Source organism: Dipodomys merriami, unplaced genomic scaffold (assembly GCF_024711535.1).
Source record: "Dipodomys merriami isolate MVZ:Mamm:240054 unplaced genomic scaffold, mDipMer1.0.p SCAF_1, whole genome shotgun sequence".
Classification (NCBI taxonomy): domain Eukaryota; kingdom Metazoa; phylum Chordata; class Mammalia; order Rodentia; family Heteromyidae; genus Dipodomys; species Dipodomys merriami.
Window position 1 is genome coordinate 115,879,776 of NW_027202270.1, and position 72,089 is coordinate 115,951,864.

Sequence of the window (72,089 nt, forward strand, 5' to 3'; positions counted from 1 at the left end):
CAAAGAAAACCAAAGATGTGACACAAGAACAAAAAAGAAAACATGTCAGAATGAGAGATGGTGCTGTGCTGCACAGATCTTCCCAATAGTCAGTCTTCCCAGACTTATTTAGAAAACAGCTTACATGAGTTATACAGATGCTGAATAGTCAAACCAAGATATCTTAATTCCTCCCCTAGTCCTTTTCTCTTTCTACCTGTGACCTTCTTAGAAACTAGGAATAAATCAAACATAGAACCTCTGAAATGCTTGCCTTTCCTTTGAAATGTCTTCTTCAATGCTGTTTCATGGCATTAAACTTAAAGAAACTGTAATTGTCCATGCAGTATCTTTGAGTTTCTTGTATTGACTTCGCAGAGTAAGCAAACCACATTCCTCCAGGGATAGTAATCCTTTCCTCTTTGGGGGAAACAAGTCAAAGCTTGACAAAGTGTAACTATTGGTCTAGTTGGAAGTGCTTTGAACCCTAGCCAGGTAATTGCGTGAGTAAAAAGCAAGCTGGATGGACAGAGCTCATACCAACCCTGCTCAATTTCTCTAGCATACTTTATCCAAGAACGTGATTAATAGTCTAGTCTGGGTCCTCCCTCCAGGCAGGCAGGTTGCTCCTCTCCATTTTCCCAGGCCCAGTGATATTCATACAGACAGGTAGAGGCATGCATCAGAAATCTGGAAGCCTGCCCAAAAAGTATGTCTCCTGTGTGTGAAGGGGGAAAAAGTAGCAATTATATGAGTAATGCACTGGCAAGTCTTTTCTATGAGAAAATTAAAGTAGGGAAAAAAGAGAGCTTTGCTTCCTGAAGGAAGGGTGTTCATGAACTTACTCTTGCCCTGGGAAGCCCTGGCTTCCCTTTTCCCTTTTGTCAAACTCAGTCCCCTTTCCCCCAGACAGCCTTTCTTGAGTAGCCTTCTCTGGTACTTCACAAGCCATGGGAAGAAAAAAGAACTGGCTGGGAGTAAACTGTCTGCTTGCTCATAGCAACTATTTTTCTCTCTCTCTCAAGGGTTCTGGTGAAGATTAAACCTTGAGCCTACTCCCTCCCTATTGTGAAAGCAGAAGTCCAGCTCCTGGTGACTCCAGCAACAGGTAGGAAAAGAGTGATCTTACCTTTGGCTTTCCATCAAGTATAATCTGAAGGTAAATGTCAGTATATTGTGCACAGTAGAATTACTCATAAGTTTAAATAATCTGATTTCTGAATAGAAGGCGACTCAGGATAATATAAGCATTAGTTCTTCTGTGGAAGACTATCTGAGCCATAATTCCTTTTTTGGAGAGATGATGTATTAGGTTGTCCAATGTTTTAGCACTGAAATAGAGCTAGGAAGGAAATCACATCTTGAGGAGTTTGTGCCTTTACTCTCTGGACTTTCTGGTTTTGGCACACGCACGTGTGTGTGTGTGTGTGTGTGTGTGTGTGTGTGTGTGTGTGTGTGTGTGTGTGTGTGTGTTCTACACCAGAGTCACTCCCACCTTCACTAAGAACACCAAATCACAGATGCCAATCTGGCCAGAGGACAAGCACTGTTTTGAAACATGGTGTTTCAAGTGTTTGAAGATCCAACAATGGCTTCTTAAAAGATACCGCCATGTTCTTTTAAAGGAGGCTAAGAGTCTGAGAAATACTAAGAAGTGGGCGGTAGGTACATTAACCTTCTTTAAATGCTCACCCTCTGGTCACAGAAAAAGACATAACCATTTATATATTGTGGGTTCACGCACCTCTTTTATAAGGGATATGATTTAGTAGAAGTAGACAAGAGGCTATAAAGTGAATGAGGTGAGTTGTTACCGAGTTTGTTATAACTAAATCCCAAGTGGTTGTAAGTGTGAAATATGATACATGGTATTAGAAGGAAGGGAAGAATAAAGAGAATGGAGGAGAGACTAGAACAGGGTTTTTTTGAACAGTTTTGGGTCTCCTTTTTAAAAGCAAATGTAGTTCGTGTGTTGGCTACCAGGGAGTTGATTCTTGGGGAATATATAGTTTAATTGTATCATTGCATTCTTTTCTTTATCTAATGGTTACTATTGTATGCATATTTATGAGAGAAGAAGAGAGAGGCAGAGAGATAGAACAGATCGACCCATGGAAGCCTACACAGAGAAGAGAGAGAGCTGGGTGCTGAGTTATAGACAAATGAATTTAAAATTATTATTTAAAAATTCATTTAAAAATTAAATAATTTTTAAAATGATTTAAAATGCATCTCTGCTGAATTGGTTCAGTCTGTGTCCCTCCGTGTGAAATACACTAGACACTCTGATGGAAATGGACTATACAATTTTGGGGGGAAGCTGGAAGGAAGTAGGGAGGGGAAAAACTAGGAGAGATTGAGGGAGGGGGTGACACTGTTCAAAAGCAAATGTACTCATTACCTGACTTATGTAACTGTAACCTCTCTATATGTCACCTTTACAATAAAATTTAAAAATAAATACATAAAAATGTATCTCAATAACTGTTTTTCTGCAAATGTCAATCAGCACCTCTGTCTTCTAGACAGTCCTGGAAAAAAATATATATGCATATGCATACACACTGTATATATATGCACATATGTTCTAAATGTTCTATACATACTCTATGTAATATACATGTAGTATAATTGTATATGTGTGCGTTGGTGCGTATATATACACACATGTATATAATCACGCTGATTTTCCTTTTCACTAACCTTTTAACAGGCTCCTAAGGTAGCCTTAGGAGCCTGGTTGTCTGAACTGCTTGTGCCTTTAACCTACTGGAAAAAATATACATTGTCCAGTTGGAATGACACCTGCTAGAAAGAAGTCATACCTTTCCAGCTTCCCTGCTTGGCTCAAGTGTTCATAAAATCCAGGCACAGTCAGTGTGCTGATACCAGATTTGGATCCTGTATGTGACCTTTGAGTTCTGAGGGTAAATCAGGTGCCGGGGTGGGGTGGGGGTGTGTTGAGGTTCTAGGGAGGGACAAATACCTTCTCTGCCCTACCCTTCCCCCAAACCCTTGAGAGTGAGGTTGGCTGGGGGTAGGAGTGAGTAGAGAGTAGAGTCTCTCCCCTGCCAGGGACTCTTCTCTGGATGTCTCCCAAGGGACCTTCTTTGCTCAACTCAGACCTGAGTGTCTCAGAGCCCAGCAAGCACCAGCAGACCTCCCCACAGGTCAGTCCCTTGCCCTGCTGTTTCAGTGGTCTGTGGACAGACCCATGTGATAGCCTCCTTATTTCCAGTACATGTTCTTTCTTTTCACTTCTCCCTGCTCTTCCTCTTGCTTCCGGTACATTACACCTTTCCCCACTCTGGAAGATGTTAGCTCTGCCTGTCTCCAGGGTTCTGATTAGGAAATGCTGCCAGAGCTGAGATGACAAAGAGGAGGGAGGCATCAAAAGCAACAGCAGCATCTAACATTGTGAGCCGCGGGTCTGTCCTAGAGGCTGCAAATTCCTAATCTAGTTTATACCTCACACCTGTCCTGTGAGCTAGAGATTATTGGGACCCCCCCCCCACCACCATTTTACAGGAAAGAAGTGAGGCTCAACCTTTCACCTGTTCCAAGTCATTCACCATAGCCTATGATGAGATATCAGGGCCCATGGGGTTGAACTTGAACGGTGGCCAAAAAGAAGACAGATCTAGGAGGGTGCCCTTCTGGCCTTCTCAACTCTGCTGCTCTTCTATAAAGTCTGGAAAGGTCTGCTGGACACCACCGGGAAGACCAAAGGACTTCCTCTATTGCCTGTGACTTCTCTCTACAGGTGGCCTGTCATGTTTGTCTTTAAGGTCTGGCAGCTGACATTTCCCTTGGTCTTTGTTTATAAACAAGAGCTTTGCATCCTGCTTTTCCCTTGCTATTTAGAGCTGCCTTTAATTCTCAGCAGCAGAATGTTTTCTGCTTCCAAGATAGGCTGCTTCTGGAGACTCAAGCCTCAGGAGTCAGGAGTGTGTAGGCTTGACCTTTTCCTGTCCTTGACTTTCAGCGGCTGTATTTCCTGGAACTAGGCTAGAAGGAAGAGGGATTCTCTGTCAGAGATGGTCTCTATTTTATCAGGTAGAACTCTTAAAACTGTTAGAAGTAACTCACAGAATATCTCTAAGCTGTTTACCTTTGGGATCCACACATCATGAACAATGTCCTAGACTGTTTTTGAGAAATCTTCTTATATTCTTTCCCCTACTGTTTTTAATCCTTAGGCAACTTCTCCATTTGTGAGTCTTGTCTCACAAGACTAAGGGACACCATAAAAGGGCTCAAATCATCCTCAGCGCCAGAACCATTGGAGAGTCCATTGGTTTACTTCAGCAATGCACTGAGACCCCATTCCCTGAGATTTTTAATCTACTTTTCTCACTCTGTGAATTGGTGAAAAATTGTTCAAGTGTGACCTTCTTTGATGTGGCCTTCACTTATTTTTCAGTTTCAACGGGTTCTCTTGTTTTGACATTGAAAAAATAATAGTGAAATAATTGGAGGTTTGAGGCAACAAAACAGAGGAGACTAAAACCATCAGAACCTGGCAAAATAGAAATATCGGTTGTAAAGCTGAAGAACTGAGGGTCATAAAGAGTTAACCTATTTAATGTGTCAGAGGTAGAAAACAATATAGGTTAGAATCCAAAGCTCAGGATGTTTTATTTATTCCATCATGACTCCACCAATGATGTCTTGATTTTAAACGAATTAACAGTAGACAGAGTGTCTTCAGGTGGCTCCTCCCAGTTTCTGTTAGTTTGTTTGGTTTTGGTTTTGTTGTTATTCCTGTACCTGGGTTTGAACTCACATTCTCATTTGGCTTTCTTGCTCAGAGCTGGTGCTCTACCACTTGAACCATACTTCCAGTCTAGCATTTTATTGGTTAATCAGAGATGGAGTCTTATGTTCTTTCCTTCCAAGGATGGCTTTGAACTACCATCTACTAGGTCTCAGCCTCCTGAATAGCTTGCATTAGAGGTGTGAGTCACCAAAGCCTGCCTGATTCATAACATATAATGTTCACAATGCTGGGACACAAATGTAAGATGTTGATTTGGTGGAGGAGACAGTTGAGTCTTAGAGGGTGTTTTGAAGCTACTGGAATCTATGGTTGCAATTAAGATATAAGAGTTTTCTATTTGTCTCAAAGACAGATGATTTCTTGGAAGAATGGTGTTCATGTGAAAAAAAAATCAGTGACCTGTGTTCTAGTGAATAGTATGATCTTGGTCTTAGCAATGTGTCCACTACATATACTTGGTCTATTTTATTATTTTAACACTGTTTTCTGAATTGCCCTCAGAACCATTTTTCCATTGTCTGGGACAGTAGGTACTGACTTTTTTTTTAGCTGATTGACTTCCTTATCAGATTTTTTGGCCACACTGACATTGATATTCTTCTTCCCCAAAGACCTTCTCTCTCTCTCTCTCTCTCTCTCTCTCTCTCTCTCTCTCTCTCTCTCTCTCTCTCTCTCTCTCTCTCTCTCTCTCTCTCTCTCTCTCTCTCGTATTGAGGTTTGAACTCAGGGGCTTATGCATTCTTTGCTGGTTCAGCTGAGCCATGCTTCCAGTTTAGCTTTTTACTGTTCATTTTGGAGATGTAATCTCATGGGCTTTTCTTTCCAAAGCTAGCTTTGAATCTCAGTCCTCCAGCTCTCAGTCTCCTTGGTAGCTAGGATTGATTGCAGGCATGAGTCACAGGCACTTAGTCTGCTTTCTCATTCTTTATAGTCTGGAAAAGATGGTATTTTCTACATCTTTAGGTTCTCCTTTTATTTTGATGAACAATTCCAACATTTAAGCATATCTTTTAACATAAACAATCAAGAGAAGCCAAACCACAATGTCAACAATTTGCTTAGAAATTTCCTTAGCCAGATATCCAGTTCTATCACTTACAAACTCTACCTTATGCAAATGTGGGAACATGGATATGATTCAGTCACTTTCTTTACCCCTTTATAGCAATAATTGCCTTTCCTCCACTTTCCAGTAACATGCTCCTCATTCCCTCTGGTTACTTATCAGATTGGCCTTAAATATCTTATTTCTACCAACATTCTGTTCATTAGTACTTAAGCATTCTGTAAGAATACTGAGGCTTTCTCTATAGCTGTTTCTATTCCTCTTTTCTCTGCTCTCTCCCTCCCCTCTCTGCTCTCTTCTCTTACTCTCCTCTGAACTTTTGCAGGAATCACCTCTAAAGGTCCACTTATTGGAAAACACAAATATTTAGACCATAGCAGAAAGGTATTGTTTCCCAAGAAGAAATTACTAAGTTAAGAGTTAAAAATTGATTGATTCCCTTTCTTGGGAACCAGAAACAAACATAGGTACTTATTTCCTTACAGTCCAGGCTGGTCTCCTCAGCCTCAAACTGAATTCACTATAGTTCTACTCTTCAAAAGGTTTGGGGAACTGACTGTTGAATATTTCCTTCCCAATCCTTTGTCTTTCTGAGGACCAATATAGTTAGCCATCAGCAATGATTACTCCAGTCGAGAAATAAAGACTACAATGTTAGGTTCTGTGCCTAATGGAGTGGAGAAGGTAGAGGGAAGGCGTGGGGTAAGATGAGAAATGAGTAATGATCTCATAATGAAAGTAGATCAGAACAATCCTGGAGAATGCAGAAACATCAACCTCTTTGGGCTTCCTAAAATGAAGACTAGGATGTAAAATATGTTCAATCATTTATTGGTTATGTGCTATCCAGTTTCTAGACAGCCCCTCATATTAGCAGCCTACATGGTTCCCTTCCAGACTCTACCAGTGTTGTTCTCAGGGACTAAGATATACAGGAGATAGAGGAAAAATGTGTCAACTCTGCTGTCAGGTTCTAAAAGATGTTGCAGCTTCCATTTTTGTCACTCTGTCCCACTCTTGGGAAATCCCACTGCACAGTTGTGAGCAGTTCTATGGAGAGTCTCATGTGATAAAGAACAAGGTAGCCACAATGTTCTAACTACAGGAGATCCCAAAGCCTGTACAACTGCTAACATTACTCTTGTTAGATTATGGATAGATAATCTTAGTTCAATGCTGTTTCAGAACAAATCACCCTAAACTATAGTAGCTCAAACCAACAATAATGTATTGTTTTATTTTTTCATAGTCTTAAGGTTAACTGACTAGTTCTTTGGCTGTTTTTTTCTTTTCTTTTTTCCTAGGCTTTCTCTTGTGATTGCAGCCCAGGATTGCTGGAACAGCTCAGATGGTCTCCTTCCATTTGGTTTTCATCACAGGTTTTACCAAAAGGACACAAGCAAAAGCCGCACGATTCTTGAAATATGGGCTTGAGAATAAACTTTACTTTATAATGAGATTTTCAAATAATATCTCCTCATTTGGAATCCACTAACTCCAGTTCCGAACAAGAATATTTACATTGGTCTATTGAGCAGAATGCACTTATTCTTCTCAAATCCCCTGAATTCTCTTCTAATACATCAGGCTAGGAGGCCATCTGCATGCAGCCAACACCCAGATAAAGCTTCTGATCTGTACCTGCTCTTCATCCAGATATGAAGCTTGCCTTCCAACCTACCAATTCTTTTTCTGTTGTTTCCTCTAAGTTCTGCTTTCATATGAATCCCACACTAGTATACAAACTGGGCCAAGATAGATATTTCCGCTCAAAAAGCTGAGTCCTACAAGTAGGCAGGGATAATAATGGTCTGTAGTAATTCTGAAATAGATCTGCACAATATTGCCAGATTCCTCTACTCTAGCAGGCAAGATTCCTTGGTGAGAGTCTGTCCCTGCTTTTGACTCAAGCATCTAGGTTCTTTAATCTGTTTTCTCAGATGTCCTTTCATTTTGAAAATGAATGTCCTATCTTTGCAACTAAGTAGCTTTCTCAGCATGCTTTCTGACAAGAAAGTTGGGAGCCCAGATTCTCCTATCATTGTAAACTATTATTCCAATTTGATACCAAAAAAATCTCTAGGTTTTCTATCTATGTTATTATTGACTCCCTCACTAGACACAATTTGCAGTGCTGTCCAAGAGAAATATACTGTAAGTTACAGGTGTGAACCATAAAAGTATTTTTAAAAATCTAGTAGTCACATTTTGTTTTCTGGAAATGCTGAAGATCAGGACCTTGTAGGTATTAAAACAAGCACTCCACCACCAAGTCACACTCTTTACACCACCCGCATTTTACAAAGCAGCAAAAAGGAACAGATACATTTAAACTGGGTACTGGTAGCTCATGCCTATAATCCTAGCTACACAGGAGGAAGAGATAAGGAGGATTACAGTTCAAGTTTAAGGTCAGTCCAGACAAAGAGTTTGTGAGAACCCCATCTCAACCAATAAATAGTTAGGCATGGTGACACATACCTGTGATTCTAAACGAGAAACTCACAATCAGGAAAAAAAAAAAAAAAAAAAGGAAGACCCTATTTGACAAAAGCAAGCAAACAAATAAAATATAATGAAAACAAAAAGGTCTGGAGGTTCAGCTCAAGTGGTAGAATGCCTGTACTTCCAAAGTCTGTTAGTCTCTGATAAAGGATCTTAACAACCATAGGAAACTTTACCCTGAGATCATGTCTTACTTTGAGACTCTTTTGTTATGGGGCGGGGGGGGAGGGAAATGGAAATGAACGATTTTACTTTCCAGCCCAGCAAGTCTCAGGCCCTCCTTATTTCCCCAATGCTGTGCTTGGAAACAAAATCATCCCCTCTTTAAGGTATACTTCTTTCTTTTCGCTCTCAGTGGTTTATCTGGAAATCTCTGTAGCCAGAACCACAAATCAGCTTTTTTTTGTTTGTAATTTTATTACAGAGACAGTTTCCCCAACAGCTTCACCAATATGTGTTGCCCCTTTTTTCTGTGCTCCAAAAACCATTCCTCACCACTCTTCCAGCCTGTGCCCACTATTTGATCCCCAAGCCACATGTTGGATGATTTTGTTTTTGTCACACCCAGCTCCCACCAATTTCTGTTGTAGTGACTTGTCCTACAACGAGGAGCGACTTCAACACACTCAATGATTTAAAGCAGACACAGTTTCTTGTATCTTGCCATTTGTGGGCTCACTGGCTAGTTTATCATCATTGTTTTTATTTGGGTTTGCTCATGTGTTGCTCTGAGCTGGCAGATCAGCTATGGGCTGGGCCCAGCAGGGCCAAGCAGTCCAGTCTTCTCTCTGTATATTCTGTCATATACAGGGAGGCTGGACGATCTCACAGAATGGTTATAGAGTAGTAGCAACATTCAATGTACAAACCTCTCAACCTCTTACCCCATTTTCACTTCTGCTAATCCCATTGGCCAAAGCAAGTCACATGACCAAGGGTAGAGTCAATATGAGAAGCAAGCACACAAGTGTGGATCATAGTAGCCATCACTAGTTCAGAATAGTCAGTGTAAAGAATACCAGTCTATCTTGTGGATATGCTATGCATTGTTCAAGGTGTGTAATATACAGCACTTTTTATAAAGCACTTTTTAGCACTAGGCCATTATCCTACAATCCTCCCAAAGACCCCCTAGCAATTACTGGAATTGCACACCAAGGGTGCTTTAAATGTATGCTTGAAGAGATTCTAGCCTTTATGTCCATTGAGGAACAACTTTGGACCAGGCTTTCAAGTAAAGTTGTGGCTTAGAATTCCACTACAGTATCTAACCAAGTAGTTCCTACCCAGAGAGACATAACACTCTCCTTCACATTAGATGATGTTCAGTAAGCACAGGTTGTGATGGCAATTTTCTACTAAGAGGTACTCTGCTCTCCTTTTTTTCAGAGATGTTGAGTGTGAGCAATGACAGTTGAGATGTAATGTGAAAAATAGTCACCTACGTTCACATACAAGAGAAAGGGAAGAGGAGAGATGGAGGTTTGACCACCCAATTTTCCTTTCCGTGTTTCATATTTTAAAAAATCTGTGGTTTGGTAGAATGTCAGATTTCCTATTTAAAAGGAGTTGGTTAATGTTTCTTCAACACTTGCGTGTCAGACATTATGCAAAAAGCTTCAACTACTTTCTTGCATTTAATTCTCAAAGCAGTTTCTTTTACAGGCAAGGAAACAAGGCACAGAGGAACAAGCTAATGGGCCAAGGTCACGTAATAAGTAAGGAAGGAGGGAACCAGGGCCACAGCCTAGGCTGCCAGGCTTTGAAGGCCATCAATCACTGTTACATCTGGTCCCTTTCAGGGAAGGCAGGAGAAATGATGGAAGTGTAGGAAAGAAGGTGTGGGCTATGGCAGGAAGCAGGGCAGTGGTCCAGATTCTGCATATGTTCTTTATAGGTGTTTAGTCTCCTGAGTTTTCTGAATAAACTGTTTTTCTAAGAACACTCACTGCTTTTGGCTAACTCACTTTCCCAAGTGTACATATTTTCTAGTGGATCTCACTTGAGTCTCATATATGAACTGAGCTTGGTTAACTGGAAATATTCTAATGAGTGGTAGAAATTAATTAGCTTGAGGATCCTGGCCAGAGAGTGTGCTGTAGAACAGAAGACCACTGAAGGCTCTGGTTCTGGAGAATACAGAGCTCCCTCAAGGGAGAGGGGTCACTGGTACTGCTGCTATCCATCAAGAGTTACGATACATTTGTAAAGAGACACCAGATATGCAGAACAAATGAAAGAAGCTACTCCATTCACAATTGAGTTTTCAAATCTGCCCAAATATTGCTGAAGGTGCACTTTAAAGGACCCCAACAGTTACACATTTGGGAATTTGATGTGAAAAATATTAAAGACATAAATTCAGGAGGAAGTAATATAATTTAGTCTTGCATGGAAAAAGTGTTGAATGCCAGTTTATCATTTTATAGATTAGATTTTTGTTTGTGTGGACATAGCAGGGCTGGCTATTCATGCATCTTCAGTGAACAGGGAAGATTTAGGAAGTGAAAGAAATCTGGAGGCCATCTAAGAGGTGACATAGAACTAGTAAGCTGTGAGTCATCTATACCTTGAAGACTGAGCTGGAAGCCCATATTGTGAGCAGTAAAGAGCGTTGTTTCTATGAGAATTTCTCTTGCAAGTGTCAACAGTCTCACATTCATTGGTTTAAATTAGGGAACAATTTTGATCTTTGATACTACCAAGATTTGTGCCATGAATACTATATATAGGGTTTTTTGTTACTATAATGAAATACCTAAGGCAGATGACTTTCTAAAGAAATGAGGCTTAATTGACTCACTATCTTGGAAGGTCAAGGGCATGCTGCTGGCATTGGTTCAGCTCCCCTGCCACATCATGGTAGGGATGCCTGTGTAAGGAAGGCATCCCACAGCAAGACAAGAAACTAGAGAGATGAGGTCACCCCCATCACCTAGGACCTTTACCCAAGACTCACCTCTTAATTTTCTTCCCTATCACCTCATCAGAAACCAAATCCTCAGCATCTAAACCTAGGGATACAGACACTTCCAAACCATGGCAAGTACCTCTGGGAAACTTGCTGGCTAATCAGAGCGGCTTGGCTTTCTGAAAGCTAGTACACCAGACAGCTTCCTTTTTTCTTCTTCACAGAATAAATAACTTCCTCTGCCCTCAAAACTTAGACAATTTTCACTCAACAACCATGTGACATACTGTATAAAAGATTGGAAGTAGAAATTCAAAATCTCGCCAGGCTACTTCCATCTTTGCGGCCTCATTTGGGTTGAGTTCATATCACTTCAGCAAACATCTTTTTGGATATTCTTTGCAGGAAATGTTCTAGAGACACAGCTGTGATTTATCTTGTGTAATTTCACTTGACAGGAACCATTTCTTCCCCACTTTCTGCATTATTACTTCCATGGCCAAGTGCATGGGATTACATTAAATTCTTTATACCATTGTTTTATACTTCGGATTCCCAGATCTTTAATTTATTGACTTGCAGCTAATTATACCCAGATTGATAAAGGAGAAGACATGCAGTCTGCTAAAGTAGTATTTATCATGAAGCTAAGTTTGATTAGTTATCTCATTTCTAATGAATCCCTATTGGTTGAAATACTAGAGGTCTCCTTCACTCATTCATTTGATAGGTGGTGCCCCTGTGGGGCATCTGATCATTCTTGATGTTTGTTCACTAGGATTGTAGCTGTTTTCAAATTGCAGGTGTGTATGGTACCTCTTGATTGGTTCTTTGGTCCTAGCCCAAGCTGTGTTACCTGGCAGCAACACATCTCTGACTTGGGCCACTAAAGAAAGGCAGTTGTGTCTGGAAGGAGCCAATGAGAAAAGCAGAGAGGAGTTCAAGAAAAAGGGCCCATTTGTGTCAGACTAGATCTAGGTTTCACTGATCTCAAGATGATCTGCAATGTCAGTGATTGAAAGCTGAAGCTATGAGCTGTCACTCAGCCACATTTCCATCCCAGCAGGAGAGCACACTTTTTTCCTCTGAAGATTTATTAAGATGTTGAGGAGAATAGAGTAGGTTGCACTTGCTCAAATTTGTTTTACAGTGTTTCCACTTAAACATAGACAGCAGCTGCCTGTCTGCTCTAATTGAGCTGTTTAAACTCTAGCTGAGAAGCCAACCAGCCAAGGGGGCCTGGTGCCATGCTTCTTAGCGTTCCTTTCAGGTCCTACTGCTTAAACTTGCTCCTAGGTGTCTAGCTTCTCACTGAGAAGCTATCTTAAGCCTCAGGTTTGAATTGTTCCTGTGTGGACTGACACATTACTGGCAGAGAAGCAGAGCCCAGAGATATAGTTGGCTGCTTACCATTGATGAATCATTTCTTTATGCTCACATCGGTTCAAAAATGCTTACCATTTACACCATAAGACAGACCATTTTTATTTTATTGATTAATTAGTTTTTGCTTGAATTAGCCATGTTAATTCCATTCTTTCTCAAAGCAAAGTGTGCACTCCCTACAGAAGGGAAGAAGGCATAGGTCAGGAAGAAGATGTAGGATATTTGGGTCGAGATAGAGTGGGGGTAGGGACAGAGAAGGACTTGCAGTGGGTTTTGAGTGGAATAACTCCTGAATCCATATTCACAGACCCCAGCTCTCTCTAGAGTCTCAAATCCATATTACACTTTTCTTTCGGTTGTAGACATCTTGAGTCCAATGATTCCCTTAAATCTAGCACATTCAAGCTAAACTCATCCTTTCTTCTTCTTTTCTCCCTTTCATGCCATTTCTCCTCCAAGTCTTCTTGAACTTCTCCCTACTTCTCCTACCAATTCCCCCACACTCTGACTCATACATTTCCCTGATCTGAGTCCTACTGCTTCTGTCTCTTCCAAACTCATCATCTTCACACAGCTACTTGCAATGGGCCTTCTTCATTGGTCTTTCTGTTTTCATCTCTGTCTTCCTACCCTTTATCCTCTTCCATACCACTGCCAAAATTAACTGTGTAGAACACAATTTGATCATCTTTTTGTCTCCATAAACACTGCCTCTGGCAATCTATCATAGATTACTCAGAAAATGTAAGCTCTGTAGTATACTCTATGGAGCCTGTCTCCATCTGAAATCCTTCCCATTGACTCTACCACGATCACCTCTGTAACATAGGTTTTAATGACTTTTCTTATACCCTTTCCTCTGCTTTAAATGATGTCTTCTTATGTATATCATTCTCCACCATTCCACCAAACTTAGCAAGACACCTTCTCTGCCAGGCTGTCTCCTTAACCGCCCATGTGCCACTGGGTCAGGCCCAGAGTTTCCAGGCAGAGCCACTCCTATGGTGTGGCAGGGGTGGTTGGCACAGCACCTAGACACAGGAAGCCCTCTGTTAACATTTTCTGTTGGAAGAGGGGGATGCAGGTGGATAAGGGACTCCAAGAGATAACCGAAGGTGCTAGAGAGGAGAAAACACTGAACATCAACTTAAAACAGTAAATGAGATGTGTCATTATAGCCATAGACTGGAAAAGGCTGAAAGGACTGGTCATGAAGAGGGGAGACACCTGGCAGTGCCATTTGCTGCTGGAGGCTGCACATTGTGAGAAACCACGCGCGGGGAGTTTTTGACAGGATGCCTCAAACCATTGAAAAAGATGACACGATTTGGGGCTGGGAAGGTGGCTCAGTAGTAGAGTGCTTGCCTTGCATGCATGAGGCCCTGGGTTCGATTCCTCAGCACAAAAGCCGGAAATGGCACTATGGCTCAAGTGGTAGAGCGCTAGCCTTGAGCTGAAGAGCTGAGGGACAGTGCCCAGGCCCAGAGTTCAGGCCCCAGGACCAGACCCCCCCCCCCAAAAAAAAAAGAAAATATGACAAGATTTGACTGAACACTTTCTTTTTTGCAGAATTCCTTTTAAGGAACTCCTCTGTCCAGTGTTCAGTGATGCTTATGGAAAGCTCCTTGTTTAGATTAGCAATAACCTAGTGATATGTGAAATGTCCAACTACAGGCAACTGATTACATTAACCATAGCACATTTTTACATTTGGACTATTAAGCAGCCATTAAAAATGATAATATGGATCTATATTTACAAACATAGAAGAATAGTATCTGTGATAGAGAACAGAACGGGGAAAAAGTTATCTATATCTATATCTATATATACTTTATATGCATATACACTTTATGAAAAAAATAACAGACAAAATCACGAGGAATAAGGGATGCACTATACTATTGACTGTTTCTCCCTAGCTGGTATTTTGTTTTTACCATTTTCTGTATTTTCTGAAGTTTTGGGAAAATGGGGGATTAATTATGCACGCACACATGCCTATATATGTGCACACATGTGCACACCCATACTCTGTTGCACATGCAAACACCGAATCTCCGAGGCTATTTCTTTTAGGGAAAGAGCAGAGAAAGCAGAATTCCGCCATCACCCAGCCTGCTGACTCTGAATTCCAGCTCCAGCTTCACAGTAGCCTAGGGGTAGCCTGGCTGGTGCTACACTTAGGGTAGCAGGGAGGAAAATGTGTCCCAGACTTTTTCTGCAAATATCCGAGCTAGCCAAAAATCCATTTGAGGATATCTAGGAGGCCCTGGGAGCTACAGCATCTAGTGAACTCAAATAATGCAGGGCTGTAGATCTTTTCAAAATTGAACTCTAGAGGGAAATCATTCAAAAGTCCATCTCCCACAGAATTCCAGTCTGGCTGAACTAACACAGAGAGAGGCAGCTGGCAGCAGCATCCGAAGCTGGTGACCTCCCTCCCTGTTCTTATTTTGCTCACCACCACATTTTCACTCCTACAGAGCCTGTTGATTTCCATTCAATTTAAAGTACTCCAGAGAGAGTATTTATGGAAAACACCACCCAAGGGAAGGGAAGAGCGGGGTTGGGCATCGCCTGGTGGCAATGTTGAATGGGGATTTAAGGAATGGGGCTCAACATTTGCCTCTGGATCGTTGCCCAGAACCTTAGGCCAGGAGGCAGCACAGACACTTCTTTTTTATGGGTGCTGGGGAACAGAGCTCCTTACCCTCCCCAGATGTTCTAGGCAGCTTCAAGTGTGTGACAGGGAGTCCAGCCTTGGGAGCTATCTCCTCCTGCATTGTGCCTCCCTACAGGGTGTCCACCTGGCTTTGCAATGGACACAGAAGACAGCCTCTATCCAAAGCAGCCCCTCAGCCCTCCCTTGCCCCTGTCTCTAATGCAGAAAGCCTGGAAGCAGAGGTGGAAGAAGAACAGCATCCCGCTCTGAGCTCACAGCTCTGGTTCCTGTTTAAGTGACCCACCACCGCCCTGCCTGGTGTCACCCACCATGTCCTGCTTCTCCACATCCTCTGCCCAAACTCACAAATCTGGAGAGTCCCCAAGGCCACCACTGGCAGCAGTTTAGCTGAATCTGTCCCTAAAGCAAATTGTCTAGGAACTCTGCCAGCTCCTGGAGGAAAATTTGCCCTATGAGCCCGCAAAGAAACTGCTTTCATACTTGATGCTAATTGTGTTATTTAGAGAAGAGAGACCCAGGCATTTCCTCCTTTCCCATAAGTCCTGAGGTTCAAGCTTTTGCTTGTCCTGGATCCTTGAGGAGACAAGAGCAAAGACAGGTAGTAAACTGCCATCCAAAAAGAAAGAGGAAAAAGTCAAATAAATGTTCTACAAAATAGTCTGACTTTTTTTTTTCCCAAAAGGCCAAGGCGTTTTACTAAACAGAAGAAAATGTAGCCTGGCTGACGGCATCATTTTATTAAAAGTTTATTGGAGCTCATTATGAGCACTCTCCCGATTCTCAAAACAAATAGTCCTGAGTTATATTTTACAAAGCAAACTATAATTAAAGTCTCTTGCCTACAAGGTTGGTTTCTCTGTGATGTTTCTAATCTACTTTAATTTTCACTGTCTCAACTTGTTTCACTTTGGCCTTTTTCTCTCTTCCCACCCCTGTCTTCAGGCCCTGTTTTTTGTTTTTTTTAAATCTCCCTTTCCCCCTTCTTTCTGCCATTCTCCATCTCAAGAGTAAACAAAGGCCAGCAACAGTAACTGACTATAAAAGACCAAGACTTATAGGCTTAAAAACTCATGTTCAAAAAGGCAAGCATAGACAAAGAACAGCCTTTTACAATTGAGTCCAGGAAGCTATGTCTAAACATCACTGCCCACCATTATAATAAATGTTTATGTAAGTCTTTCTCTGGAATTACTTCTAGGGATAGTTTACAAGAACACATAAGGAAATACATTGTCAGACTTTATAATTTTGTCCCATTGTGATTATGATCTTTCTTCCTCATCAGACTTGGTTCTAAACTGCAAGTTCTAATCAGGAAAAGAACACTCCAAGGAGAACATAGATTTTGCCACCAATAAAGATGCACATATGTGAACCCCAATGGTCATGATCCAAACTTTGTACAATAGTGCTGCATGGAAGCCAGGCATAGATCTTTAGAGTGGCCATTTTGGGAGAGAGCTTTAGTTGAATGCTTAAGTTCAGAAAAGTTGTGTGTACTTCATAATGTTTATTGGCCTATGAGTCATCTGATCCTTTCAAGCAGTTTGGTCCTCTTCTGTACAGGACTAGAGATGAAGAGAAACTACTTTGGGGTTCACCCCTATGATAATCTTATTCTCTGATGCTTAGCCATGTTATCATCCTTCAAATTCCTCATCTTTAAAGGGTTGGCCTTGAGCTGGGGGTGTAGATGGATAATTATGTGTACTATGGGGTTGTGTGTTGTGGCAATTTAATTAATATTTATAAAGTATTTTGGAGATCTTCAGATGAAAGGTGCTCCACCAAAGAACAATTATCATAGGATCCTTCCCACGTTCTTGTTCCAGATTTGGGGGCCAACATGAAAGGCATTTGTTAACCTAGAGTCTGGGAAGTTCTGAGACAAGAATTATGATGGAGGATGTAGACATAAAACTTGTCACCCATTCACAGAGTGGAGGTTTATTTTGGATGGCTGAAACACTGCTGCAAATCACTGTATCCCCAGGAGATGTCCTGTCATCCGTCAAGCCTGCACTGGGGAATTTTCTGCCTCAGCAACTACTGGTTCTCAAAGCTGGCTCATGCAAACAAGTTACAGCCTCCTGCTAGTAGTGGGTGTAGGGCCTCACTTTTTTCAGATGAATGAAGAGAACTGAAGTCTTCAGGATATAACAGATGGAGGACTCTGGAAGCTGTCTTCTCTTCTTCTCCCCATTTTTGGAAGCCACTTCTTTCCTCATTTCTGGAACCACTCAGCTCTGGCCTTGTGATCAGAATAGACCACAAGGGCAAGGATTAGGGATGAGTGGTGAGCCAAGGTGGGTGTGGTCTCCTGGCATTGGGAAGCCTCTTGTTCTCACTGCCACAGTGTCTCCTGGGATTGGCTACTGATTGGCCTCCTCCCACCTAGCCCCTGGAGCTGAGAGGGGCAAATCCAGAGTACTCTTTCAAAGTCAGGGTACCTAGCAGCAGAGGACGAGCCATTGGACCAGACTCTTCCAAAGGACTTTGAGGGCCCATCAGTATCAGAATCACCCATGGGACCTATTCAATCCAGAAGCTTGTAGCTCCATTTCCACTAGCTTCTCGAGTTTCTCTGAGCTAGTCCATACACCAGTCTCCTCCATGATTTACTCATGTTAAGACTGCCTTGACTGAAAATTGGCTCTCGGGAGGCCGTACCCACCAGTCAGCATTAGAAAATGTCTCATCAAGTCACTAATCAGAGAATACTGAAAAACTGATTCCATTGGCCATCCCTCTCAGTCCATAATTCCAAGTATAGACCTGATAGAAATACCTGTGTCAGACTTTTTGCTACTTTTATTATGGTTCTTTTGGCTTTATAGTGTCTGGTATGGATGGCAGAGTTTCAAGCCAAACTTTCTTACATTCCAGGGATCCTGAAACTCTTTTGATCGATGTTCTTGGTGACTTTCTGAATTTCTACATTTATAAGGCAGGATTTTAAGTATCATTAATGGTTTCTATAGAGACCTGGAGCAAGGGCAGGGTACTAACCAGTTATGATGGCTTAGTCTTTGAGCTGGAATCAGGCCTCTCTGGAATTGTATACTGTCAATCTTTTCAGCATCTCCTCACTGAACTGGGGTATCTCTCCAGCAGAAGCCTGCTCCCCAGTTCTGATTGGAAGCAAAAGCTATTTAAATTTTATAGCTCCAATGCCCACAGAATTAGGATGGATTTCAACAAGGTCACAAACCTATCTGAGCCTTAGTGACTTTGTTTATGAATGAAAGGAATAATTCTTACTTTGACAGGAATAAATTAGGTGATTACTGTCTGATGCTATCCTGAGTACATGGAAAGTATCCAGTTGGTGGTAGATTGCCACTAGTATCACTGTCATTCTCTTGTACTGATGCCCACACCTCTTCTCATTTCTCAATTCTAAATGCAGCCTTTTCCTTTTTTTTAATTGGGAAAATACCATACAGAGGGGTTACAATTACATGGGCAAGGTAATGAGTACATTTCTTATCAAGCATTGTTGCCTCCTCCTTTGTTTCCCCTTCCCATCCCTTCCCATTTCCCCTCCCTGCTGCCCCCCCCATGCCAAAGTTGTAAAGTTCGTTTTTCAACATAACGTCTTGTACATCTCATTGTTGCAATGGGTCCACCTGTATCCTTATTTAAACAATTTGTTTTTTCCCTTCCCCTCCACAAATTATAACAACATCACATACAGTGAAAACAGGGGTTATACCGTGGGGGAGGGACATACAAAGCAACAAAGAAATCATTTTATAACTATGTTAGAAAGAAAAAACATTTGAGTCCTTATCTTGGGGTTCATTTAGCCTAACATCAACTTATCTGACCATTTCTGCTTGCCTCAGACATATACTAGTTATTGCAAATAAGGGAAACCATGGGACCTATGTTTCTTTGGGTCTGATTTACATCACTTAATATAATTTTTTTCCAAGTCTTTCCATTTCCTAACAAATGGGGCAATGTCATTCTTTCTGATGGAGGCATGGAATTCCATTGTGTATATATACCACATTTTCTTGATCTATTCATCTGTTGAGGGGCATCTGGGTTGGTTCCATATCTTAGCTACAGTAAATAATGCTAAATGCAGCCTTTTCTTGACCTGCAATCTCCCAATCAAACTGTAACTGATTAGAGAGAGGGAAATAGTTTTCAAAATTTTCCTACCACATAGCATTTGTCAAAAGTGATCCTTCTCCATGGTCTCCCTGATAAGTGGATGCTAAATCCAAAATATTAGGTGATATGACAAAACTAACAGGACTAAAGAAACAAAGAACTCCCACTCATCTGGTTGAACCACTACCAAATATCCCCATGCTGCTGATCACATATATGGTATATAACATGTGAGCACCGTTATATATTACAGACTGTGAAAGACAATTTGCTCCAGGAAAGTTAGAATGAACTTGTGACTTTAAATGAGCATCATTATTCCACAATACTATGAATTTCCGGAAATTATGTAATCACTTAATCACAATAAAAAAAAAAAAGAACCTCGGGGAAGGGAGGGAGGGAAGGGATGGTAGGGGGAAAACAATGGAGGGGGTAACAATGTTCAAGAGGAAGTGTACTCATTACCTCACTCATGTAACTGTAACCCTCTGTATAGTATCTTTACAATAAAAAAAATTAAAAAAAGTGATCCTTCTCAAAAAAATTAAAGATAAAAGTTAACAGGAACAGTTTTTTTTGACAATGATGATAGAAAAGAGAAAGGAAACAATGTGAGATGCAAAGTAGAGAAGGGGGCTTGGGAAGTGATGGTTTATTCATTTGTTTGTTTGACCTTGTTTCCTTGAATCCCTCATCTTCTGATTCAACCTCAATGGTATCTCCACCTTCATGCTAGAAGAGTGTTGCTTCTTTTCCTAGATTGCATTATGAGGTAGAAACAGAACTACATCCCACCTCTGTATCTTTTCCAGCCTCTTCCTTCAAGTGTTAGTTCTGACGAATTTCCTGTCCCTTGGTCCCATATTGCAAGATACCTGGTTTCACCTTTGTTCTCATTACCCAGATCAGTGTTCTTTTCCATCCCTGTTTTAAGTGAGGATTCCAGGGAACAGCCAAATCCCCTCCTACTACACAGATCTTCCCAACTATGACTAATTCCTTTGCCTACTAGCCAGGCCTCCAGTTCCCATCTATCCATCTATACCCACTTCCTACCTCCTGAACTTCAAAACATATGCTGCTGTGTGGCTGGACTCCATGTATATATTGTGACTGTACTTCTTATACAAGTGTTGTCCCCTTTGTTGAAACCTTGTAGAAATACTCCATGCATCCTAGGCATAATGGCTTGGTCTGGCAGAATCTTTTCTCTGTAACCTTCACACCACCTGTCTTTTCCTTTAATGACAGATTTGTCCCTCCTTGCTATGTGATCATTGTAGTGTCCAGCTATTACCAGGACAGCAGCTGCTTGGGACAAGCAGGCAATGATGCAGAAAAAGCATCCCCATGGGGCTGGGATGGTGGCTCAGTGGTAGAGCGCTTGCCTTGCATGCCTGAGGCCCTGGGTTCGATTCCTCAGCACCACATAAGCAAAAAAAAAAAAAAAAAGAAAAAAGCCGGAAGTGGCGCTGTGGTGCAAGTGGTAGAGCGCTAGCCTTGAGCTGAAGAGCTGAGGGACAGCACCCATGCCCAGAGTTCAGGCCCCACGACTGGACCCCCCCCCCAAAAAAAAAGTAAAAGATAAAGCATCCCCAGGAGACAGGGAACTCGAGTGAACTCTGCTAAGGCTTTCAAGATCTGTCCACTGGCTACCCCAATAGTAGTATTGAGGAGAAACATTAGGGAGGCTGAAGAGTGTGAAATCCTAACAGTATGAGGCTAATAGTATAAAACCACAGTCTAGCCAATGAAAATTGATTCTGAAGAAAGCCAGCCTCTAATGTGAACAGAATGTGAAAAGTTGTAGAAAATCAGAGCTTTAAGGGGACTATGTAAAGTAGTTACTATGGTAATGCCAAGGGAGTGAAGGCTGGAAGGAGCACTTTCTAACCTGGGGGTTCTTGTTCTGACCACCAATCTTGAACATCCAGCAATATAATGTGCATATTACTTCCTGATGGGGGACAGGAGGCATGACTATACTGAGTGGAGGTAGGAAAAATGGAACTTTCTCCTCCTGCTAATGGTTTGCCCACTGGTTGAACTCTTGTCTTGAATTCTTTTTTTTTTTGAAGTACTATATTCAACTATTATGTGTCCCAAGATTCTCTTTTAACAAGTAAAATGTGCTCCACTTAAGTTGATAGTATTTTCATTAGTGGAAACTTTTTTTTCCCTCTTAGGCCTTTGCCATCCAGTCAATTAAATGCAGAATAGGTTCATTTGCATTGGAAGGAATAGAAGGGTATGCAGGCATGCTTTGATTGAAATGACCACTGGGGAAAACAGCTCTGGGAGTCCAAGACAACAGAGATAGTCAGGGAGGACAGAGCCAGGCTGATGAGAAGCCAACACAAACAAAAATGGTACTTCCACATGTCTTAGGGAGAGAGGGAATAGAGTATTTGAATTCCTCCCTCCAATTTGTCTATATACACAACTCTTTGGAACTCTGTTATCTTTGATCTAATGAGAGAGAAAGAGACATAGAGGCAGAGAGAGAGAGAAAGACAAGAGAGAGAAAAGCAGAGACAGAGACAGAGCTTGCTCTTTCCTATACACAGACACAATGCACCAATTCTTAACATCAGATAATTATGAAAAGTTGAGAGCTTAAAACTCCATTTGTTTATTTTTGATGTGCACTTAGAATAAAATGTTCCAGATTTAACATTTAAAAAGGAACAAACAAAGCAGCCCATTATGCAAATGGCATTATGGGATGGAGAGTCCCTGGGCAAAAGAAGATAAATGTATTTATAATTGCATTTTAATCTTCTCCACTGAAAAGGTTTCTTTGCCTCTTTGAACCTGATACCAATCTTGGAGTCAAGAGATGCTGACTTCAACCTCACAGTTGATCAAGATGGCTATCAATTGCTTTGACCATGAAGGATCTTGTGATCTTGCTTCCAAATTGTAGTGCTATTTTTCAGTTCTCTTTGTCATTACAAATAGATGTTCTGTTATGAAAGACTGAATGATAAGCTTTGCTGCATCCCTTAATGATTATTTTTGTTATGAAAAATGCCTAAAATTTAAAACTAGGAAATAACAGTGATGATTTAGGAAACAATCCGTGTATTCTTCCTCATAAATTAGGTTTTCCAATGGCTGATTTATACAAATTGACCAGTTCAGCTTGTGTGTTTCCATACATACAGGCCACATTCCCCCCTGAGGACTTTGCTGGCAGACAGGCTGGGAGCAGTAATGAGTTTTCCAATCCAAACCAGCTGGTAACAAGGCCCTCAATACTTTAGTCTGAGCAAAGAATGCACCACATGTCACATTGATATAAAAAATTTTAATGAGACATTAATAAAGAGAGCTGTTAATCACTCATGTTGCTATCTCACAAGCTAATAAAAATGTAGAAATAAAGCTGTTTGAGGAAGAGAAATGTAATTGTATTTTTTTCCAGGCATAGCTCTCAACTGCTGGAAAGGAAGTTAGAAACTTAATTTGTGTCCAATTGTCCTGCCCTCATCCTAAACAAAGTTGAGTCATCTTTCCTTATGACCCCATTCCAAAGCCTAAAATTACACCAGACTCATAGAGAGACAAGTACAATTCCTCTTTTGCAAAGCAATGGACTGAAATGTATCCTACCATAAAATTGTCAAGAAAAAAACCAGTTATTTCAGCATTATTGTCAGTATAGAATAGGAGAGAATTCTCTAAATACAAGCTACTTTCCCAGAGCAGGCTAACTTTGACTGCTTTACCTTGCTCCTTCGAAAGCAGGACAGGGGTGATGAGCACCATTCATATAGTCCTTTCTCCCAAGTTTCAATCTATAGCCATCAAATCCCAAAGGTCCTCCAAGCAGGATCAAGGCAATGAACATGTAATGACTAAGCCAAAGAGTTCCTTCTGCACAAGTGCCATAAGACCTTAAGGCTAATTTGACATTGAATGAGAGAAACAATAATCTCAGTATATTCCAGGTAACCTCATTTGCATATAATTTCCAGAGAAGAGGGAAAGTGAGGATTTACAGCCTTATGACTTACAAGGTCCTCATTCTTGTTAGATTAAGTGTTGTGATAAAGCAATACATAATTATATACTAGATAAAGATATGTTAGATAGAACATTGTGTTTACAACTTGATTGAAAAATTAGGTTTTCTGTAGCATGCTGCAGTTTCCCATGAAGATACACTGTGATATGGATAATTCATCTCATCTTATGCTTATATAACAAAAGCACATCATTTAAATTTCAAGGGGGTAAAGAGACATGTCAGCTTAGATGTGAACTAACACCTTAGGACAGCTATAGTCAAATACCAAGAGACACTCAGGGAAAATATGTTAGAAATGAGATAATCTGATCTCCTAGCAATACCATGGGCAGTTAATACTTAGAGTAAGAATTGTCCTCCAAGAACTGTGAAAAAGAATCCTAGAATACTGTTCAGTTTACTTTGTATTAAGTAGCTATGAAGTCCTGGGCAAGATATTTACATCCTCAGAGCCTCACTTTTGGTTCTGTATGATGAGGCTCAGCACATCGATACCCTCTGTGACCCCTCACAGGGGTGTTAGAAGGATCCACTGGTAAAATGTATATGGAACTGTTATATCAACTGGACCACATTCTCTTGGTTATGATGGTGTTCAGTCTTTAATTATTGGCTTTGTGTGTGTGTGTGTGTGTGTGTGTGTGTATGTGAGAGAGAGAGAGAGAGAGAGAGAGAGAGAGAGAGAGAGAGAGAGAGAGAGAGAGAGAGAGAGAGAGAGAGAGAGAGAGAGAGAGAGAGAGAGAGAGAGTGTGTGAGTGTGTGTGTGTCCTGGAGCCTGAACTCTGGGCCTGGGCACTGTCCCTCAGCTTTTCAGCTCAAGACTAGCACTCTACCATTTGCGCCACTGCACCACTTTTTCTGCTTATATGGTGCTGAGGAATCAAACACAAGGCCTCATGCATGCAAGGCAAGCACTCTGCCACTGAGCCATCTCCCAGCTCCTCAGTCTTTAATTATTATTTTTACCTTTAATCTAAGGACAGTGTTCTTCTGTGACTCTCATCATTTCTCTGGTCCAGGACATTTTCTCCCACTTTGGGAAGTTTTAATCATTGGGATTCAAGATTATAAAAGTCCTGCTATGAATATTAGCTGACTTCCTGCCTGAAATGTTGCTAGGAGATCCACATTATCTCATTTACAACATAGAGTTATTTTCTCTGAGTGTCTCTGGGCATTTGGCAAATTCTCATCTTAGAATAAAGGTTTGTGATTCTGTATAAAACAACCAACATTTCAGAATGGTTCCCTGATACTCCATTCAGTCAACTGTTTATACAATAATTCATACATTAAATATACTTAATAAAGAACTACTAGCCATCGAAGTGAACAAACTAATCCTGTTGGAAGGTACCCTCTGTTTCACTAACAATGTTCTTAAAAGACTTAAAATGTGATACTCCTCACAGGCCTTGAATTTCCAACATGTGCTTTGAATAAGGAACATTCAACAAGTATTTGTTGAAAGAAATGAATAAAATATAATCCACCTGGGTCCCTGAGGGTCAGAACAAACTCACTGGGTTCTCATTTTGAGAGCCAAGGATAGGCTATAGATTTTTAAGTCAAATTCATCAGAGGATAGGTTTCCGTTCTTCTGGAAATCCAGAACAAACCCCATTTTTAAATGACTCAAAGCAAGCAGAAGGTCATGATGACCCATACAGGGTTATGAAATAGTGCTGGTATTCAGGGCTGGTTCATCTTCTGGGAAGAAGACTTTCTATGGAGGAGAAATATCAGAGATAAGAAAGGAATGAGAGTGAGCATTGAGGTGGAGATTCACAGTAGCACATAGTTTAAGGTGTTCCGTCACTATGTCTTGCGAATCCTTGGAACTCTGCCTTCAATACTTTACCAGCCACAATGAGATTGGTGAGATGACTTGCCTTGGCAATGCATATTAGGAGACACTCATGGCGCTTATTAATTATGCTTATTGGTAAACAATGTGCTCACTACATACTAAGAAATGATACTTTCAAAAACTTCTCTTTTGTGAAAGGTATCATGAAGGAAATGAAAAGGCAAACTACAGAGTGGGAACAATATTTACCATACATATGCCTGTCTCTGATTTATAAGGGAAATTTTAAAATTGAAAAAGACCAATAACCTAAACTTTTTTTCTTTTTTGGGTCCAGTCGTGGGGCCCGAACTCTGGGCCTGGGCGCTGTCCCTCAGCTCTTCAGCTCAAGGCGAGCGCTCTACCACTTGAGCCCCAGTGCCACTTCCGGCTTTTTTCTTTTTGCTTATGTGGTGCTGAGGAATCGAACCCAGGGCCTCAGGCGTGCAAGGCAAGCACTATACCACTGAGCCACCTTCCCAGCCCCTAACCTAAACTTTTAAAATGGTGAAAGAAGCTAGGAGATGGTAGCTCAACGCCTGTAATCTTAGCTACTTGGGAGACTAAGATCTGAGAATGGAGGGTCCAAGCAAACCCTGGCAGACAAATCTGAGATATTCTTATCTCCAATTAACCAGCCAACATTTGGAGTGGAGGCATGGATAAAGTTGTAGAGCACTCATTCTTGTTAAAATAGAGTGAGAGTATGCGGCCCTAACTTCAAAATCCATCATCTGCAGAAACAAAAACCTGATGAAAGAGTTGAACAAATACTTTACCTACAAGATATATGAGTGACCAATAAACACATGAAAAAATGTTGAACTTCATTAATCATCAGAAAAAGACAAATTATATACCACAATGAATACTACTATCTACTCATTGGTATGGCTAAAACTAGAAAAGATGGAGACCAGTATCTGCCATTCTACCCTGCCCACAGGAAGGAAAAATGGCACAACCATTTTGGCAAAGACTCAGGCAGTTTTTCATAAAATTATTCAAATATTACTTTGTGACTCAACAATTCCCCTCTGAGGTATTTTATTCACTATAAAGGACAATATATGTTTACACAAGAATTCAAACATGAATATTCACAATGCTTTATTCTTACTAATAAAAATTTAGCAATGAGAAAAATTTAGCAATGAGAAAATATGCAAAAGAATGTTTTTCTTTTTTTATTGTGAAAATACTGTACAGAGGGGTTACAATTACATGGGCAAACTAATGAGTACATTTCTTATCAAGCATTGTAGCCTCCTCCTTGGTTTCCCCTTCCCATCCCTTCCCATTCTCCCCCCCCCCCCCCGCCCCACCCAATCCTCCCACCCCCCCACCCCAGCACCAAAGTTGTAAAGTTCATTTTCAACATAATGACTTGTACATCTCATTGTTGCAATGGGTCCACTTGTATCCCTATTTAAACGATTTGTTTTTCCCCTTCCCCTCCACAAATTATACCAACATCAAATACAGTGAAAGCATGGGTTATACTGTGGGGGAGGGACATACAAAGCAACAAAGAAATAATCTTATAAATGTGTTAGAAACAATTGCATGAAATAAAAACAACATTTGAATACATATCTTAGGGTTCATTTCCCTAACATCAACTTATCTGACCTTTTCTGCTTGACTCAGACATATACTAGATATTGCAAATAAGGGAAACCATGGGGCCTATGTTTCTTTGGGCCTGGCTTACTTCACTTAATATAATTTTTTCCAAGCCTTTCCAGTTCCTAAAAAATGGGGCAATGTCATTCTTTCTGATGGAGGCATAGAATTCCATTGTGTATATATACCACATTTTCTTGATCTATTCATCTGTTGAGGGGCATCTGGGTTGGTTCCATATCTTAGCTATAGTAAATAATGCTGCAATAAATATAGTCATGCTGGTAGCTTTAGTATGGTCTTGTTTGTGAACAGTTGGGTAAATGCCCCAAAGTGGAATTGTTGGGTCATAGGGGAGTTCTATGTAGAGTCTTTTGAGGAACCTCCACACTGCTTTCCAAAGTGCTCTCACCAACAATGAAGTAAGGTTCCCTTCTGCCCACATCCCTTCCAGCATCTAAAAGAATGTTTTTCTATGCAATGAAGCCAGCATTTAAAATGAATAAACTATTCATATATAAAATAACCTGTATTAATCACAAAAATATTATGCTTATCAAAAGAATACTCATATTTGATGTCAAAAAAGAGGTAAATTTAGAATAACAAAAAGCAGGCCAGTAGCTATCTGCAGCTGTGTGTGTGTGTGTGTGTGTGTGTATGTGTGTGTATATGTGAGAGAGAAGGGGGGTGGGGGGGAGAGACCAGAACTTTAGAAGATGATGAAAAAAAATATTCTGTGTCTTAATTATGGAGATGGTTACACAGATGTTGGCAGAAGTGTATAGGTGCATTTTGTCATGGAAGTTCCTAAGAACAATCTTTAAAACTTGCATTAAGGACACATATAAATGTACTAAAATGGAACTAAGAAATAAAGTATTCATATTATACACATTTGTCTCAGTGTTACAATGAACTGTAAATCACTAAAATGAGAATGAAATATATACATATATATTTCATATATTTCCAAATACATTTAGTTCCATATATATATATATATATATATATATATATATATATATATATATATATATCCATAGACAGAGAGAGAGGTGTTACCAGTGTATGCTCATATATCCCAGAGAATATGGAATACAACACACCTGAGCATTTGGATATTTATGTTATCTTTCCACATAGAATGTATGTTCAAAAAAACCAGGACTGGCTGGGCGCTGATGGCTCACGACTGTCATCCTAGCTACTCAGGAGGCTGAGATCTGAGGATCAAGGTTCAAAGCCAGCCTGAACAGGAAACCCTGTTGAGACTCTTATCTCCGATAAACCGGAAGTGGTGCTGTGGCTCAAGTGGTAGAGCGCTAGCCTTGAGCTGAAGAGCTGAGGGACAGCGCCCAGGCCCAGAGTTCAAGCCCCACGACCGACAAAAAAAAACCCAAAACAAACAAACAAATAAAAATACCAGGACTGTTGTCCTTTGTATTTCAATTCCCACAAGAAAAGCAGTGGAAGTGGGCAGATTTGAAAAGTGAAATACAGGTGCTGGGAATGTGGCTTAGTGGTAGAGTACTTGCCTAGCATGCATGAAACCTTGGGTTCGATTCCTCAGTACCCCATAAACAGAAAAAGCCAGAAGTAGCACTGTGGCTCTAGTGGTAGAGAGCAAAAGGAGCTCAGGGACAGTGCCCAGGCTCCGAGTTCAAGCTCCAAAACTGGCACAAAAAAAAAAAAAAAGTTAGATATAAAATCTCTAGCCAAGAAGTAGTTTTCATCAAAAAGATCTTCACAGGGATTACTTCGTTTGCTTGTTTGTTTGTTTGCTTATTGCATATGCTGGTATTTGTGCTTAAACTCAGAGCCTGGCCTGGGCACTGTCCTTTGGCTTTTTTGCTCAAGACTAGCACTGTACCATTTGAGCCACAGCTTCACTTCTAGCGTTTTGAGTGGTTAATTGGGAATAAGAGTCTTGACTTTCTTGCCCAACCTGGCTTCAAATCCTGATTCCGAGATTTCAGTCTCCTGAGTAATTAGAATTATAGGTGTGAGTCATCAGTGCCTAGCTACAGAGGCTGTTTTGAGATGATAAAATTATGAAATAATTACTGTTTTAGGATGAATTGGTCTCCCATGGATGCCATGTTCTGTGAATTGCACTGGACATTTATTTCATAGACACAGATCCCAGTCTTGGTGCCATTCAGTCTTTTTTTTCCCCATAAAACACATCTTAAGTACAGGCTTCTTATCAGTAGACCACTGAGCCTTTGCTCAGGGGTGGGCTACTCCAACATAGAGAGCATGGCCTACCTGCCTTTTACCCCAAGTTCCTAGCATTGTAACTGGATGTAGGAAGCTTATTGTAGAGGCATGCTTTTGCCTGTTCACTCTCTACTTTTCCTTCACTCATCAAGATAATGTAGGAAGAGAAAAGTGTTATTTATATTCCATAAATTCTTAACTTTTTGGACAAATCACATTTGTGGTCATAACTGGTTTAAGCTTACTTACTTATGTAGTCTATTTGCTGAGAAGTACAGAAAGCTCACTGAAAATGCAATGGAAACAATGTGGGGTATAGAATGAATCCTTTAAAATGGGGTAATCATTTTAAATGTCCCACAATTAAAGGTCATTTAAATGACTCATCTATAAAAAGGATGGAATTCTTAATATAGCTGTTCCTTGGGGTTTTTTTTAAAGCAGAATTTTTTAAGTAGCTTAAAAACACCTCACAATGATTTATGCAAGACCATGCATCAAATCATGAAAGAGTGCTTATGTAAAATATCTTATTTCCAAATAAGACAGAGAATAATCTGGTCTTAACCTCAAAACTTTTAGCCTATGAATCACATGCAAACTATCGCTTTTTAGTTGCATGTCTTACATGTGGTTCTTTTTATGTGAAGATAGTAATCCAAAAATCAGGGAGAGGAGTCTTAGATTGACAAGAAGATGGGCAACATACACTTAGCTTTTGCCAATGGACTTTAAGTGTTGTGTTTTTTTAACTTAAATTTTATTGTAAAGGTAACGTACAGAGGAGTTACAGTTACATAAGTAAGGTAATGAGTACATTTCTTTTTAAACCGTGTTACCCCCCTCAGTCATTTTCTCACACTCCTTCCACCACCCCCAAGTTGTAAAGCTCATTCAATTAGCTTTGTCATTTATGTTTCTGTGTCCTGGACTGTTGTTATGAGACCCTGCAGCATTGCTTTTCAGTTGTAGTAGCTCTATAATGAGCATGCTCATTTTCCTCTTCTCCATTACTTAGAAAGTGCTGTAGGAAATGGAGCATGAATTTAAAATCCAGTCACACACATCTGGACTTAACATCATCACAACATCATAGATTTGACAAATAAGCACAAGGGTCCCCCTTTGGGAATTTGGAAAGAGGCTACTACATTTTGCCTTGGTATGAAAATGCTTTCTGTGCTGGAAATTTCTCTAGCAACTCAAGGAAATTAGATTTGGCCTAGAGGACTTAGACCAAAGAGAAATCCTGCTGTGGGCAAAGTTAGAATATAACAGACACTGAAAATGCAACCCAGCCCATGATGTAAAGTCTTAATATAGCACTTCTTCCACCACACATATTCAACTGGAACAAGACAGGGAAAGTGCATGGAGCCTGTAAAAAGATGGCATGCAATTTCTCCTATGCTTATTGCTTCATAAAAAACCCCAGAAGATATAGAAGTGATCTGCATTGGACCAAAATGGAATGCACACACAGCAAAAGTTCAACAGTAATATCTCCAGCAGTTAGGACAATACTTTTAAAACTTCTCTGGGTTTTTTTAAACGCTCCACAATTGGGGAATACAAATTCATAATCAGCATATGTGCACATTAGATATATACTATAAACATATGTGAGAACATTTACAGGGTCATCTATATATGGATGCAAATATGGTATATGTAGGAAAGAATTGCAGTGGTATAACTCCTTTGAAAAATTAACTTATTATTTAACAAAATGAATACCTGAAAGTTGAGACACATGTTGTCAGGAGGAGGGAGTCAAGGGGAAGCGCTCAGGTGAATGAATGGTTGGAGAATATAATCATAATATTCAATGCGCATATGGGAAAATGGAACTGGATAGCTTGAGGGGATGAATGGAGTTGGGAGAGTTGGGGAAGAATTATAAAAGGGATGACATGGATTAAAATACAAACTGACATGTTGAATTGAAACTCCTGCTTAGGAAAAAAATTTAATTATAGAATTAAGAAGCTAAGAAAACAAATTCATAGCCAGGGAACAATGAGCATTTACATAAAACAATATATTCATGCAAACTGACTACTGGATTACTTAAGGACAAAAGGCAGATTTGGAAAAAAATGAATTTATATATTTATAGATTTATACTTCTGTCTATACCTTTAACACCACAGGGAAATGACCTTAAAGCTATTTGGAACAGCGAGCATTTTAATACAAACAACATGATTCCCTCTGAATGAAGCCTGCAAAACAGGAGGTGTTTGATGGGGTGAAGTGGGAGCTGATGGCCAGCTGAGCCTTCTCCTTGGTCCTGGGTGGCCATGAAAGGTATCTCCCCAGAACCTAGGCCAGTATAGAGTTGTGGCCATGGTGACCCCTTGACATGTGGGAACACAAACCCCACATGATCCTTGCCAATTAGTACAATGCTCTAGAGGGGCATGATGGGTCCTCAGTCAGTGCATACACTTGTCTTCCTGCTTAGCTTAGCATAGGATAGTGACAGATTTAAGGTCCTTCCTAAATTGTTTGCTTTGGAACTCCCTTAGTACCTATTAACTTGGACAGGGCCAAAGAGGCATCTAGAAATTTAAGCTTTGCTTATGAAATGAGCTAATAAACATGCATACACTTGGAATGTAGGCCTGACTTAAGTTAAATAGCAGATCTACTAAAATTGTCTGAATTTACGTATCTGAAAGTATATTCTTTTCATTTTTAAATTTAATTTTATTGTTAAGGTCATGTACAGAGGGGTTACAATTACATGCATAAGGTATTAAATACATTTCTTGTCAAAGATTGTTACCTCATTTTTCTCCTACTTTCCCTCCCCCACAATGACCCCTCGAAGTTGTAAATTTCATTTCCAACATGTTGTCCTTGTGAGTATCATTGTTGCACTGATTCACCCTTTGTCCTTTGTCTCACCATTTTGTTGTTCCCATTCCCTTTCCTAATTCAGATAAACATCTGTACAATAACTCTCCCTCTTTGCAGATGACATAATTCTGTATTTAAAGAACCCCATAGAAAGCAGGGCACCAGTGGCTCGCATCTCTAAATCCTAGCTACTTAGGAGGCTGAGATTTGAGGATTACGGTTCAAAGCCAGCCCAGACAGGAAAGTCCATGAGACTCTTACCTCCAATAAACCACCAGAAAACTGGAAGTGGTGCTGTGGCTCCAGTGGTACAGTGCTAGCCTTGAGCTGAAGAGCTAAGGGATAGCACCCAAGCCCAGAGTTCAAGCCCTAGGACTGACACACACACAAAAAGAAAAATAAAAAAAGAACTCCACAGACTCCATGCCCAAGTTATTTACGCTGATCCCAAACGTTGGTAAAGTAGCAAGGCAGAAAATTAACCTTCAAAAATCAATGGCTTTTCTGTGTGTCAACAGTGAGAAGAGCGAGGCTGAAATCAGGAAAGCAACTCCTTTTGTAATAGCCTCAAAACAACCCTAGGAATTAACTTAACCAAAGAAGTGAAGGACCTCTCTGATGAAAACTTTAAAAACCTGAAAAAGGAAATTAAAGAACTAAGGGAGTGGGAAAACCTCCCATGCTCCTGGATTGGGAGGATTCACATCATGAAAACAGCAATATTGCCAAAATCTATTTACAAATTCAATGCAATACCCATCAATATCCCAACATCATTCTTCAGTGAAATAGAAGAAGCAATCCAAAAATTCCTATGGAATGCTAAAAGACCCCAAATCTCAAAAACAATCCTTAGCAGTACTGGAGGAATATCAATACCAAACTTCAAACTCTATTACAAAGCTATTGTAATAAAGACAGCTTGGTACTGGCACAAGAACCGGCCTGAGGACCAATGGAATAGAAATGAAAGGGTTTTCTATAACAGTGCTGTTAACTGAACTGGACACAGTATTAAAATGCATACAGTAGAAAGCATATGGTTGTTGCAAATACAATGTAAATGTGCTTTGTAGATTATTTTGTACTGGCCGTGTTAGAGTGAAAGTTCCAGAAAGATGCAGGCACAAGAAAGGCCCCAGTTACTGTTAGACCAGGCCTTTATCTTGCCATTTGACAGACAGACAGATAGACAGACAGACAGACAGACAGACAGACAGACAGATAGATAGATAGATAGATAGAGATAGATAGATAGATAGATAGATAGATAGATAGATAGATAGATAGATAGATAGATAGATAGATAGATAGATGTAGATGCATATACTGTTTTGTTTGTGCTAGTCCTAGGGCTTAAACTCAGGGCCTATGCACTGTCATTGAGCTTTTCTGTTCATTGAGCTCTACCACTTGAGCCACAGCTCTACTTCTAGCTTTATTTTTTGGTAGTTAATTTGGAGATAAGATTCTTATGGACTTTCCTACCTGGGTTCGCTTCAAACTGCAGTCCTCAGATCCCAGCCTACTGAGTAGTTAGGATTACAGGTGTGAACCATCAGTGCCTGGCAGATGCATGAATTTTACATAATTAACACAATGGGTAAAAATCTCAACTCTCTGAACCCAGACTTCCTGAAGGTAAATCTTGCTTCTCTGCTGGACTACACATGGTACTTTGGGAGAGTTTACATTTTTGTCTCAATTCCTTTCTTTGTAGATTGGGAATTAAAATGTACCAACATTATGAGGATTTTAAATTTATTATATATAAGGACATTAGAATAGTATAGTAGTCACTCAGAAATGTTATCTATTGTCATTTCATCATTCTTTTTTATTAAATATATATATTTTATTGTAAAGATACTGTACAGTGGGGCTACCGTCACATGAGCAAGGTAATGAGTCCATTTCCTATCAAGCATTGTTACCCCCTCTAACCATTCTTATTTTCTAGAAGGAATTATACAAAACCTTAGCCGATGTTTCTTAGGAAAGAGGGTCTGCCATGTGCAGAGAGAGGCCCTTTCCATTCTGCTCTCCTGACAGCCATGGGGTTTGCTAATAACCTGTAAGGATTTCTTTTTTTTTATTGTGAAAATACTGTATAGAGGGGTTACAATTACATGAGCAAGATGAGTACATTTCTTATCAAGCATTGTAGCCTCCTCCTTTGTTTCCCCTTTCCATCCTTTCCCATTCCCCCCACCCCAGCAAGGATTTCTTATTTGATATCAATAGGGCTTAGGTGCAGGAAGATTTTTTTTAAATTTCTTTTTCATCTATGCTCTTTATTTCAAAACATACAACCTAAAATGGATGAATTGATTAGTGGATGGATGGATGGATAGATTGGGAAATGGATAGATAATAAGATTTTTAGCACAGACTGTAGCAGATTTTTTTAAGTACAAATGTCAGATTTATGTCCACATGGTGTTTTGCTTTTTGCTCTTTAATTGTAGATCATAGCATACCTGACTGCAGTGGACATCTTTTCCTCCTTCATCTTCCTTTTGTGTACAATGAATTATCCTTGACCTCTGTTTCCAGGTCATCTTCTATTTATCCTGGAGTATGGACCATATCCACATACATCCCCAAACACTTTCTCTAAAGGGAAGTTAAAAGTCAGTAAGAAGGATTCCTTGTGCTGTTGGAGAAGGTCATGTGTGACACTCGAGAGGCAGACTCTATTAGGCAGACTTTGCCCTCAAGAAATTGAGTCTTTCCAAAGAGATGGATGCATGAACACACTGGTGCTGTGGAAGGGGCAAGTTGGGAGTCCACTGGGAGCCATAGGAGAAATAGAGTAACAGGCTTCAGAGGGGATATCTGTTTTAGGACCTGAAACACAAAAAAATGTGAGCTATGTCTTCAATACAAGTCTGAGAAGAAAGCCTTAGCTTTTCCTCTTTTTGTGACCTGCCTTGCTCTGGATGGACACAGTGCTATGCACACTGAAGTCTACAGTTAACTAGCTGCCCTCAACCCAGGCTTCAAGATGTGGCCACAAATGTATGTTGCCTTCCAGCACTGATTTCCTTTGAAAAGGGGAGACTGTCCTGGGATCATATCCCTTCACTCTTATTGTCTTGCAGCCCAGATATCCCTGGGCCAGCAGTCTTTCATTTGAAGGTTTCTCAGACTCTGGTCTCTGGACTCACTTTGCCACCCATACAGCAGGGAACAAATGCCAAGGGATTAAGATCCCTCAATCAATAATTGAAAGGAGAATTGAAATACTCATTTTTTGTTTTTTGTCCTTCAGCTGGGATAACGGAGGTGTGGGCTTCGCCAGAAATAAGCCCTACCTGCCTCCTGTGATTACTATTCCCTTCTGTCTGTCTTAATTTCCTGAGCCCCCCAAGGGGTACTTTTAACCACCATCTAAATAATAGTCTTGCATCCAATTTTTGCACCTCCATGTGTTTCTAAGGGAACCCAACTGAAGACTGGTGGGCAAAGCTTGTTTGCAAATAAGCAAGCAAAAACCACTTCTAATGTTCTGCCTACATCCCCACCACTCTGAATCAGATAGTCTCCTTTCTGCTTCTACATGTGGATCCAGTGTGGATCCAGCTCAGTGGCCCACATACTCCCTGCCTCTTCCTTCCAACCTCTAGGCTTTGAGACTAAGGCTTATGCCTATCCTCATTGAATCTCCAGGACGTCAACAAATGCTTGCTTGCTAAATGACTTGTCTTGTGCTCAATGGCATCACCCCAGGAGAACCCCACAAAGTAGGGTGTCATATTAAATCACTGAGAAGGACAAAAATGAGATGGGAAATGATGCCATGGCAAAGAGGTGAAAAGTAATCCTGGCAACTTAGGTCAGTTCCTTTTCAGCTCTGCCCATGGGTAAAGCATGTGCATTACCACACATCAGCTTCTGTGTCTCCAGAGTGGAGGATTAAATAACACTTGCCACCGTTTAGTGTCGGAAAAGTGCGTTGAAACTTCAGAAAGACTCTATATGATTAAAATAATAGCCACCGTTCCAACATTTAAATAATCTTACTGGCAAAGACCGTGCATTTATCATCACAGGATTTTTATATTCTCTGAACATCTTTCAGCGGAGAACATCACCATGGAGTATAAACATTCATTCAACCTATTTCTCACAATAACATTCAGATTGGTCCTTTCCATGAATGAATAAACCAAGGTCTGAAATGGCTAAACAGCTTGTTCCCAGATTTCAGAACCGAGGGCAAGAGCCAGGTTCCTGCTAGGCCAGTATGTAATCAAGAGCAAGACCTGTATAAATATTTGGGCAGATGGGACAAATGATCAGCTAGGCATAAAGAAAATAGTCCTCTCCCTACCTTCCTTGCTTTTTGTGGAAGCAATCGGAGGCTGCCAATGGGGTTTCCAGAAAATCCTCCACTGAATCAAACTTTCATGAATTATAAAAAAAAAACCCTACAAAATATTTAACAGTAACTCTGTGCTCAGCCAAGACTCAGTACTCATTCCAAAGAGTCCACTCAAGTGGTCCTATCTTTTTTATGCCCCTGACAATAAACAACTGTGATTTCCAGCAAGATACAGAGGGAAGGCTTGCTGTACCATGATGGAAAAAAACACGAGCAAGGCTCACATTCAAATGGTCTCCATAACAGTGATCCAGGATCCCTCCTTTGAACCTTTTGCAGGAAGAATCCTGCAGCATCATTCACAGGCAGGCTGGCTCCTTAGCAGATCCTTCTGCAATGGCCTGGTAGTGGTGTGTGGCCAGCAGTGTCACCCAGCTGAGGGGTGTGAGCGACTTGTCTCTCCCCCGCTAGTCTCCAGGGAGTACAAATGCTAGTAATGCCATGATGCGGTACACAAAGCTCTGACAGCAGCCCTAGGATCTGGCAGCCTTTTGTGCCTGCTGCGTGACTTTGCGGAGATACTTTACATTCTGTTTCTCAGAGTCCAGCTGTAAGATGCATTTGAGCAAAATTTGCTATCTTCCATCAGTGTTATAAAACTCTAGTACTCCAGAACATTTCTTGGGAGCCACTAAATGGATCCCCAAGGTCAAAATACCACCAAGTCTCCCATTCAGCTTCAACTGTTTCTCTACTTTTGTTTTTTCTCTTTTATACATTAGGCTTTCATATAGCATTGTATTTGACAGGGAATATGGGAAGGCAGGTTTCTGGTTGCTTCAGAAATGTCAAAAGTTAGAGAATCATTGGTCATGAGATTTACTTTGTCTAAATTTGAACATATAAAAGGAAGTTATTTAAACAGTTCAGGTTCTTTGCTTACTTGCTTGCTTGCTTTCTCTCTCTCTCTCTCTCTCTCTCTCTCTCTCTCTCTCTCTCTCTCTCTCTCTCTCTCTCTCTTTCTTTCTTGCTTTCTCTTTTTTTGTTTTTTAGTTTTTGAGGCAGACTCATTATGTAGCTCAGTCTAGTCTTGAACTCATTTTCCTCCTGCTTCTGTCTTCCAAGTGTTGGGATTACAGGCATATACCACCACACCCAGTTCTTATGATTCATTTGTATGACAGTAGAATGGAATTGAACTGTTTGAATGCAGATTCCCCTTCTACCCCCACCCAGCAAAACTGGTTAGCCAAGAAAGGAGCTGGGAGGGAGACTTCTGAGAACTACCCCTACCCTCTGCTCCTACCCTCCCATGAGTTCCCACAAGCCATTGCCTGTGCCTCTGGCCCTTGCCTTCCAGCAGTGTCTCACAGGAAGCCTCAGGTAGACCCTTGAGTGTTTTTTACCACAGACATTGGCACAAATACAAGCTATGGTTGGTTGACTCATTGATTATGTAGGCTTAACGTAACAGGATGATGTTAACAATTCTAAAAATGTATTGCATCTACTTTTGGATATTTATTCATCATAAAAGAGCAACTTCACAGTTCAGAGGCCTGGCAGACACCACTGTAACAATGATGGAGCTAAAACTCACCATAAATAAAACAGGGATGGCACCATGTTCCCTTCAATATGATGCGCTTCCAAGGGCTTCTTGGAAGGGTTTTTATTCTTACAGAAGATGTATAACCCTAACATGTATCATAAGAAAATTTCAGACAAATAAAAACTGAGGGACAGTCAACAAAATGACTGGACATGATTTCAAAAGTGCCAAGATCATGAGTGACAAGGACATAATGGAGATATTGCTGTAGTTATGAAAAGAAATGACACATTCTACAATTTGGTTATAGTCTGTTACTAATATTAATTATTAATATTAGTTTTGATAATTGCAATTCAGTTGTACACATTGGTTTTCTATTGCTATAACAAACTGCCTGAGATAATTAATTATAAGAAGAGGTCCATTATAGTTTGAAAGCCTCCAATCAGATGAAGCAATTGTTTTCTGTGGCACAGGAGGTATGGCGATACAGGTGTCTCATTTCAGGATCACAAGAAAAAAAATGAAAAGAAAGAAGTGAGGATTCAAAAAATGGCCTTTAAGAGTACCCTATCTCCCAGCACCAGTGGTTCATGCCTGTAATCTTAACTACTCAGGAAACTAAGATCTGAGAACTATGATTCAAAGCCATTCAGGGCAGGATAGTCTATGAGACTCTTATGTTCAATTAATCACCAAAAAGCTAGAAATGGAGCTGTGGTTCAAGTACTAGGGGGCTATCCTTGAACAAAAATGGTAGGGATAGCACCCAGGTCCTGAGTTCAAGTCCCACACATAAAAGAAGAGTATACTCCAAATGACCTGAAGACCTTTCAGTAGACTACTTTCTAAAGTTTCCACTTCCTCCCAATTATACCACCCTTGAGACCAAACCTTCAGCACATGAATTTTTGAAGACAGTCAAGATCCAGCCTCTAGGGCTGTAACTAACTTATTCCCCCCAAGAAAAGCTGAGAAAGTAAGTGTGTCATACCCATAGCCATTACATGATGAAGAGCACAAAAATTCCAGGAAACACTCTTTCAGGATCAATATTATCCAGCAAAGGATCTTCTCATAGCATTGTTAAACATGTAATGTTATGACCTGGCCTTTGTTGCTCCACTTTTACCTTAGTAACATAAACATGAAAAGTACCTGTTTTACATTTGGATACAACATCTATTATAAGTAAGTAGTTCTGATAACGTAAAATGCTCTTTCTTTCTCCATCCTTCTTGAAGTTGGTCTTTCTTGCCTATGTTACTTCTTGACGGTGTCATTCATTTAGAGAGTATATAATACATAACATTTTTGAATTGTGTATGTTTATATCTCCAACATATATGTTCTTATACCTTAGGATGGGTTCAATAAATATTAATTGGAACTCTACTACAAAGCCATAGTAATCAAAACAGCTTGGTACTAGCACAAGAACAGACCTCAGGACCAATGGAATAGAATTGAAAATCCAGAAATGAACCTACAGACCTATAGCCATCTAATCTTCAATAAGGGAGCTAAAAAAATAAAATGGGATCCCAGGCCCAGAGTTCAGGCCCCACAACCAGACCCAAAAATAAATAAAATAAATAAATAAAATGGAAGAAAGACAGCCTCTTTAGTAAATGGTGCTGGCAAAATTGGTTAACTACTTGTAGAAAACTAAAGCTAGATCCTTATATATCACCCTGTACCAGAATAAACTCCAAATGGATCAAAGACCTTGAACTCAAAGCAGACACTCTGAAAACATTACAGGATGGAATAGGAGAAACCCTAGGTCTCCTTGGCACAGGCCGAAATTTTCTTAATAGAGACCCAGAAACACAACAAATCAAAGAAAAGTTGGACAAATGGGATTGCATGAAATTGCAGAGCTTCTGCATGGCAAAGGACATAGTTAGCAAGATCAATAGAAAGCCCATGGATTGGGAGAAGATCTTCACTAGCCATACAACAGACAAGGGTCTCATATCTAAAATATACCTGGAACTCAAAATATTAAATCCCCATCAACAAATCTTCAAAGAAAAAACTGCCCAATAAATAAGTGGGCTAAAGACTTAAAGAGAAACTTCTCTGAAGAGGAAAGAAGGATGGCCAATAGACACATGAAGAAATGCTCAACATCCTTAGCCATAAAAGAAATGCAAATCAAAACAACATTGAGAAACCACCTCACCCCAGTTAGAATGGCTATAATCAAGAACCCTAATAACAACAGATGCTGGAGGGGATGTGGACAGAAGGGAACCTTACTGCAGTGTTGGTGGGAGTGTAAACTTGTTCAATCACTTTGGAAAGCAGTATGGAGGTTCCTCAAAAGACTCCACATAGAACTTCCCTATGACCCAGCAATCCCACTTTTGGGCATTTACCCAAATGTTCACAAACAAGACCACACTAAAGCTACCAGCACGACTATGTTTATTGCAGCATTATTCGCCATAGCTAAGATATGGAACCAACCCAGATGCCCTTCAGTAGATGAATGGATCAAGAAAATGTGGTATATATACACAATGGAATTCTATACCTCCATCAGAAAGAATGACATTGCCCCATTTTTTTAGGAAATGGAAAGGCTTGGTAAAATTATATTAAGTGAAGTAAGCCAGGCCCAAAGAAACATAGGTCCCATGGTTTCTCTTATTTGCAATATCTAGTATATGTCTGAGTCAAGCAGAAAAGGTCAGATAAGTTGATGTTAGGGAAATGAACCCTAAGATATGTATTGAAATGTTTTTTTCTTTCATGCGATTGTTTCTAACACATTTATAAGATTATTTCTTTGTTGCTTTGTATGTCCCTCCTCCACGGTATTACCCCTTCTTTCACTGTATTTGATGTTGGTATAATTTGTGGAGGGGAAGGGGAAAAACAAATCGTTTAAATAGGGATACAAGTGGACCCATTGCACAATGAGATATACAAGTCGTTATGTTGAAAACGAACTTTCCAACTTTGGTGGCGGGGAGGAAGATTGGGTAGGAGGAGCAGGGGGAGGATGGGAAGGGATGGGAAGGAGAAACAAAGGAGGAGGCTACAATGCTTGGTAAGAAATGTACTCATACTTTCCCCATGTAATTGTAACCCCTCTGTACAGTATTTTCACAATATAAAAAATAAATATTATTTGGTTGCTTTTAAAAAACAAATGAGCAGACACAACCATAGAATTTCTAGACTTACTACTTTCTTCAACATTAGCCTTTACCCATCAAGCAAATTATTTGTCATTAGGAATGTTTTACTTCTAATATTGCTTTCAAATAGAAAGCAATATTATCACTATAATCTGCTATTTACACTTTTGTTATTTCTAGCAATGAGCTCTATTATCCATTGGTTTCAGTGCTAAAATAATAAACACCTCAATAGTACCAATGGCAATACAGCTCAGTCCTAGGTTATTGTGAAGCCCACTCTGTCCCTTTTTGTAGGTCTCTGCCAGCGCCCAGTGTCCAGCATCTTGCTCAGCTCTTAAAACCTCAGAAAATTGCACAAATGTCATCCAGCCCTCTGGGGGCCACAGCACTGCTATTAGGTTACCCTGAAGAATATTTTCCTAGAAGAGTTCAGAAATTACTATAATCTACAACCATAACTGTGTCTGCCAAATGCTAGGGCTACACACCTTTTGCAGCTCTCTTGATTTTATCTACTTAGAACTGAAGGATCAAGAACACCATCCAGTGTGATTGCAGTGCCAGGTGGACAGTGCCAAGACTCACCAAGGTCTCTGCTGTGCTTCAAGAGGGTTTGAAGTTCTGTCTGGGAAAGGGCAGGTGAATGTTTATAAGGATTTATTTCTTAGGGTGGCTTGATTTACAGAAAAAGTTGGCTGTAATGTAAAAGCTGGGTCAAAGTGCAAGCCAGAAACCAGTGGCTCATGCCTGTTATCCTACTCAGGAGGCTTACATCTGTGAATTCTGGTTCAAAGCCAACCCAGGGGAGAAAGTCTGTGAGACTCTTCTATCCAGTTAAACACTAAAAAGCTGGAACTGAAGGTGTGGCTCAAGTGGTAGAATGCTAGCCTTGAGCAAAAATGCTCAGAGATGGCGTTCAAGCCTTGGGACCAGCATGTGTGCATGCACACACACGTACATTTGTGTATGTTGTCCTTATGTCATAAAGTATTTTTCCTAAAGCCATTGTCCAAGTAACACTAGTATTTTAATGGGCCCTAATGTATGGAGACCATGATCCTCTTTCTGTTCTATTATAAGTATTGCCAGATAGGAAACTTGGAAATAGTCATTTTCAGACATGGCTACCTGGATTTTCCATACCTACTAAGTCCACCATTTAAAAAACAAACAAAACAAAACCCAACTACTCTTGCAATGCCATGGGCTCAAGATGACATTAGCAGACCCTCAGGTTTCCTGATGCTCACTACGGTGCCACTCATCTCCAGTGCCTCTTCTCTTCTGCATTCAGAGAGCCCAACCCATGGATCTTGCCTGAGGTCTTGATAATGGGGCTCACACGGACATGGCTCTGTGCACCAGCAGTTTGCACACTGTCAATCTCTTTATCTCTGTTAACTGTGGTGAGGTGGGTAGGAAGAAAGTGTCATGAGAAACAACACAATCTTGCTTTGGGTTAGAAGAGAAGAGAATCCAATTTTCAGCTCTGGGTCAACTTGTTGTTGGGCTCTTGGATGAGGCAACTCTGCCAGCTCCTTGCACAACCCAGGAGGTGAGCCTGAGGGCGGGGTTCAAAGAGAACTACCTGCCCCCTCCCGCTCCTGTCCCCGCCTGCCTGCAGGGACTTGTCCACACAGGGCCAAGGGCTGTAGGTTCTCAGTTCTTTCCAAAGGCTTCTTACTGTTGATGCTTTACGGAAGCACACACTTACCCCCAATGGCTCCAAATAAACAGTGATTACCTATAACTTGTCACTATTTAAGAAAAGAAGGGGCTGGGCATGCAGCTCAATGGTAGACCATTTGCCTAGCATGTATGAGGGTTTGATGACCAGTACTACAAGAAACACATGTGCGCACACACCTGTGTGTGGGGTTTCTCACTACACCTTTAGTGGTAGAGGATTTAGTCATCAGTGCTCAAAGCCTAGTCACAGCACTGCTGCATGACTGGAGAGTGAGTTAGGTCTTATGGTACTTGTACTTCTATTGGAAAACAATGTAGATCCTGGCCACTGGGAAACTCCTTACCTAGGGCAGGCTCAGAGAAGTTTGCTTTTAAAACCCTTTCTGCTTTCCTATCCTGAACCCCATGGAGCTATGTAAATGACACTGTCTCCCCAATCTTTACCCAGGTAGTAGTCAATGTATGGAGCTGTTCTTTCTCTAATATCATGTGTCTAGTGTTTGTCAGTGCCAATACCCTTCCTCTGAAACTGGGGATTAAAATTCCCAGCCTTCCCAAATGGATGAATAATTGCTTTGTCATGAGAAAAATCAATCTCTGCCACTACAGGAAGTAGGATAGGGAGCAGTTGGGTAAAGTCCTGTACCTCAGCAGAGCAGCAAGGTCAGCCCTGTGACCCACAAAGCTGTGCATTCATGTTGGCCTAACATACAGAAAGCTGATGATCTGGGAGGGAATAATAAGAGCCTGAATAATACTAGAAGCCTGTGCCAGGCGCTCACCCCTGACTGCCCTGGACGGTGGAGCAGCCACCAGACACGTGATCCAAGGGGGCCTTAAGAGCCCACAGGCAAAGCAGTCCTGTCCCCAGCATTAGTGAATTACTCAATCTGCATATTATGGACAGTTTCTCTTCCAAGACTTGGGAGGGAGGGCTGGAAAAAGAATACAAGTGTTTTGAGCTCCTCAGATATTGTTTGAGGCTAGGCAAACTCTGTGTTTAGGGCTTAAAAGTCTGGATTTGTCTAAAACATTCTCTCCCCATATTTTAAAGTAACAACTTATAGGAATATAATTTGCATACATGAATGTCTTTCCTTTAAGATGTAGAGGGCCATAGATTTAGGATAGTGACGTGCGAGCATCACCAGGGAATTTTAGAATAATTTTATCTCCTTGAAAAGAAATTGAGTTGGGCACCAGTGGCTCATACCTGTAATCCTAGCTACTTGGGAGGCTGAGATCTGAGGATCTTAGTCCAAATTCAGCCCAGGAAGACAATACCACAAACTCTCTTATCTCCTATTAACCAGCAAAACACCTGGAAATGAAGGTGTGAGTCAAATAGTCGAGTGCCAACCTTGAACCAAAAAAGCCAAATGAGGGTGTGAGGCCCTGAGTTCAAGCCCCAGTACAGGTTTTTTTTTTTAAGCCGAGATCTGCTTAACCGTCATGGTTTTATCTGCCCACAATGCACAACCTGGCTGTAATGCCACTGATTTCTTTCGGTCTGTATAGATTTATCTATTCTGATGTGTGAGCTTTTGTGCCTTCTTTTACTTAGCAAAATATTATCTATGTTGTAACAAAGACCATTGCTTCATTCCTCTATCCTAGCAGCATACTATTCCACTGTGGGGCTATACCACATTTTGATTGCCCTTTCACTGGGTGGTAGACATTTGGGTTGTTTCCAGGGTTTAGTTATTAACGCTTATCTGAAGAGATGTATACATGTTTTTGTGGGGACATGCATTTTCAGCTGTCTTGGAATGAGATTGTGAGGTCATATGGTAACTATGTTTCACTCTTGAAGAAATGCCAAATTGTTTTTCCAAAGTGGCTACAACCACTTCACAATCTCACCAGAAAAATAGGACTACTCCAAGTTCCCCAGACCGTTGTCAATACTTGCTATTGTCTTCTTTTTTCAAATCACTTTATGTAATTCTGATGGATGCTGAGTGTATTTTCATTTCTTTTGTTTTTAATAATACTGATCTTATCAGATGTTTATTGGTAGTTTTTAATCTCATTTAGAAACAAGTCCTTTGTCCATATGTTTAAGTGTTTGGGAAATATTTTACCCTCTAATTCTGGTCATTTATAAACCAGCCTAGCAGTTTTGGTGAAACGATTTTTCATGGTTGAATGATACAGAGACTGGATTCCTTATAAATCTGATGATGTTTGTTTTAAAATAGACTATGTTTTTGAGTTAGCTTTTGGCTCACAACAAAACTGAACAGAAAAGTGCAGAGTTCCCAAATATCTCCACCCAGGCCCAAACTCCTTATTATCAACTTCTGTCAGTAGAATGGTACATTTGTTACAAGCAGAGAACCTACATTGACACATCACCCAAAGTGTGTAGTTTATGTTGGGATGCACAAGAGTATAATGATGCTATGATGGAACATGATAGCATCACACATTCCTCTGTGTTCCAATTATCCAGCCCCCCCTCCCCCTCCCAGCCACTGATCTTTCTGCTGGCTTCAGAATTTTGACCTTTCTACAATGTCATATTATTGGGATTATATAGGATGTAACTTTTGCAGGTAGGGTTCTTATTCTTAATGATATCCTTTAACCATCCTCCATGTATTTTCATAGCTCACCAGCCCATTCATTATGAATGCTGGATAATGTTCTATTATCTGGATATGCCAAAATCTACTTATTCACCTACTAAAGCCCAATAGACTACGAAGCCCCTGTCTCCTTTCCCTTCCTATATCCACTCTCATACAGAGTACCCTGCACATAGAGAATACTTCACAAAACATTGAATAAAACAAAGCATGGAAAGAAGGAAGGAAGGGTCAGATTGGGGAATTACAACTATGATTAAGAACTTCAGGTGTGTGTGTGTGTGTGTGTGTGTGTGTGTGTGTGTGTGTGTTGAGGGGCAGAGGTAGGGCACATACCATCTGTGTAACTAATCTGTAATCCTTCTGGGGAATGACATGGCAAAATGGAATGCCATTCTCCTGAGAAAGCAGAGACAGTAGGCCAGTAGCTTGGGGGGAGGGGGAGAGGTTATTGTTGTTTCTCTACTAAAACTCCCTGCCTGAGGGTGGGAAAGTCAGAGAGGAAACCCTAGCTATCTGAATCATTTGCAGATGAATAATCTCTATCTGACTTCTTATTTTCCTCTTACCTTTCCTGACTTATGGGGGGGGGGTTGTTGTGGTGAAAAGATTCATGTATTTTTCTTGCCAAATTTATTTACCCCAACAAATGGAAATTCCCAACCAGCTGTGCCAGTGACTAGGAAGAAAAGTATTGCTTTGGAACACTCCGGTTAGAAACTGCCTGCTGGCTCTCCTGAAAGAATGTTCTAGAGCCTTCCCATGACTGTTCCCATGACTGCTTATGTTACCCCCCCCCCCAACACACACACACAGACCAATCCAGGTGTGTAAATATCAGCGAGAATAGTTAGAAACTTTATTCTTTTTCTTAAATTTTATTTTATTGTAAAGATGCTGTACAGAGGGGTTACAGTTACATGAGTAAGGCAATGAGCACATTTCTTGTTGAGCATTGTTATTCCCTCCCTTGTGGTTCTCCCTCTATCCCTTCCCTCCCCCACCTCCCTCACGCTCCCCCACCCCCACTGAAGTTGTAAAGTTTATTTCTAATATACTGTCTTGTGAGTATCATTGTTGCAATGGGTCATCCTATGTCCTTGTTTCAGCATTTTGTTATTCCCCTTCCCCTCCCCAAATTAGACAAATGTATATACAAGATGCAGGGTACCAAAATCAAGTACAGTGACAACAGGGGATATACCATAGGGGGAAGAACATACAAAGGAAACAAAAAAAATCACATCGTACATTAAAAACAACAAAGAAAGACCTCTTGTGTCCCTATCTTGGGACTCATTTTACTTAGTATCTATCATTTTATATGGTCATATGTACATAGCGTACACTGCTTTTGAGCCTTGAGCTTTTCTGCTCATCAGATAAAATTATCCTAGATATATACTAACTATTGCAAATGAGGGAAACCATGGGACATATATTTCTTTGGGTCTGGCTTACTTCACTTAATATAGTTTTTTCCAAGTCTTTTCATTTCCTAACAAATGGGGTGATGTCATTCTTTCTGATGGAAGCAAAGAATTCCATTATATATATATATATATACATAATCTAGATATATATCATATTATAATATACAATATGTTATATAATATTGTATAATATTATTATATAACATTTAATATATAATATGTATGATTGTATATTATATTATATAGTAATATATAATTATATGTAAAATATGTTATTATATTGTATATTATCTATTACCTATCTCTATATATTATCTATATACAATATCTAGCTATATACAATATCTATCGATACCACATTTTTTTCTTTTGCTTTGAATGCAAGTCTTTTTGCTTTAGAAGTTCATAAAAGCAGAAGGATCGTATTTCCCCTGGTGTTTGGACAAAGGGGGAGTTAGCATCCACCCTGGGCCAGTGAATACTGCTGGACTTCCATGTTGTTGTTTTTTTAAATAAGTTTTTTATTGTAAAAATACTGTACAGAGGAGTTACAGTTACACGAGCAAGGTAATGAGTACATTTCTTATCAAGCATTGTTGCCTCCTCCTTTGTTTTTCCCCTACCATCCCTTCCTTCCAGGTGTCTTAACACATCGTATTGTTTGTATGTATGTATGTATGTATGTATGTATGTATGTATGTATGTATGTATGTATGTATGTATGTATGTATGTATTGTGTCAGTACAGCATCCTGAACTCAGAGCCTGGGCACTGTTCCTTAGCTTTTTTGCTCAATGCTGGTGCTCTCCCACTTGAATGACGCCTTCACTTCTAGCATATTGGTGGGTATTTGGAATTAAGGTCTTATAACTTTCCTATTCAAGCTTGCTTCAATCCGCAGATCTCAGCCTCTAGGATCGTAGGCATGAGGCACCTGCGCACGTGGCTGTTATGGGAACATCAGGGTAGGAGCCCCTCTATGCAGTCTTTGTCTCCACTCACCTCACCTGGCTGAGAGAAGGGGCTCAGTGACAACAAGATAGAACAGTTTGATTAATAAATCATGCACATAAAACTAACTTTGCAAGTGAGCTCTCACAATTTCTTGAACTGAGCTTGCTCCCTATGGTTTTATATTTCATCCCTACATTTCTCCTTCCTTTTCTATCCTGTATACAAATATCAAGAATCCTTGATTTTCAGTTGCTTAGGGTATATGAATGATATATGAATGAATGATATATGATATATATGATGTATGAATAAATTCTCTAATAAATCAAATAGTTGTTTTACTATCAATAAAATAACATAAAATTTAGCTGCCACCATTGGGTGGCTCATGACTGTATTCTGGGAAGCTGAGATCTCAGGGTAAAGGTTTGAAGCCAGCCAGGAAAGTATGTGAGACCCCTCTCCAAGTAATCACCAAAAAGCTAGAAGTGGACCTGTGGCTCAAGTCACAAGTACAGCAGTAGCTTTGAGCACAAAAACTCATGGACAGCTCACAGGCTCTGGGTTCGGAACTGTTACCTCTCATCCCCACAAAAAAAATAAATAAACAAAATCTTAAAGCAAAATAATTCAAAAGTATAAATAAGCTCACAAGGTATGGTTTTATTGTTTCGTTTATTTTTGCTGGTCCTGGGGCTTGAACTCAGGGCCTGGACTCAGTTTCTAAGCTTCTTTTGCTCAAGATTAGTGCTCTATCACTTGAGCCACAGCACCACTTCTGGCTTTTTCTAAGTAGTTTATTGGAGCTAGGAGTCTCATAGCCTTTCCTGCCCAGGCTAGCTTTGAACCATGATCCTCAGATCTCAGCCTCCTGAGTAGCTAGGATTACAGGAGTGAGCCACTGGCACCTGGCCTAGGTATGATTTTTAAATATCTTGTTCAAAGAGGTATTAAAATACTAGGAGTTTATATTGAAACAAAAATGGAAGAGGAAGTCCATAGAAACACACTATTCAAATGTATTTACTTTGCTAGACTAATGTGCTGAAGTAAGCTCAGACAAGGACTTCCATCTTTTATTTTTTTTTCTTCCTATTTCAGAATAGCTATCTAATAAAAGGGTCACAATCACAATCTGAGATCCTTTCCTCTGAACCTTCAACGCTAGCCATATTGACATGGGACGACAGCAATCACAGGTTTCTGATTATCTCTAATTCGTGGCAGACCTCTTAAGTCAGGATGGCTTCTCTTGACTTTAGTGACTTATTAAGTTTCTACTAACTGTTACATCTCTAAATAGGTCAAGATAATTGAATATGGATTTTCCTATTTGGGTTTCCTCTATTATCAAAGCTTTGTCAGTCATTGAGATGTTCGAACATTGACTAAGCTACTGTTTTAGATTTTCAGAAAAGAGCCACAAGTTAAGGCACAAAGCTCCTGCTCATGGACTCTATATCCTGATAGAGCATATGATGTAAAATGGAATAAAAGCAATACAGGTATCCAAGCACTGGTTTAAAGATTAAACAAGGTTAGAGTAGGGCAGTAAGAGGCAGCGAGAAATTGAATGAGAAACTGTCCAGTGGCTTTTGAAGGATCCTGGTAGTGTATGGATTTGAGCAGAAGTCACAGGATGCCCCAAATCCAGATGCAGAAATGTGTGTATGGTTTTAGGCTGCAAGAAAGAAGTAGAAAGACAAAATGTTGAAAGTATTGGAAAGAAGAAAAGAATTCAGTAAAGTGTACAGGAGAGATTTACCTGGATCAGGAATAGAACTATGGCTCCAGACTGGTAGGAAGGGTTTCAAGTGCGGAGGCTAAAAGTCTGCTTAAGCAAACTGGGGAAGTGCTGGTTAAAGTTTTTGACAGTTCTCCACATTAAGAAATGGGACTTTTGAAGGGTAAGGTGTGATGCCTGAAACATTTTCCTTGATGAATTACATGCTATGAGGCTTTTACCATGTAAGTAATCTAAATAGTCCCAGAAACTGAACATCAGTTGTTCTTAAGAACCCTGCATTGAGTCACCTGGTCTCTTTCCATATTCCTAGGCCTCATGTCTCATACTTTAAGATAGAATCTTTGGAAGCTGATCTTGGAAAACCTCATACTTAAAAAAATTTTTTTGTTAAATACACATAACATAAAATTTGTCATTTTGACATTTAGTACGTGCACAATGCTATGATGATGGCGATCACTACTTTCTAGTTCCAAGACATTTCATAACCCTCAAAGAAAACCCTAAATTCATGACTCATTTCTCATTCCTGGCTCCCTTCAACATCTGACAAGCACTAATCTGCTTTTCTCTAACTCATTGGAGACATTTTCTTTTCTTTTTTTTTTTTTTTTTTTTTGGTCCAGTCATGGGGCCTGAACTCTGGGCCTGGGCACTGTCCCTCAGCTCTTCAGCTCAAGGCTAGTGCTCTACCACTTGAGCCACAGTACCACTTCCGGCTTTTTTTCTTTTTGCTTATGTGGTGCTGAGGAATCGAACCCAGGGCCTCAGGCATGCAAGGCAAGCACTCTACCACTGAGCCAACTTCCCAGCCCCATTGGAGACATTTTCTAGAAATATAATTATATATAAGCACTTTGCCGGGGGTGGGTTCTGGCTGCTTTCAATTAGTGTACTTTTGGGGCTGGGAAGGTGGCTCGGTGGTAGAGCACTTGCCTTGCATGCATGAGGCCCTGGGTTTGATTCCTCAGCACCACATAAGCAAAAAAAAAAAAAAGAAAGAAAAAGAAAAGAAACAGAAATCTAGCTTCAATTAGTGTACTTTCAAGACTTCACCCCTTTTTATCTTGAATTTGTCTCCTTCCTTTTCATGGCCTAATAGTATGCCATGGTAGGATGTACTGTATTACATTTATAGCCATGAATTGATAGACATTTGACTGATGGCCTTCTTTTGTCTAAATCATTTGTGTACAAGTTTCTGTTTGGACATTTATTTTCCATTCTTTGGAGTATATATTTAGAAATGTAACTGTGAAGTCAATTAGAAATCTGTGTTTGCTAAACAACTTCCCAACTATTGTGGACTGTACCATTTTATGCTCCCAGTAATAACATATGTGGTTCTGATTTCTCCATATCCTCCCCACCTCTTACATTCATAGCTTTACTTTTTTCCCCAAGTTATAGTTATCCTACTGGTTTTGGAGAAGCATTTCACTGTGGTTTTGATTTGTATTTACCTAATGAATAGTTATATTCAATCTCCTCCTCTGTATTTTTGATCATTTCTTTATCATCTTTAGAGAATAATCAGCCTGAGATCAGTTTTTAACTCTTTTTATGGTTATATCATAGGAATTCTTTATTTTTGCCTAGCTACCAAATCCTTGCCAGACATGATTTGCAAATACTTTCCTTCATGCTATGAGTTGTCTTTTTTACTATCTTTCATCTATGTTTTTCTTGTTTTTCTTTGTTCTCTCCTTCCTTCCTGTCTTCCTGCCTTCCTGTGCTGATTGAATTGGAAGCGAGTATACTAGGTGAGTGCTCTGCTACCAAACTACATTCCTAGATAATCACTTTCTTGATTGTAACCTATGATGAACCAAAGTGTTTAATTTTAATAAAGTCCAATGTATCCACCTTTTCTTTTGTTTCCTGTGAAAAAGTACTGAAGTTTTGGTTATAAATTTTATGATTATCATTATTATACCAAAACAGCCAAAGTTTACCAAAACAATATCTGCTGAGGACTTGCATTCCTAATGAAGGCTAAGTAGACATTACCAAATAACAATGAGGACAGGAAACATTTCAATTTTAGAACATTTTCCTATGCATAGTTAGATATATTGAGAATGGGCCCCAAGTCTAAACACAAAATGTACTTATGTTTCCTCTGCCTTATACATAGAGTCTGAAGGTAACTTTACAGAATATTTTCAGTGTGCCTGTATTTACAGTGTGCTGTGTCACAGATCAAGTGTAGAAAGTTCCACTTGAGGCATCACATTGACACTTTAGAAAGTTATAGATTTTGGAGTATTCTGGATTTTGGAGTTTTGGATTCGAGATTCTCTACCTATGTTAGGCCAGCTGTGGACATGTATATGTACAAGTGTCAAAGAAGTCATATACATCATATTCAACTATGCCTTTCTTTTCAATTAAAATATGCTTTTATTAACTTGGATATTGGTTCATCTTCAATGTGAACTATAAATAACTTCCATGAATTATTTACAAGGGTTAAAAGAAAACAAAATAAAACCTGTATGTACAGCCATCATTCCTTACTGTTGAAATATCATTGGTTTAAACATTTTATATTTATTTATTTATTTATTTATTTATTTTCTGTGGTGGGGATGAATCAGGGCCTGGACATTGTCCCTGACCTTTTTCTGCTCATGCCTAGCACTCTACCACTCTGAGCCACAGTGCCACTTCCAGTTAATTGGAGATAAGAGTCCCACAGACTTTTTTGCCCTGGCCGGCTTCAAATCAAGATCCTTAGATCTCACCTTTCTGAGTAGCTGGGATTACAGGCATGAGCCACCAGGGCTCAGCTTGGTTTAAACACTTTAAATGATCTGTTTTCTACAATAATTTAACTCATCAAAAAATAATTGAGTGAATTTCTGTATACTAGAGAATGGGTTGCTCAGTAATAGAAGGAAAACATGATATATTCTCTGTCCTCATGGGGCTTGTAGTCATGTGGGACACACAAACACCGTGAGACCATGAGACCAAAGTGCTGGGGGTCACAACCCTTAAATGGTGGGGACCCAATAGAAGTATCTTAAGCAAAGGAGTTTTATGATCTTACTGAGTTTTCAGAAATGCATTTCTGGCCAAAATGAGGAAGCAAATGGCAGGCTAGGGACACAAACATGACCGAAAAGTCAATAGTTTTATAATCAATTCTCCCCACACTCTCTTTTCCAGTGCTCAGAAATGTTCTAGAATGTTTCACATGTGGTTATGAGATGAGTTTTCTTGAACTTTTAATTTGAAACCATTAAACACATATAGAATTCTTCCATTTACTACCAGTACAGCTTCAGCAGTTACCAAAATCATGGCGAGTCTCCCTTGATATATGTTGCTACATCCCCCTTCTCAGACATTTTGAAACAAATTACAGACATCATGTTAATTCACCTATCAATGTTTTTTTATATTACTCCAAAGGATAAGGACTCTTTTGAAAATAATTCTTAATGCCATCATCTTATCTAAAGTTAATAATAATTTCTTAGTGGTATGAGGACTTTAAAAAATAATTTAAGGATTCATATAAATATTCATACATAAAATTCTATCTTATTTCCTATAGAAATTTTTTTTTACTTATTGCCTCTTGGTAGGAGATCAAATTTCTTAGACATTAAAGAGACTTCTTAATTATGAATAAAATATACAACTCCCAAAGTCACATTAATTATAAGGTCTTATATATATATATATATATATATATATATATATATACACATATACATATATATATATTCAGCAAAGAAATTTCTGCCTTATTTGTTATACATTTGATAGCCTGAAAATAATAACCTGTATAAATTGAGATTTTTAGAAATTTTATCTTTGAAAACTGTTTGGTTTGATAACTGCTTCCATTTGTGTAGTTAGTGTCTTGTATGTGTTTGCATGTCTATTATCCACTGAGCCCTTTCAACTCTGCTGTGCAAAGTTGTCTGATATCTGATGTTTACCAGTGTTACCAATTTTGCTTTGTTGTGACTTTGGGGCTTGGAATGAAATAATAAACAACATATGCAAAATTCCCTACTTGGGAATCAAAAAAGTTTTCATAGTCAAGTCTTCATATGAGAGGAAAGGAAATTGGTGTAACATCAGTTTCAATTTATTTAATCGCTGGCATTTATGTGCAATACATCTACAATGAAATGAAATCTATGGTTATTATTCAGACTTTTTCAGGAATTCAAACACACACACACACACACACACACGTGAGTTTCTTAAACCTCTTGGAATGGCTTGTAGAAAGATTAAGGTACATGGGCAGAAATGAATTTGTGTAGGGTTTGACTTGAGACATGCTGATAGATCTCTGTTAATTGGTACTCTGTTCTTTTTAAGTCCTTTCTCAGTTTTTTTTTAATTGTGAAAATACCGTACAAAGGAGTTACAATTACATTGGCAAGATAACGAGTACATTTCTTATCAAGCATTGTTGCCTCTTCTTTGTTTCCCCTTCCCATCCCTTCCCATACTCCTCCCACCTCCCCCCACTTGATCCTCCCCCCCATACCAAAGTTGTAAAGTTTGTTTTTCGACATAATGATTTGTATATCTCATTGTTGCAATGGGTCCACCTGTAACCCTATTTAAACGATTTGTTTTTTCCCTTCCCCTCCACAAATTATACCAATATCAAATACAGTGAAAGCAGGGGTTATACCGTGGGGGAGGGACATACAAAGCAACAAAGAAATCATCTTATAAATATGTTAGAAATAATTGCATGAAAGAGAAAAAAACATTTGAATGTTTTCAGTAACATTCCAGACATGCACTAGACGAGGTTATCTTTAAAACATTCCATGCATAAAAGGTTGGTGCCTGCTCATCAAAAAGGTTGATACAAGTGTCATATTTAATAATAGATCATTATCCCTAAAGTACAGGCAATGTGCTTTTTAAAAATGTAATATAATAATAGTTTATCTGAATACAAAGCATATTTGAACTGCTGTTGTGTTTTCATATATCTTTCCCAAATGACACTGTAAAAATTTGATCCTAAATTCTAGAGGGTTACACTGTGGGCACTGGAACCAGGCACACTCGAGTTTACAAACCACTGGATTTAAGCAAGCTACATACCTGTTCTCAGATTCAGTGTTCTCCCATGATGTGCTGGCCTATTTCACCTGCTTTTAAGAGCTGATGGTTGAATATGCAAGAATTTTGTGAACCAGTGTTTAAATTGGCAGTGGCTTGAAATCCCAGATATATTTATACCACAGGAGCAGGCAAACTGTCAGCACCACAATTTCCCTCCTCTTCCTCCAGGGCTGATTTACCATCACTCCAGTCCCTACTAAATAGGCTAAAGGATAAGTTATGTTCCTTTATTATTATTATTTTGGGGGGGTCAGGTTGTGGGGTCTGAACTCTGGGCCTGGGTGCTGTCCCTCAGCTCTTCAGCTCAAGGCTAGCACTCTACCACGTGAGCCACAGCACCACTTCCAGCTTTTTTCTTTTTGCTTATGTGGTGCTGAGGAATCGAACCCAGGACCTCAGGCATGCAAGGCAAGCGCTCTACCACTTGAGCCACCTTCCCAGCCCCAATTATGTTCCTTTATGTATATAATTTTGTATGATATGATTTCCCCTTGATTCCATGAGTAATTAATTTCAGGATCTCCCTCAGATACCAAAATCTGTGGATGTTTGAATTGCTCACATAAAATGTAATGCATTTTCATATAACCAATGCAATCTTCCTTTGTACTCATCTCTAGAATATTTACAATATCTAATACCATGTAAATAGACATTACTTAAGAAATAATGACAAGCAAAATGTCTGTCATAATCAATATGGATATATTTTTCTAAATAATTTTGATCCTATATTAATTGGATCCACAGATACAGAACTTGTAGATAAGGAAGGACAAGTATATTAACTGCATAGAAAGAAGTCAATAGTTGGCCATTTGTTGTATTATCTGCCACAACTCTCAACTATTTTTTTTTATCAAATTGGTAAATCATATATGCTCTATGTTTTGCCTTTGGGCACAATTGAACAATCTCATTAGCATATTAGCATATTAGTGAGATTGTGTGTTCACACATGCACACACAGAGCAGTAAAACCCTAGTCAACTCATTGTAGTGCTATTTGCATCTTAACTTTGACAAACTATTGATGAGAGATAAAAAGAGAAATTGTAATGGAATAAAAGTGAGATATTCTGTCTCTATTCAAAGTACTCATTTTACCATGCCTTCAACAGTAAATGATAAAATAATAAACAATTTTGAACACTTGGAAGACAAATATGAAAAATATGGGTTTCTGTAACAAATAATAGATCCTTGACTCAAACTATCTGAAGCAACAAAGGAAATTCCAGAGGTAAAAATCAAGGGTTAGGCTTCTTTAAAACAGTTTGATGCTGACTTTCACCAAGTCAAGAGTCCTTGGTTTCCCTACCTGTTCTTAGGATAGCCCCACATGGCAGTATCTCAGGGAAAAGAAACAATATCTAAAATTCCTGCAAAATTCCTACGTTCACTGTGATTGAACTGGCTTTGGCCACCCCATCATCCCTACCAGAAGTTCTAGTCCTAACAGACTAAATCTCATAGAACAGAGGTGAGTCATTGCCTGAAAAATTAGGATACCATTGCAGTTAAGAGATAACATGGAAGAGGATATAGTTAGGTGGTGGAACCTCTTTTATGATGAGGGAGGCCCTGGATTTGATACCTAGCACTATTTTTTTTTTAAAAAGTAACAGAAAATAAGATGAAAGGGATATTGGACAACAACATAACACTGCTATGAATCGTCATGGTAACTGGATAGTTGCTGAAGAAAAAGCCCACATATACATGAAGGGCTTAAGGATACTGTTTTCTCTTGGAACAAAGTTCTGATAATAACCTTCTGCAGTTGAGTTTTGATGCTGAGCATTCAGATTCCATTAAAGATTTTTGTCATAAGGAAATACGGTATCTCTACAGGGAAATGATTAGAAACTCAGGTAATAGAGTATTGAAAAACAAATAGTAGCAAAAAATAATTTCTAACACTTGATACGGATGTATTTCCCATGGAAAGTTCAAGTAATAGGAAAATATTCCAGGTAGGCTCTTGGTATAGCTCTTGTTAATCAAGGACCAGAGCCCCAGGGTGATATGACCTGAAAAATATTGGCAACAGTAACCGGGTGAAAAGCAAGAGAGGGAAAATCATGTGTGTTCTATAATGGAACAAACCTGTTGGAATTTAGAAATTCCACAGAGTATTTGGCTGTCGATTTGTTTTAGAATTTCATTCCAGGAAAGTAAGTTTAATTCTAATGTTATGGACAAGTTAAAATATTTACACCAGCAAATAAAACAAAAGCCCTAAATCCTCCACCCTAGAATCTCAGGCATTGACAGCTTACATAATTCTACCTAGTGCAGCATGGGAAGCTCTGAGCATCTTGCTATCTGCTATGAAGATGCTTCTATTTCTATTCTGTAAGTTTTCAGGGCCTGTGCTGGATATCGTCCTGGTTCCTAACCTTACCCTTAAAGCCACAAGCTATAACAAAAGAGTCATGGAGATTGAAATACAGCCATTTCTGGTTTATATCACAGGTACAGTCTGTAACAGTCTTTGAGTGACACTCTATGATTCGTATCCTAGCCTGGTGTGCCCTAACCAAACACATATCTCATCTGGCAATATATATGGAGCCCTACAGTGCTTATTAGTATGGATTGATTTAAAGAAACCATTTTTTTCTATCCCCTGGAAACTATCTTATGATATCCCAACCATGTGATTTCAAAAAAATCATTGTAATACTCATTAAATATGACATACTAAATAATTGTGTGACCATATACAAGAAGAGTATTTATTTTATCCTAAAGAAGCACATCTGCAAACAGTTTGGAGGGTGGTATAGTTCCCAAAATAGTTAGAATTGAACTTGAAACTGCATACTAATTCTGAGTTTATAAAGAGCTTCATACAATGTTCATTTTGAAATGTACAGAAATGTTAGGGAGATGATATAAAATCATATTTATTAAAAATGGAGTGTTTGAGGGAGGAAATTACCAACTTCTTTTCCTCTATGAAAAAAAGCATGATACCTAAGACTTTCTGGATCTCAGAAGGGAATTTCTGTTATTCACACAACTATTAGTAAGCCTGTGTAATTGTGGCACCAAAAGATAGGAACCACTTTAAAGGACAGAAAAATTTAAAGGAGGTTATTGGCAGAATAAATTAGAGCATTCATGATTGTTAAGTGCAGTAGTCATATAAACATAGCTGGCGACTGTCCCTGGTTTTTTCTTTTCCTCTGTAACTGTTTAAATCAAAGATTAGTCATTTATTCTTAATCACCCACAAGCTGTTAGATACCCTGTGGCTTGTAGCTATTGGAATTAATTGCAGGTACCTGGGAGGGTCTGCAAAACACGGGGAACATGATTGTGATAGATTTCTAACAGGACCTGCCAGGCTTAGGGTAATTACCTCAAGAGCCCTTCTCCCTGTTCAGAAATGCATTTAATTCTCGGTGCATTTCTGAAGCCACATTGTGCCTTTCTTGAAAGATAATTGGAGAATGTCTGTAAAAAAAAGATAAAAGTCTAGACTATAGTCTCAATTTTTGGAAACTCTCAATTTTTCCCTCTTTAATAGGGGAAGATAAATGTATATATGCACTTAAGGCTAAAGTGCTTCTGAGAAGCTTGGTCCTGATAAAGAGAAGAGAAGTGAATCAGGTAGTAATATATTTACCCTTGAAGAGGAATGCCTTTTCCTGAGTTTTAAAAGTAATCTTCAGCATCATATTTTGATGTACTATAAAACCTATAACCCCGGCACTTGGGAGGTAGAAACAGGAGGAGTTTTAGTTCAAAGCTAGTCTAGGTTACACAGCAAGATCCTATTAACTTACTACTACTAATAATAATAATAATAACTCTGAAACAGCAGCATCTTGCCTACTCCAGAGCTGAGTTAGAATTTGCATTTTAGTAAGAACCCAGGTTCTTGCAGTCATGCCAACATTTGAAACTAATGTGTGTTTAGGATACTTAATCCATTTAGACAGTTTATCATTCTGTCTAGGAGGCATTTATCTTCCACTACGACGGCCCAACAGATCCAACAGGGAGCAATGTGGTGTGGTTTCCTGGTAGAGCATGCTCTGGAGTCCGGGTACATGCCTCCCTTGTCTTTGGATTCCCAGAACCCATGTGAAACAAACTAATATGGATAAATGGATGGATGGCAGGCAAGTGGCATGGTACTCAAGTAAAAACTTAAAAGAAGAAATGATTACAAGAAATCAATTAAGCCAGGCATCAGTGGCTCACGCCTATAATCCTAGCAACTCAGGAGGCTGAGATCTGAGGATTACAGTTCAAAGCCAGCCTGGGCAGGAAAGCCGTAAGACTCTTATCTCCAATTAACTACTAGAAAACTGGAAGTGGTGCTGTGGCTCAAGTGGCACAGCACTAGCTTTGAGCTGAAAAGCTGCGGGACAGGGCCCAGGCCTAGAGTTCAAGCCCCACAACCACAAAAAAAAGGAAGGAAGGAAGGAAAGAAGGAAGGAAGGAAGGGAAAGGAAGGAAGGAAGGAAGGAAGGAAGGAAGGAAGGAAGGAAGGAAGGAAGGAAGGAAGGAAGGAAGGAAGGAAGGAAGGAAGAAAGAAAAAAGCTAAACAACTATGTATTTTTAAAAATCTTACTTGGATGCTTGTTTAACTTCATGATCATGGTTGATTACATGTCAAGCCATTTTAGGAACTGATTAACCAATTCCTGATCTCCCACAGCCTCTGGAAACAAGTTCATGCCGTAAAGAGCATGTCTTCCAGCAAAGAATAGTTTGTCTGCTTTGATCAGCATTTATTACCTCTATTGCTGTTTCTTTTTATTTGAGGGGAGGGGGCTATGTCCTATCTTCCAACTAAAACCTTAATCTTTCAGAGAGGAACATACCTGAATCCTTGACTCACTTATAGCAAGTAAATGTCCACCGACGGGAACCAATATCATCATGGCTGTGTCACACCTGTTCATGCTGAGAACCATAGAACATCATTTAGAAGCTCACCCCAGTCTGTGTCCTTCCTTCCTCATCGGTGATTTCATCATTTCTTTTGCTATCATTTTATTCTGCATGCATTTTATTGCATTCAATACTATATTGTAGGAAATGGGGCCAACTGCAATTGTATCGATATTGGACAGTTTCTGATTCTTTGACATTTTGATGAAATGGCATTTGTGCCTGTTGTGGCCCTGCCTACAGGAAGTGGTTCTCTTTGAGAGGCACTGTGGTGGCAGTCCACTGATGAGCAGCCATTCCATGACTGCCAGCTCCAAGAGATGGCTCCAGGACCCCTTCCTACAGGCGAGGTTGAAACAGGGCAGTCAGAGTGCAAGAAAGCACTGGTCATAAATAAGAAAACCTGGATTTGAATTTCAGTGTTTTCTCTTACTACGTGTAGGGCACTGGCAATTTTCATGTCTATGAAACACATATGCAACATACAACATGGAGTCAACACTCAGTTTCTCCTACATCTTTGAGCAATGAGTTTCCTCATTGCAATAAAACATCTGTCTCAGTACTTGGCATCCTGCTCATGTATAATTAATTATTTAAATTCCCTCCCAGTTTGCCAGTTTCTGACACCACCCACATTGCTTGGGGCACTGCACTTGCCTGTGCCTGCATCTCTTTAGGGTCAAAGGCCTTATTGGAAGATTTTCATGTGTCCTTGGCTGTAAGGTCTACTACTTTGTTGGACCAAGTAGACTTCATCCCAATATCAGAGTCATTTCTACCCATCCCTGACTATCCCCTAGGTCTTTGTGTCTAGGGGTCTGCCTGTTCCCAAGAAATAAACTCGCCTTATTTCCACTGGTAACTGGTGTAAAATGAGCAGAGTCCTGAGAAGTTGTTCTTGGGTCATTTCTTCTTCCAGCTTCAATATTTTGAGCATTTTTGAAGTAAATATAATTTTTAGAAACAACTTTTTAACGTAATGACAGAATACATAGGCTCATTGTAGAAGATAGATTTACTTGAATACAGATAAACAAAAGGTTATAACCCTATCACATACAGACAACCACTGTCTGACATTTGGGTAGATAACCTTTGAAATCTCTATGTAGAAAAGCATTAATATAATCTCATAATATTTTCTAGAAATGTAAATAAATGTAAATAAATGTATATAAATGTAAATAAATGCATACATTATGTGTACATGTTAGGGTATTTTGAGTATAGGGTATTTTGCCTATTTTCCTCTAGTTGTTCCAAATTTTAGAAATTCTCAGAAACAGCACATGTATGCACACACAAACATACATATACACAATCTGAGTGTTTTCAGTATTTCATTATGATCTTCATTTTTCACTTGATAATCTTTTGTGCTCTGGATATAAATTCTTACTTGAATTATGCAGTGTCTAGAATATTGTCTAGCCCACAATAATGCACAATAAATATGTATAGAATCCATGAGTAAATATATCCTCATGTATTTTTTGCATAATTTTTTTGGTTGGTCATGAGGCTTGAACTCTGGGCCTGGGCGCTGTCCCTCAGCTCTTCAGCTCAAGACTAGTGCTCTACCACTTGAGCCACAGTGCCACTTCCGGCTGTTTTTGTTTATGTGGTACTGAAGAATAGAACTCAGGTAGAGTGCAAGGTAAGCGCTCTACCACTGAGCCACCCTCCCAGCCCTCTGCATAATTTTTGTGCTTTTATATTGTTTCCTTTAAATAAAGTTCCATATATGGGTAAGTTGTTATCAGCGTTTACACTGGTCTCAACAACACTAGTTGGTAGACTCCTGTCTGTCGCAACTTTTCATGTGAGAGCTGCACAGACTGACATCGCTGTCCTGTTTGGACTAATCCAACACTGAAAAATCTAAGGACTTTTTGGAAGTCTTACATGACTGTTTTCAGGGGCTACACAGCCAGATTAAAGAATGATAAGTACTTGTGAATTATTGACAATAGGATCAAACTCTGATGGCCTACACACCAGGCAGTAGTCCACAAAGGAGGTGGACATATCCACTGTATCCACTCTGCAAGCTTACAACACCAACCTCCTCCCAAGGGTACTACTACTGAAACTGATCCAGGTAGGAACTGCTAAGACCAGATCACCAGAAGCCCAGCCTTTAAATTTGTAGATAAAAATCCTGATTCTGAAATAATAGCAAGTGATTTAACATAAAACATATTATATATATATATATATATATATGTGTGTGTGTCTGTGTGTGTATATATATATATATATATATATATATATATATATATATATATATGCCTGTGGAGCACATGGCCAGCCAAGATGGCTCTGGGAGAGGGTTGAGTGGGCAGACCCCAATTGATCTTCTGATCAGTACCTAACCAGCCCGTGAAGGCTCAGGTGAATGATAGGGTGTGACCTTGACAGTGATTGGTTCCTCTTCCTCCCTTACCATACCACCCACCCTCTTTGTCTTTAAAAAAGGGGCTGCTCTCTGTTAATAAACGAGTTTTTCTGCCTGCTGGATTTGGCTCCCCGCTGTGTCTGATTGTCTCCTGGGCTGAGGGAGGCTAGGGAACGGGCGAGCGCCGCACTTACCTTTCCTCGGACCCCGTCTGTCTTTTGTGGGACGGTCGAAGACCCAACATCTGGCGCCCAACGTGGGGCACGAAAGGAAAAGATACCGGCCGAGGCTAAGCAGTCTCTCGGGGTAAGTGAAACCCTAAATATGGGTAATGCTATATCACAGAAGGAGGAGGAACAGGCAACATCAGGCCTAGAAGGGGTACAGGAGGATGTGGGAAGTGAGAAGGAAAAGGAAAGGGTCAAATCCAATCGAGAACGCACTGAGACGTGCACAGTAGAAGTCAAAACCAGGGTAAAAATTACCCCCTCTGACCCAGCTGATATTACCCCCTCTGACCCAGCTGATACTGACGGTCCTAGGCCCCCTCCCTATTCTCCTGATTGGAGGGGAGGTACGGCGCCCTACGAGACCTGCGAGAGGGACTTGCAAGACCCAGACCCCTACCAGTCTTCTATGGAGGGGCCGAGGGCCGGGGAAGTAACCTCCTCGGAGACCTCCTCTGGAAAGGAAGGGCCACCCAAGAGCCCTGGAAAGGAAGGGCCACCCAAGAGCCCAGACTCTCGGCCACAGGATTCGCTTCCCCAAGCGTATCCGGTCATTGTGGCATCTGGGGCTAACAGGCCCCTGGAATGGTATCCATGGGAAGCTAAGGATCTTAAAGAGCTCCGCCAGGCGGTGGCGGAGGATGGCCCAAACTCTACCTGGGCCCAGACCCTATTACAAGACATTGCCTATCACCCTTGTGTCCCTAAGGACTGGATGGATGTGGCCAAAGCCATTCTTACTAGTTCTCAGTTTATTAAATGGTGTGCTTTCTTTAAGGAGGAATGCAGAGTGTGGGCAGAGAGTAACCAGGAGGCTCAACCAATGATACCTATTACTAAGCTGCTGGTCTGGGAAGGGATGAATGCAGACCACCGCATAGCCTGCGCGGGATTGAGAGAGAGTTCCCTGAGCAGATGGGTGGTGGCCTCACAGGATGTGGGAATGCAACATCACCAGTCCCAATCACTAGCTTTAGCTTTACAGGCTCAGGCGTTTACAATGACTGAGGCTATTACTCAGGCGCTGGCAGCCCAGGGCCAAGAAACCCCAAGACTATCGGGAAGAGGGACTTGTTTTAAATGCAGGCAGGAGGGGCGCTTTAAGAGGGACTGTTTACAACAATCCCCCGCCAACCGGCCTGAGGGCAAACCGCCCCCTACATCCTGCCCCAGGGGCATGGAGGGATACAAGTTTGATTTAGATGGGAAGTCTTTAAACTTGGGGAGGGGCATCCTCCAGCCCCTTTAACTCAAGGAGGAACCCCCTCTGCTGTGAGGCCCAGGCAGCCTCATGGCAGGGCAGCCCAGGTCCATTGGACCATCCCCCTGGTGGACGGGCTCCACCCTAAAATGAGTATTCTCATAGGCGGAAAGAGGTTTCACTGCTTAATTGACACTGGGGCAGACCGAACCATACTCAGGGAGGAGGAAGTGCCCTTGGACTGGAAGCTTGCACCTGGGCCCCCGATATTGGGGGTAGGGGGCAACTCCCAGACCAAAGAAACGGTTGCCCTTATGACATGGACTAGCCCAGATGGAGAACAGGGAAAGATACGCCCTTTAGTGGCAAAGAACCTCACTGCCAATTTACTAGGGCAAGACATGCTAAGACAAATGGATGCCGTGGTCACTACAGACCATCGAGCATCCTATGATGATATCCTGGATGGGGAAGAAGCACAAATGCTTAAACAGGATGGAGAGGGGGTTAAGGAAGGGGATTTTTTTAACTTTCATAATTACAGAGAAGAACATAGGGGGCCGCTCGGGTGCACCCCCAATCCTAAAGGCCACCGCCCCCCGGGTACCTCCCATTAGGTGGAAGCCGGGATGCCCAATCTGGGTGGAGCAGTGGCCATTGACTAAACCTAAACTTGAAGCCCTCCACCTTCTGGTGGAGGAGCAGATAAGCCTAGGGCATATCCGCCCTTCTCTAAGTCCTTGGAACACACCCGTATTTGTTATTCAAAAAGCCTCCGGGGCTTGGCGGATGCTCCAAGGATGGAGCTAGTAGGAACGCCCCTAAGAGGCATGCCCTGGACTCCTGCTATACCTTCAGAATATACCTTGGTTGTGATTGATATTAAAGATTGTTTTTTTTCTATCCCTCTGCATCCAGATGACTGCGAGAAGTTTGCTTTCTCTATACCTTCTCTTAATTTTTCCCAGCCTGATCGGAGGTTTGAATGGACAGTGCTGCCACAGGGTATGGCCAATAGCCCAGCCTTCTGCCAACAATACTTGGCCACACTATTAGAGCCTGTGCTGGGTTCAGATACCTCCCTTGCCTATGCCTACATGGACGATATAATTCTGGGGCACCGAGACCCAAGCTGCCTGGAGGGCCTTCTGGCCCAGGTTCTGGACATATTAAAAAAGGGGGGTTTTACCATAGCCCTTAATAAAATTCAAAAGGTGGCTCCTTTTAAGGTGCTCGGGACCCACCTTACCTTGACTCAGGCCAGCCCCCTTAAGCCTTTGCTGGATATTCCAGCCTCTCTGACCTTAACCCAACTTCAGAGTCTTTTAGGGGAAATCAACTGGCTGTTGCCATGGGTTTCTGTCCCTACAATTACAATATAAGGAAATACTGGCCATAATTATGGCCCTTCAGGACATTCAAAAACCCTTTAATTTGTATTCTGATAGCCTATAAAACAAAAAAGGGGGAGTTAGCCCCCATATACAGTTACAGATAGCTTTGATTTTAAATTTTTCAAAAGGGGCAATTGAATCCAGATTTCAGAAGCACTGGGGACAACTAAACCCTAAGCCCCAAGTGAAAGTCAGGTGGAAGGACCCCCTGACACAACAATGGAGAGGACCTGACCCCCTAGTTACTATGGGCAGGGGATTTGGATGCATTTTCCCCATAGGGGAGTCCGCTCCCATTTGGATCCCTGCCAGGAACCTAAGTTTTTACCCATTTCCTCTATACAGGAGGATGCCCAAGAATAAGCTAAAGACAAAAGCCAGAAAGACAATTATTAACCATCCCCAAGGGCAACCAGCCCTTGAGAAGCTCTATTGTGTTCTCTAACAATTGCAGATGGTGATACTCCAGCTGTCCTGACACTCCAGCTGTTGGCTGTCCTGACTCTCCCGATCCTGTGAACGGCCCTATGGAATCTGCATCAACCTCAGCGAGTGACCTGGGCAGTGATCAACGCTGGCAATGCAGAAATCGTCAGGAGCACCACAAGAGAAGCTGTCCCTTCGACCTGGTTGCCTGACCTTCATTTTGATCACCACCCTATGGACTATTTAATATTTTTTTAGGAGTTAATTATTTTAATGTTACCTGCTTTAATTGTTCTTTTACTAATTGCTTGTATAGCGGCATTGAATCCATACTTATTGTTAAACAACCACCTTTTGTTATGCTTCCAGCTTAGATTTTGTCCAACCCCACAGGCAAATAGCTGCATTAGAACAATCCCCACCTCTGGACTCTGAAGTGGCAAAGACTGCTATCCCATCCTTCACTAAGGTTAAAGGACTAGTAGTGACATTTCCTGGCCTGGGAATGCTTTTGCTGATGGTTTTTCTATGCCTTCCTTGGGTTATACGTGCACTGCAAAACTCTTATGAGCTTAGCCAGCCAGTTATCAAGCTCCAAATGAATGAATTTCCACCCCCCCCCCCGAGAGGAATCGCAGCCAGAGACGGGTAAGAGGGGGTGTCAGTCTGACCAACCTAAGACAGGGCCTTCAGCTTCGCTCTGAAGAAGTTCCCGATGACGGGTAAGGCAGACAAGGCGATCCACCCAACCTAAGACAGGCGGGTTCGCTTCTTTAAGCAAAGATGGGGGGAGATGATGTTGGGAGCAATTGGGAGCTGACAGTAAAGCTCAAAGGTCATCTTGACTACTGTGCTAGCTTAAAGGCACGTACAAGGAACTGGCTTACTTAAGACACCAGGTGCCCAGGAATTAATTGAACTGCTTCGGACATTTCTAACTGTGGTGGGACTGATGTTTATTACTGTGCTAGGTGGGTCTGTCATTAAAACAAAAAAAAAGGGGGAATCTGTGGAGCACATGGCCAGCCAAGATGGCTCTGGGAGAGGGTTGAGTGGGCAGACCCCAATTGATCTTCTGATCAGTACCTAACCAGCCCGTGAAGGCTCAGGTGAATGATAGGGTGTGACCTTGACAGTGATTGGTTCCTCTTCCTCCCTTACCATACCACCCACCCTCTTTGTCTTTAAAAAAGGGGCTGCTCTCTGTTAATAAACGAGTTTTTCTGCCTGCTGGATTTGGCTCCCCGCTGTGTCTGATTGTCTCCTGGGCTGAGGGAGGCTAGGGAACGGGCGAGCGCCGCACTTACCTTTCCTCGGACCCCGTCTGTCTTTTGTGGGACGGTCGAAGACCCAACATATGCCTGCAATCTGAACTACTCAGAAGGCTGAGATCTGAAAATCACCTTTTGAAGCCAGCCCAAGTAGGAAAGTTCAAGGGATTCTTATCTTCAATTAAGCGCCTAAAAATCCAGACGTGGAGCTGTGGCTCAAGTGTTAGAATGATAGTCCTGAGCAAAAAAAAAAATGCTCAGAGTTAATGCCTAGGCCCTGAGTTCAGGTTCCAGGATCAGTGCCTACATAAAAATAATAAATAAGAAGTAAGTCAAACAAAATCCACCCAAGAACATTTAGTATCTGGAATAGGTCAGAGAGTGTTTTATATCACCTGAAAGACCTCAGGTAATTAAATGCCAAGTATAAGATTTCTTCAAAAGAAGGACTGTGTCCAGGTGCTGGTGAGTCATGCCTGTGTCCTAGCTATTCAGATAGCTGAGATCTGAGAATCACAGTTCAAAGCCAGCTCAGACAGAAAAGTCTGTGAGACTCTTATCTCTAATTAACCACAAAAAGCCAGAAATAGAGCTGTGACTCAAGTAGTAGAACAGTGTTAGTCTTGAGCACAAAAGCTCAGAGACAGAACCCAGGCCCAGTGTTCAAGCCCCAGGATGGGAAGAAAAACACACACACACAAAAAAAACTAGACTGTGCTTACCATCATCAAACACCACAATACATTGTCTCCCAGAGTAATATTCTCATTGGCTTCTTCAGGAAGTCATTACTGGCTGCAGGGTCCACTGCAGAGCTGGGTGATTACTATAAACTCAAAGAGGAGCTGACTGAATTTTTGAGCTGCTCATTGAATTGGCAAGTAGATTAGAAACAAGTTTTAATATGATGAAATTAAGCTGTTATTTCTATAAGGATCTTCTGGACTAAATTATGAAAAGCCTTAGGTTTATCTTCCTTTGGAATGCTACTGGAATTAAAAATCTCTGTTACATCTTAAGAGAAAAGCAAATGTAAAACTCCAGACAAATCACAGTCAAGTGATGAGAAATGTCACATTGTAAGATAATAGCCTCTGTACAATGGTGATTAAAATATATTGTTTCCTGTGACTGGCCTTAACTCTGCCAGATGAGGATGTGGCTTTAATCAGACAGGTCTTTAGATCAGGTTACATCAAGATATGAGCAAGGGATTATGGGCTTCTTACTGAACAACAGAAGAAAGAACCCTAGAACATTCTCTTTTATAGTTACAAGGCTTCATGGGGGAAGTAGATAATTAGTCATCCTTATGAGTCACTGTCTACAAGTGTTAGGGTTAACTGAAGAATGAAGACTGACAGTAACCACTCTAAAAAACTGGAATTAAATATTTAAAAAAAGACAGATGGTCATAAATCCACAAGCATAAGATCTTTTGTGGAAGCATAGAAGACATGTATCTTAAATAGAGCAATACTCAATGGAGTGGCCACTACAGTGGGGGAGGGGGAAGGAAGGGGGAAAACATGGTGGATACCTGACTCGGCTCTCAATCCTGAGGTGAAGGGGTCATCTCTGAAGCTACTGGGGCCCAAGACCTATTGGGTGGTGAATTCATGAGCATAGAGTTACTGCTCCATGATGGGGCAAAATTGGCACTCAGGAGCCTACTTCTCAGATATCCTAGAAGATGCCAGAAGTTAGTCCCTAGGAAAGAAGATTGATTGAGAACAGCTATGGATCCAACAGAGCAGGTCCTGGGCCTTGAACTCAGGTCCTGGTTACTGTCCCAGGTTTTGATGACATTATTGGTTTAGCAAACTGACAAAGAACTTCCTTGCTCAAGGCTAGCACACTACCACTTGAGTCATAGCTCTACTTCTGGTTTTTGGTGGTTAATTAGAGATAAGAGTCTCACAGACTTTCCTGCCTGGGCTGGCTTCAAACCATAATCTTCAGAGCTCAGCCTCCTGAGTAATTAGGATTACAGGGTTGAGCCATCAGCTTTGCTTTCCCCCTCTTTATCCTACAGGTGGGAAGTTCCAAGATGCTTTTTTTCAATGAGTTCCTCAAAATGTTCCATCAGCATAAAGTATAAATTACTCACAATACTGGCCAAATAATAATATATCCCCGTGTTGGCATTTCCTCTTCACTGTTTCATTCCTCTATTTCCCCACTTTGTTTTCTGAGGTGAATACCCAAATAAACTACTTTCATGCAAGCCTTTCTCAATCACTGCTTTCAAGGACCTCCACAATAGGAAGAATGCAAAGATTCTGAAAAAGTATGCATACACATACACACACAGAAACACAACTTAAATTTGGATTATAATGGAATATAACAATGTTTTACTTGCTTAACTAGACACTTTTGGCTACCTTACCCAATAGTGATTTCCTTTCTTTCCTGTTAGTAGACTCTCAGGGATACTTGGTTGTCTACCTCTCAGGAATGCTCAAGGATCTGTTCTATTTGGGCTAAATCATTTAATTTGTCAGTTATTGATCTGAAAGTGAGCATCTGACTCAATTGTGAGACAGAGATCTAAGAGATATCTTAGAAGTTTCTAGAAATATTTTTTTCTTACTCCAAAGGGAAGAAATAGACTCCACATAGGTCTGATACCTAGAACTGTGTCAACTATCTGTGGTCTTGAGGACCATCTCTTTGAAACACAAATCCTGTATGCTAAGGTGACATGGTGGAAAGTTGAGAAGATCTTGGATTTTGATGACTTTATTGGATTACCAAACTGATGAAGGATTTTCTTATTACTTTATTGTAAGTTGAGTTTTATTGTTTTATCTCATTACTTATTTTGAACTGCATTTTCTGTTATTAAGAAAGTACTATCTCCTCCACGGGGGCCAGATACCTGATGCTGAATCTGGAAATATCAGGCCATGAGGCACCTTGCCTAAGGTTAAGTGAATGGGAAGTATAATGTACAGTGTGTAGTGATGCCTGCCAACGTATAAAGGATGAAAAGAATGAAAAGAGGAGCTTTACCAGAGTCAGCATCAGTAACGATAAACAGTGTTATTACTTTGTGTTCTTTGATAAAAATGGTCTGTGATCTTCCCAAATATTAGCCACAGTCCAACCATGAGCAAAACACCAGACAAGCCCCAATAAAGGGACTTTGAACAAAATTACTTACCAGTATGTATGCCTCAACATGACTGTTAATATTATTAAAATTGAGGAAAGGTGGAGAAATCAACACAGTTAAGAGATCATACAAATAAATATAATGTGATATCCTGTGTGGGATCCTGAGGAAGAAGAAGGGCATTAGGTACAAAAAAAAACTATATGACCTTAGTTTGTGATCATGCATTGGTATTGGTTGACCAAGTCTAATAAATATACCCTAGCAATGTAAGATGTTACTAATAGAACAAATGGAATAAACAATATGGGAATGCTCTATGATTTTTCAGTTTATCTGGAAATTTTAAACTCTTCCAAAATATAGTTCATTTTAAAAAATTAGCATCTTGGCCTGTGCTAGGAAACACTAATAATGCTCATAGGGTGGATATATCTCTCAAATATATGCTTTCTTCAATAACTTTCTTGGTTAAAGAATCAGTGATGTGAAGATGTAGCATCTTTTTTTAAAATCCAAGGGCCCCAGATGGCCATCCAAAATTTCCTACTGAATACATGATCTTCAGACACATGTTGGGGGAATGTTTACCACTCAAGAAACTTCACTTTACCATTTACATCTATCTAGAAATATGCAAATTTAACAATTTCAAGTGATGGCAACTCATGTGTAACCATTAATGTACAACTTGGTTACCACCAAATTTAAAGCCAATGTAATATTCTATTTTTCACTCAACCAATAAATAATGACTGACTATTCTGTGCCAGAAATATGTAAACCATATGCATCTGATTTTCACAACTAGACCATATAGAAATTGCCTTTGGAACTAATTAATCCCAAGCACTTAGAAATTTGAAGATATATTTAGGTACTAGTACAAATCTGCTTTTGGTTCAAAAAGCAAACAAAAATAGTAAATAGTGACATATGAAAGAAAAGATACTATTGTTGGCATTGCTGCTAAGTCATTACATATTGGCTTCAGTTTACTTTCTATGTAAATTATTTGGGTGATTTGTTCAGAAGTTGGAACAAGAGAAATGCAAAGGTGATTTATAATCATTTCCTACTTCTGCTATGGTCATTTGTAGTCACGTCTCAGCTACTCATAAACCTCTTTAAAGCCAAGGCTAAGTATTATTTACCTTTCCATCTTCCATGTACATACCAAAGGTCTTTGCATGCATAGATGTTCAATGCATTTGTAGAACAAATTAAACAGTTTACATCACTGCTCCAGTGACCTAGTAGGAGGATTGCATGGAAATCACCATATACTTAGAAAATGCCATCCTGATTATCTCTATATTCCCACCCACAAACACCATTGTAAAATTTAGAAAGCTTTTGTTCACTCAGCAGATTTGTGTTCTTTAATACACTGTATTTACTTTTTATATCAATCCCCTTCTAAATAGTTAGAAAGCATTTGCTTTTCTCCTTGGCACAGGTCAAAATTTCTTAATAAAAACCCAGAAACACAGCAAATCAAAGAAAGGTTGGACAAATGTGATTGCATGAAACTGCAGAGCTTCTGCATGGCAAAGGATATAGCTAGCAAGATCAATAAAAAGCCCACATACTGGGAGAAGATCTTCACTAGCCATACAACGGACAAGGATCTCAAATCTAAAATATACTTAGAACTCAAAAAATTAAATTCTCCAACAACAAATCCTCAAAGAAACAACTGCCCGATAAATAAGTGGGCTAAAGACTTAAAGAGAAACTCCCCTGAAAAGGAAATAAGAATGGCCAATAGACACATGAAGAAATGCTCAACTTCTCTAGCCATAAAAGAAATGCAAATCAAAACAGCATTGAGATTCCACCTCATCCCAGTTAGAATGGCTAGGATCAAGAAATCTATTAACAACAGATGCTGGAGGGGATGTGGCCAAAAGGGAACCCTACTGCCTTGGTGGTGGGAATGTAATCTTGTTCAACCACTTTGGAAAGCAGTATGGAGGTTCCTCAAAAGACTCCACATAGAACTCCCTATAACCCAGCAATCCCACTTTTGGGCATTTACCCAAATGATCACAAATAAGGCTGTACTAAAGCTACCAGCATAACTATGTTTATTGTAGCATTATTTACCATAGCTAAGATATGGAACTAGATGCCCTCAGTAGATGAATGGATCAAGAAAATGTGGTATATATATACCACACACACACACACACACACACACACACACACACACACACACACACTCACAATGGAATTCTATGCCTCCATCAGAGGCATAGGAAATGGAAAGATGGGGAAAATCATAGTAAGTGAAGTAAGCCAGACCCAAAGAAACATAGGTCCCATGGTTTCCCTTATTTTCAATAACTGGTATATTTCTAGGACAAACAGAAAAGATTAAAAGCTATATACATATGACCATATAAGATGATGTTAAGCGAAATGAGTCCCAAGATAGGGATACAAGTGGGTTTTTCTTTCTTGCTATTCTTTTTAACTTATTTTTAATGTGCTATGTGATTTTTTTTGTTTCTTTTGTGTGTTC